General features: G+C 37.3%; 5 protein-coding genes across 8 annotated transcripts; 2 read left to right on the forward strand and 3 right to left on the reverse strand.

Moving 5' to 3' along the window:
- Window positions 1-6,674: 6,674 nt before the first annotated feature.
- Window positions 6,675-12,061, forward strand: LOC121991686 (protein AGENET DOMAIN (AGD)-CONTAINING P1-like). The gene is made up of 3 exons (XM_042545689.1): window positions 6,675-7,230; window positions 7,845-8,261; window positions 11,483-12,061. The coding sequence occupies exons 1-3, from the start codon at window positions 6,787-6,789 to the stop codon at window positions 11,927-11,929; spliced, it is 1,308 nt and encodes a 435-aa protein (XP_042401623.1). The 5' UTR covers window positions 6,675-6,786; the 3' UTR covers window positions 11,930-12,061.
- Window positions 12,062-12,766: 705 nt separating this feature from the next.
- Window positions 12,767-23,740, forward strand: LOC121991688 (protein REDUCED WALL ACETYLATION 2-like). Its single transcript, XM_042545690.1, has 16 exons — window positions 12,767-12,952; window positions 13,477-13,568; window positions 14,825-14,965; window positions 15,065-15,121; window positions 15,196-15,268; window positions 16,107-16,265; window positions 20,899-21,048; window positions 21,147-21,402; window positions 21,485-21,606; window positions 22,245-22,331; window positions 22,420-22,508; window positions 22,599-22,661; window positions 22,750-22,806; window positions 22,928-23,024; window positions 23,119-23,277; window positions 23,382-23,740. Exons 1-16 carry the CDS (start codon window positions 12,920-12,922, stop codon window positions 23,385-23,387), a joined length of 1,641 nt encoding a protein of 546 aa, XP_042401624.1. The 5' UTR covers window positions 12,767-12,919; the 3' UTR covers window positions 23,388-23,740.
- A 512-nt stretch (window positions 23,741-24,252) lies between these two features.
- LOC121991689 (probable glycerol-3-phosphate acyltransferase 3) lies at window positions 24,253-26,997 on the reverse strand. Of its 2 annotated transcripts, none has more exons than XM_042545691.1 (3): window positions 26,643-26,997; window positions 26,171-26,542; window positions 24,253-25,294 (listed from the first exon to the last, which is right to left on the reverse strand). In XM_042545691.1, exons 1-3 carry the CDS (start codon window positions 26,946-26,948, stop codon window positions 24,371-24,373), a joined length of 1,602 nt encoding a protein of 533 aa, XP_042401625.1. In that variant the 5' UTR covers window positions 26,949-26,997; the 3' UTR covers window positions 24,253-24,370. The 2 variants fall into 2 exon arrangements, with proteins under 2 accessions (XP_042401625.1, XP_042401626.1); XM_042545692.1 differs by having other exon boundaries at window positions 26,171-26,546; window positions 26,643-26,781.
- Window positions 26,998-34,283: 7,286 nt separating this feature from the next.
- Window positions 34,284-38,469, reverse strand: LOC121991690. 3 transcript variants are annotated; one of them, XM_042545696.1, is made up of 5 exons: window positions 38,324-38,469; window positions 38,068-38,236; window positions 37,077-37,709; window positions 34,791-34,935; window positions 34,284-34,569 (listed from the first exon to the last, which is right to left on the reverse strand). In XM_042545696.1, exons 3-5 carry the CDS (start codon window positions 37,600-37,602, stop codon window positions 34,545-34,547), a joined length of 696 nt encoding a protein of 231 aa, XP_042401630.1. In that variant the 5' UTR covers window positions 37,603-37,709; window positions 38,068-38,236; window positions 38,324-38,469; the 3' UTR covers window positions 34,284-34,544. The 3 variants fall into 3 exon arrangements, with proteins under 3 accessions (XP_042401630.1, XP_042401629.1, XP_042401631.1); XM_042545695.1 differs by having other exon boundaries at window positions 38,068-38,240; window positions 38,324-38,411; XM_042545697.1 differs by lacking the exon at window positions 38,324-38,469 and adding an exon at window positions 37,780-37,940 and having other exon boundaries at window positions 38,068-38,305.
- A 10,413-nt stretch (window positions 38,470-48,882) lies between these two features.
- On the reverse strand, window positions 48,883-50,058 carry LOC121991691 (transcription factor bHLH147-like). Its single transcript, XM_042545698.1, has 2 exons — window positions 49,944-50,058; window positions 48,883-49,866 (listed from the first exon to the last, which is right to left on the reverse strand). Exon 2 carries the CDS (start codon window positions 49,839-49,841, stop codon window positions 49,236-49,238), a length of 606 nt encoding a protein of 201 aa, XP_042401632.1. The 5' UTR covers window positions 49,842-49,866; window positions 49,944-50,058; the 3' UTR covers window positions 48,883-49,235.
- Window positions 50,059-71,497: the final 21,439 nt, after the last annotated feature.

Here is a 71,497-nt window from a genome sequence, read left to right on the forward strand (position 1 = left end):
ACCATAGGACAATGAATCAAATCAAAGGTACACAGATCAGATAAGGTATCAAAAACCCTATGTCCTGAACATAATATATAACATGATTGTGTCACTACCCCTATAAGCAGATAAGTACTAACATGATGTGCATAACAAATAAACAAACAAACATGTAACAGATCGGGTAGTGATAAACAGAAGCAAATAAGAAACACAATCATTGCTATTTGTTAAAAACATTACTATGCATATCAAATGACATAAAGTCAAAGTACCCTCCTCCAATAGAAAGGATCGTATCTGGTCTAAATCCGACGTCGAGATACTTGTCTCGCGTCAAAGTCCTGTAGTAAATTGTACAATTTTAGCTAAGTTAATTATAAACAAATAGCTAAACAAATTCCTAATCCACCGACCATCTAGGGTTAGCTTTATTAACCCTAATTACACCATTAGATTAATTCTAACTCTAAGTTAACAATTATTGCTAACACAACTAGCAATCATCTACAACGAAGATCAAACCCTAAACCTTACCTCAATTCACAATCCAAGTGACTGCGGGTGAAAGGTTGCTTGCTATTGGAATTTGAACAAGCAACTTCACAACCGTGCTTGTTGATCCACAGCACACAAAAGCCCGTTGTAGTCCTTCCTTCAATTCACAGCCCCCCTGATGATGCTGGAACAAAGTGAGCTGGACCAAGAACACCACAGCAACAATCAAATACCTGATACAACCAATTAGGGCAGCACCCTTACCTCTGTGCTCTGATCCCCAAATCAACGCCGACGATCTAGGGCTGAGTTCCGTCAATGGCGTAGCAGCAACTCCCGAAAAGGAAGAGGCTCGGCAGTAAAGAACTAGGGCACAGAAGTGAGTAGAGGGGAGGCACTCAACACTATGGCTCGCGGCGAGAAGGAAGACTAGGGCACGGTGGTCGGCGTCGGCGCGTTCCTGATCTCAACGGAAGAGACAGGGAAAAAGAAGGGACCTCAGCTGGCGACGGTTGCTCGGTGCTAGGGCAAAAGGGTGTCGTCGCTGTGAAAGGCAGAGGGTGCTAGGGCACCTGGTGCGCCGGCGATGGATCGACGCTGCTCCGTTCGGCCTCAGGTGGTGGCGGCGCCTGGTGCGGCTCGGAAAAGAGGAGAAGGAGAGTTGGCTGCTTGCGGCAGTGAGTGAAGAAGAGAGAACAAGACCCCTTGGCCATAGATTAAATCGCGAGGAAACCGTCGCTTGTGGCGGTTAGGGCAAGCCGTCGAGCGCCGGTTAGGAGGAGGAGACGACGTCGAAGGGTTTTAGGGCACGGGGGGAAAAGGCGGAGAGAAACGGAGGAAAAGAGAAATAAAGAAAAGAAAAACGAAAAAAAATAAATGTTTAAAGAAATTAAACATTTCCTCGTTAAAATGGGGTAGCCTAAACAGGCTTTCCCGACCCCGTTTTTATCCCTGTAAACTCGTCCATACGAGCTCCCAAAAATTCCCGAAAATTTTTCAAAAATTCCGAAAAATTCCCTTATCATTATTCGCCTTTTTTTGGTATTTTACACAAGACTCTCCCTGATACAACTCAATTCTCATGGTGTTCATTCTTGGCCATGAACACGCCTGATTCTGTGAGAAACTCTAAGAATTGTGCCTCCAATTCTCTTTGAAGTGGTTCCACTTCTTTCTCACATAGGTGATCTCTCAAGAGTTGTCATCTACTCTTCCTGATCATTAAAAGCCATCAGTTTACCCTGGTTTAGTCACTGTTTCATTGGGCTATCCCCCACAGTGTATCTAGTCAGTGCAGATTAGTTGTCACTTTAAACCTAGTTCTTGGGATCTTCAGTCAACATAGGTTGGGTGTCCTCTGCACTGATCGCTGACAACAACATCAAGCTCATTCCTCGTGATGAGCTTGCAACTAACTCTCGATTTAACCCTTTGCTTAGCGAATCCACTAGGTTATTCTTTGACTTTACATAGTCAACCGTGATAACTCCCATTGAGAGTAGCTGTCTAATAGTATGATGTCTACAACGTATATGCCTAGACTTACATTTCGACCATTATATAGATGGCTTTGTGCCCGACCAATTGCTGATTGACTATCGTAATACCTTATACCACCATACTTTCTATCTTTATTTCCCCATCATACTTTCTCTATGATGAGAGGAAATAAGGAGAGAGAGAATGAAAAGAGGGAAAGTGTGATGAGAGAAAATAAGGAGAGAGAGTGTGATGAGAGACAATGAAGAAAGGAAAAGTGTGATGAGAGAAAATAAGGAGAGAGAGTGTGATGAGAGAAAATGAAGAGAGATAAAGTGTGATGAGAAAAAAATAAAGAGAGAAAGTTTAGTAGGAGATATTGAGGAGAGAAAATATGATGAGAGATGTTGGTAAAAAAATGAGGAGAGAATGTGTAATGGGAGAGAAACCATAATGAAAGATGTTGGTTGCTACTCGGAAAACCTAGAGGTTCCACTGTACAAAAATTTTGTACAAAGCTCTGAACCTTTTCCTAGCTACCATGTGTTCTTTTAAATTAAATTTTGGATCGCCTGCGGAACTTAACACGTTTGATCCAAAACTTAATCTATTTGTTCTTTTAGGTTTTGAATTGGATCTCCTGCGGAACTTAACACGTTTGATCCAAATCACCTAAGTTATTAATTCCATTAAATATTAATTTCCAAAATTTGTTCCCAGTACTGACGTGGCGAGGCACATGGCCTTCTTGGATATGGGAGCAACCACCACCGACTAGACAAAATCTTTTAAGGAAAGCTAATATTTAATTTCCTAAAATAACTTTAGGTCAACCGAAAAGAACAATCAAATCACAAGGAAAAGAAAAACAAAAGAACACTATATCGAAAACAAATTCGAAACACTAGAATCGTATGCCTCTTGTATTTAGTATTATTTCCAAAAATAACTAGTATGATGCGGAAAGAAAAAATTACTAGTTATACCTTTTAGAAAGACCTCTTGATCTTCTACCGTATTCCTCTTCTAACCTCGGACGTTGTGTGGGCAACGATCTTCCAAGATGAGAACCACCTAGGCACGTTCTTCCTTCTTCCTTCAAGTTTCGGCCAAGTACAAGAACTTCCAAAGGATGAAGAATTTTCCACCAACCAAGCTCCAAGGGATGCATGCTTTCTCTCTTTCTTCTCCTTCCTTGATCCGGCTACATCCTCCAAGCTCCAAGAGATGATAGATTTCGGCCACAACAAGAGGAGAGAAGAGAAAGGGAAGGGCCGACCACCACACCAAGGAAAAGAAGGAGAAAAATAGAATCGAGTCCTTAGCCTTGAAGCCTCCTCTACCCCCTTTTTTATAATCCTTGGTCTTGGCAAATAAGGAAAATTTAATAAAAACTTCCTTAATTCTTTTGCCATTGAAAAAGAAAATTTATTTAATTAAAATAATTTTCTCTTTTCAAATTACAATAGCCGGCCATAACAAATAATATCTCCAATCAAATAAAATTTTAAACACCAATTAAAACTTCCTTATTTGCTTCCGGAAATTTATAAAAATTTCTCCAATAATTTTATCCCTTCATGATTGGTTTATAAAAAGGAAATTTAATAAATTAAAATCTTTCTTTTAAACATGTGGATAAAAAGAAAGTTATCTCTAAAAAATTAAAATCTCTTTTAATCTACAAATAAGGAAAGATATCAAATCTTTTCTTAATCTCTTGTAGAAACTTATAAAAGAGAATATTTAATTTTTAAACTCTCTTTTAATTCATGAACATGGTTAAAAGGAAAGTTTTCTTAAAATTTAAAATCCACCTTTTAATCAACAAATAAGGAAAGATTTCAAATTTTAAACTCTCTTTTAAACATGTAGATGATTTACAAATAAGGAAAGTTTTAACCAAAAATTAAAATCATCCTTTTAATCTACAAATAAGGAAAGAGATTAATCTCTTCTCTTAATCTTTTGTAGAAAGCTATAAAAGGGAATTTTTAATTTTTAAACTCTCTTTTAAAATCATGATATCCACATAAGAAATAATTTTAATAAAAATCCTTTTTAATATTCTAGTGGTCGGCCACCTAAGCTTGGGACCCAACTTGGTTTGGCCGACCCTAACTCGTTCCACTAGCTTGGCCGGCCCTAGCTTGGGTTCCAAGCTAGCTTGGCCGGCCCCATTGGATGGGTAAGAAGGTGGGTATGTGGTGGGTATAAATCTCTATATACAAGAGGCTACGGTAGGGACCGAGAGGAGGAATTGATTTTGGTCTCCCGATAAAATTAAGCATCCCGTGTTCGCCCCGAACACACAACTTAATTTTATCAATAATAATTCATTCCACTAGAGAACTATTATTGAACTACCGCATCAATCCCAAATTACATTTTGGGCTCCTTCTTATTATGAGTGTGTTAGTCTACCTGTGTTTAAGATGTCGAATGTCCACTAATTAAGTGAGTTACTGACAACTCATTTAATTAATATCTTAGTCCAAAAGTAGTACCACTCAACCTTATCGTCATGTCGGACTAAGTCCACCTGCAGGGTTTAACATGACAATCCTTATGAGCTCCTCTTGGGGACATTCTCAACCTAGATTACTAGGACACAGTTTCCTTCTATAATCAACAACACACACTATAAGTGATATCATTTCCTAACTTATCGGGCTTATTGATTTATCGAACTAAATCTCACCCATTGATAAATTAAAGAAATAAATATCAAATATATGTGCTTGTTATTATATTAGGATTAAGAGCACACACTTCCATAATAACTGAGGTCTTTGTTTCTTTATAAAGTCAGTATAAAAGAAACGACCTCTAATGGTCCTACTCAATACACTCTAAGTGTACTAGTGTAATTATATAGTTAAGATAAACTAATACCTAATTACACTACGACCTTCCAATGGTTTGTTCCTTTCCATTTTGGTCGTGAGCTACTGTTTATAATTTATAAGGCACTGATAACATGATCCTCTGTGTGTGACACCACACACCATGTTATCTACAATATAAATTAATTGAACAACTACATTTATCATAAATGTAGACATTTGACCAATGTGATTCTTATTTCTAGATAAATGTTTATACCAAAAGCTAGCCTTTTAGTATACATCCTAACAAAAGAAAAGTACAATGAAAGAGAATGAAGAAAGAGAAAGTGAGGAGAGAGTGTGTGATGAAAGAATATAGGGAGAAAATGATAGAGAATGTGTGGCAAAAGGCGAAATCGTTTGCCCCCAGCGCCCCTGCCACACCTAACCCAAGGCCATCATGAGGGAGATAAATCACGGTAGCCGAGAGGACAAATGGTGGGTGGGGTGAGGTACACAGGGTCCGTAGATTTACGCCCCGACATCCCTGAAGTTCGGCCCCGCGTTCTCAGTAGCAAACGTAACCACCACTTACCATCTCGGATAACCCCGTGGGGTTGAGAGAATGTGACAAGAGAGAATGAGGAGAGAGAAAGTATGATGAGAGAACAAGGAGAGAAAAAATACGATGAGATAATGAGGAGAGAGAAAGTATGATGAAAGAATAAGGAGAGAGAAAGTATGATGAAAGAATGAAGAGAGAAAAAGTATAATGAGAGAGAATAAGGAGAGAGAAGGTAAAATGAAAGAAAATTTGAATAAATATATTAAGGGTATTATCGATACCTAAATTTTTAGTTTTCATTCAAAAATCTTGATTCCATTCTCATTAATAAGATTTGAGAATAAATTCATTCTCTCTTTCATCATATTTTCTCTTTTTTCAATATCTTCTAATTTTCTCTCATCATACTTTCCCTTCGTATTTTCCTATCACACTTTCTCTTTCATCATACTTTTTTTCTCCTCAATGCTATCATGCTCTCTATCCTCATTTTCTCTCACTATCCTTTCTCTCAATTCATTTTTTTCCATCATACTTTCTCTCTCATCATATTTTTCTCTCACATTCAACTTTCTCTTATATATAATTTTTTTTTTCTTATTATCCTTTAAAGGTAAAAAAAGAAATTTAGGTTCATTTAATTGAAAACATTCAATTAACTAAATATTATTTTTAAAAATGATACTAAAATTCATACCATTCTCATTTAATAATACTATAATATTTATTTCCATTTAGGACTAGGAGTGTAAATGATCCAAGCCGCTCATGAGATATTCAAAACTCGATTCGATAAAAGCTCGTTTGAGCTCGTTTAATGAGCTTCGTTAATATAAACAAACCAAGCTCAAACTTCACAATATTCGGCTCGTTAGCTCGTAAACATGTTCGTTAAGCTCATGAATCAACTTTTAAATAAAAAAAAAATAGTTTTGATATTGAATTTATAGATTTTATATTTTACTTATGAAACATACAGACAAATATATTAAATTTCTTAATTATAATAAAATTATAAATTTTAATAAAATAATATTTTTTTTCTAAATATATAATTTAATTTTTAATAAATATTTAAATTTATAATTTATATTTATTATTATTTTTTTAAATTCGATAAAAATTTGAATAAATTTGTGAGTTATAAATATATTTATTAAATAAAACCTAATTTAAATTCGATTATAAATAAATTAAATTTAAATATTTAAAAATTCAACTCGACTCGACTCGATTATATTCCTATCTAGGACTGAATCAAAAGCCACCTCACTATGAAGAACAGGAACGACCTGCCTGCTGTCACATCTGCCTTTCCCCCAGTTCCCGTCGCGAGCATTTATTAATGTCTGACGCGACCCAGATGCATCGGCAGCTCCGGGAGCGGCGCTTGGTTTTCCCGCCCGAAACCCAAACCTAAGAGCTCCGGCGGGAATGGCGCCGCCCGATGGCTTCAGGACCGGCGACGAGGTGGAGGTGAGCTCCGACGAGGATGGCTTCCGCGGCGCCTACTTCGAGGCCCGGGTGGTCCGCTCCATGCCCAAGATCCGCCGCTACACTGTCGACTATGACGCCATTGTCGACGAGTCCGACCGCTCCCGCCGCCTCAGGGAGACCGTCGATGCCCGGCACGTCCGCCCGCGGCCGCCGCGCCACCTCGGCGCCACCACGCTGGGGCTTCTTACCCTCCACCAGCCAGTCGACGCTTTCTACAACGACGCGTGGTGGGTCGGGGTGGTCTCGGTGGCTCCCAAGGGGAGGCAGACGAGGTATCGCGTCTGCTTCCCTGCCAGCCGGGAGGAGATCGAGTTCGGGGCTGATCGACTCAGGGCGCATCTTGAGTGGATCGATGAGCAATGGGTTCTTCCCAACCCGCCGGTGCTTCTTCCCACCCTTTGCCTTTTCTAATTAGTTTGCAGTTAGCTTTTCTCAACCCCATCTTCCGCTGTGGTTATTCTACTTTAGTTGGGATTACTTCTCTTCCTTATGTTTTTGCTTATTTCCGTGATGCCTATGCTTTAAGTTCGACATATTATAGACTTCTTTCGGAAACCTCAAATTGAAAAAGAGAGCAAAAACAACAATGTTGTGCAGTCTAATTTTTATTCAGGTAGATTATATGTTATAGTGCATACCAAGTCATCTGGCTGGATTGGTAACGCGTAAAGAAAATGCTCCTTCTATTCACTTCTTGATGAAAACTTGACTCCTTTGACTAATAAGTATATGACAGAGATGGGAACTCTTGTCACTTCCCAAATTAGTATTCGTTCCAATGTCAAAATTGCATTCACATAGACTTAAGTTAGATCTTTACACCACTGTTCAAGCAGTTTCTTCTTATTATTTTAGTTGTTCATTATTCTATCATAGCAAAGGAAACTAGATATATCTTGTGATATTATAGTAATTATTCTTAATGGACGTTAGCTCTCTAGAATGCCAATTACTTCATTGACTTGAGGAATCTTAACTAGGGGTTTAATTTGCAGGCTCCCCATGAGACACCATACGGTCCTGGAACTCAAGTAGAAGTTGCTCGTCTGAAAGAAAGTTCTCCTGTTGCTTGGTTCTCTGCACTTGTTGTTAAGACAATTTGGAAAAGTTATGTCTTGGTGGAGTACATTAACTTAAAGAATGTGGGTGACAAGAGGTTGCTGAGGGAAATTGTTGATTTGCAGCATATCAGGCCTCGCCCTCTTTGTGTTCCCGTAGTTAAATTTGATCAACATGCCGAGGTTGAGGCATTTTATGGAAATGGGTGGTGGCTAGGGGTGATAACTAAGGTCAATGACAATTCCTGCTATTCAGTGAAATCCATACACTGGGGTAAAGAAAAAGAATTCAATCTTACAAGACTACGCCATCATTATGAGTTAGTTAATGGACAATGGGTTCAGAAACCTCAGGTAGAACTTCTGTCTTAAACAAGCTTGTGTATATTGTATTTAGTATTTATATTTTCAAGATCATCAGTTACAATCGTCTTCCTACTATTTATGGGTTGATTAGCAATCTATGACGTGTTATTTAACTAATCTAGGTTGCACTTATAAAAGTTTAGACACAACTTTTTCCTAGAGCTCTACCAGTATACCATGAGGATGCTGACCTAATATCTAACTGTTAAATGCTAATATATAAACTAATTGGAATTAAAATTAAAACCATATCCGCCATCATTGAATCTATAGTTTGCAACTTAAACATGATTACTCATCCTTTTAGGGTTTCGTTGTAGATGTGGTAATTCTTAACAGACAGACTAATTATAGTTCCAATAATATCCCATAGTTGGCAGTTTTGCAAGTGCAGATGATTGCTCTTTGTTCTTTCATAACCCTACTTGTGGTTTTCTATAACACTATATTATAGAGTAAGGCACATTATCTGAACTAAGAATTGCCTTGTCATTTTAGTTTTACAATTTTGTTAGTATTGACCTTCATGCGAAAGCAGATTACTGTGTGAATACCAATTAGCAAGAGTTGCAAATAGTCATGTTATGCGACCCTTTTGCCTTCTGTTGTTTCTGCATTGAAAATAACTATGACATCAATGTAATTTTAGGTTGAGCAATCTTTGCCCAACACAGGGTGATATGAATCACATTGCGATCAAGCTTTTCTTGTGTTTTAGTTAAGAGTATTTTCATTTTCTTTCCAAAATCTTAGTTAGCATGGACTTCAATAGTAGTATTCACTGCATCATAAATTGAGTTTTGAAGATTGATTATGGATAGCTACTGTGTTTCTGAATCTTGGCTTCTGCTCTTACGAATAGAGAGAGGCTGCTAGAATCTCAATGTAAGTTTAGGTTGAGCAATCTTTGGCCAACACGGTGATATGAATCACATTGAGATAAGTTTCTTGTGTTTTAATTAGAGTCTTTACATTTTCTTTTCTTAATTTTGAGCTAGCACGGACTTCAAATAGTAGTATCCGCTGCATCATAAATTGAGTTTTTAAGATTGATTATCAACAGCTATCCTGGTTTCTGAATCATGGCCTTTACTCGCACAAATAGAGAGAGACTGCTAGAATCTACTAGTTTTCCATAGTATGCTGTGATTGATTACTGGCCAGCATTGGAGGAGGTGATAGCGGTTTACTAGAAATCAAGAGGGTGTTTTATTAGCAGTAATAATAGTGAACTTGATTGGAAATGTGTAGGAGCAGAGCTAGTGTAAAGGGGATGGTGTTGTGAATGAGAAGAGCAAAGGAGAGAGAAGAGAGGAAGCTATTCAAAGAGAGACAACAGGGGAAAATTCGTGGAGTATGGTTTTGTGATTCATCAAATTACTAGAGAATTTTGCATATTGTCTCTTCCCATTTATAAAAGTATGTGCGACCACTGAATAACAAGAGTTAATGATGAGGGCTAGCAATTAAAACTTATTTTATTGATGTGGTACAATTGTTAGCTAGAGAACAAATGTCACACAAAGAAAACTCCCAAACAAAGAAAAGAAAGTGGAAATTATTATTGACTGCAAGAGTATAATACTTTGAACTTCTTTTATAGATCCAACCAAAATTAGGAAATAAATAATTTAAATTAGAAAACCATGCTAGACTATAATTATGAATACAATATTCTCCTTATTAATTATCAAAAGAGAAAAATACCACAATCCTAAATTATTAAACAATTTGACAATTTACCTAACCATATAAATCTTTGGTTAAAATTTAATTGAAGATGTGTCATTCCAATTTCTTTCCTTTTGTTGAATATTTACCAATCTTGAATTATTCTTCAATTTATTTCTTCATTTTTTTTCTTTTTCTGCATTAGTTAGCTGGGAGGAATAAATTGCATAATAATTGGCCATGCTGTTGATGACTTGTTGGACTATAGAAATGGGCAGATTTTCAGTGTCAAAAAGGCCTTCTTGCCAACGTAAAAGCTTACTTTGGACCCTAAGTCAAAACACGGATTGAATTTCCATTTAAGATTTGCACTCTAATTCAAGCTAAAATGACCGTGAGAGGGAAATCTCTGTTCATCTGTATCATTCACCCCCCACTGAGATCAGTCTGTCAACCATATTATTTGAAACGACCATTTGCCCCTTTCAGCTATAACTATTCATGCATAAAAAATGGGCATCAAACTAATTAGGGTGACAAAGAAAAATATGAAGCTGGTATATTGCATTCTTGTGCAAATAACTGATCTGAGAAATAAGGAATTTTCTTTACAATGGGAACATTATGCATTAAAAATCCATTGCTTTTAAAATCATGCATTGGGATGAAAGTGAAACACTTAGGACAATAAAAGAATATTTTGAGTTCATCATTTGGAGCAATGTTCAACATAAAATCATAGGAATGAGAAAAACTTAGTTTTGATGGTAAATTATTGTCTATGATCATGGCTGGTTTGAAATCAGTGGCCAGTTTTATTTCCACGAGAAATTAATCCTTTTTACAATTTGATCAACCATACCTCGGTGAGGTAATTTTCTTGTTTATACCAGTACTACTACCACTACTTTATTATGTTACTTGACAGAATCCTCACAAATTTGGGCTACCCCTGTCTTTTGGTTAGATTTTGTGATCATAACACTTTTCTAAGTTTTCTTGAGCATATGAAAGTCAAATGAAAAAAAGAAAGCATTGCGGGATGGAGGGGATATGTATTCTTCTGAAGATTAATGATGGATCTGAGAAGTTGAAGCATAGCCTGCTTTGCACTACCAATTTGAAAAACATGTGCCTCGTCCCTATTGTTTTGCTCTAATGACCCAATACTGCTGTAACATAGACATGAAATGGAATAGTGCTTACAGTAGGGAGATAGGATTGGTATTCAAGTTCCTCTGATCATTGAAATTGTCAGTGCCATTTTTTTCATAGTTGATGCGAATATTTGGGTAAATGGATTTCAAACTTAACAAATAACTAAACAGCACTTATATTTTTCATGCTCTAATGAAATCATACATTTGTAAATCATGGAACTAGCTATTTCGTTGGTAGCTACAATGCCTATCACTATGTGCAAAATTTACATAATTGAATCATATGGTTTATATATTATTATTTTCTGAACTAGCATGCATGTTTCGCACAATTAAGGCTCATGCCTATTTTCTTGACTTGTTTAACCGAATATACAGACTCTTCCATCAATGGATATTGGAGAAGGAAAAGTGGTTGAAGTTAGCAGCGACGAAGAAGGTTTTTCTGGAGCTTGGTTTGCAGCCACCGTGCTCAAGTTAATCGGGAAGGATAAATTCCTTATCCAGTACCGTAATCTCAAAACAGAGGATGAGACCGAGCTTCTAACTGAAAGTGTAGATCTTCCACATATCAGGCCTACCCCTCCGGAATTTCCGGCAATCGATAGGTTCAGGTTCCTTGAAGAAGTTGATGCATTTTACAATGATGGTTGGTGGGTTGGGGTGATAACCAAGGCTCTTGAGAATGGAAGGTATGTTGTCTACTTCAGGTCTTGGAAGGAAGAGATAGAGTTTGGGCATGATAGCCTAAGGCCTCACCAGGACTGGATCGAAGGAAGATGGGTAAGGTTTTCACAGAAGTTACTAGCATCGGTACGTTGTTGAGTGATTACAGTTAACTGCAAGGATTATATGCTACTTGTTATCCTTAACATGTTCTGAACCATTTAGATGTATATAACTGCAATTCTGCAAATGAAATCATCTGTAATGAATCTAAATTCTGAATTTCGGGTATTCTGATAATCTTGGAGGAATTTGGAAAAGGGAAGTTTGTTGGTATGACTTTTAGTTGTACGCTCCCGTCATCTTCAAATTTTGGGAAGACAGGCATCAGGCATGGTAGCGGGAGCACTACGTGCTCTGTCATTGCCAGTTTTTGCAAGCCGATTACGTCGTCGAAATGGTCGAGCATCTTTAATGTATTCATATGATCGGATGAGGCACTCGAGATGTTTGATAAGATGAAACGTTCAGGTAACAATGAGGATCTTGCACCCGTCACGCTTCTGACGGGGAGGGGATCAATTAAACCTGGCTAATCTGGTCTTTCTCTGAGACACTATTTTTAACCATGGGCTGATTAAACATGGTTAGACAGGGTGAGCCTGTAAAGTCACTCTCGGTGCCTGATTCACTATTTTCACACAATCAGATTTGGGTCAGGTTGTGCAATGTCTGTATCGTATTTTTGGGACCCATCGTCGGCTCGTTCACCGACGCTGATACCTTATAGTCGTCACTCGTGTGACTCTCGTCAATGACACCCAGCGGCCGCGCGGTAATTATCGCCTCAGTCTACCCTGGTCGCCACCATCCAATCAGCTTCCAGGATCTTTTGGGTCCACCAGGAGTAAATCGGGGGCCTTGATTCGCGGATGGGTTTTCTGGTAGTGCTTCGCTCACCCACCGCCGTGTTTTTAAACCCGGATGGCCGCTCGCGCTCCATTATAGTCCCATTTCCCTCAAATTAACCACTGTTTTCTGCTATGATTGCTGCGAGATAAGCTTCGGGGATCAGATCTGGTGCGCCACCGACTGCTCCTCTGCGGGATCTCTTCTTTGCGTTAATTGATCTACTCTGTGCGATCGTCCATGGCGATCTCGAGCCCCGTAACTCCGGGGCAGGTAAGGGACCTGAATAAGATCTGATGGTTTGTTCACTTCCTATTTGATGTCTCACTAGTGATGCTTCTTTCCTTTCATTTTTTGGGGTTTCGTAGCGATTTTAGATTCGGTTTTGTTTCCGATCTACAATCTTTTGCATCTACTGGAGGTGTGATATGTGCGTGCGGTTATCTTTGTTTATCTTTTGCGACATTGCTGAATCGGTGGGCTCTCAATAGTTGTAGTGAGTTCCCTAGTTGTATCCGCGGAGCAAACAAAGTTCACCTGATGAAGGGATTTGTTGTTTTGTCTAGGAAAGATAGTAAGGCTAATTCTCTTTCTTGTGGTTTAGGCTTAAAACATTAGAAATTGGTTGGTTCAGAAAACTTTTCGTTCTTGTGGTGTAGAAATGATCTGTTACTGAAAGGTTCTTTGGGTTTGGTTTGGGGGAAAACCAATTATCTCACTATTCTCAGTTTTACTTTTGAATGCAACTAAGTATCTGTTATACAAGTTTAACTGATGTATTTTATGTAACATGGTAGGTTTCCTGTTTGCTTGGATTTATCCCACTTTTTTTAGCTTGGATGTATTCAGAATGGCTGGAGTACAGAAAGAGTTCAGCATCTCCTAAACTGTCAGTTTTCTTTTTCTCTTACCGTGTGGCCTTTTATCTAGTTTTACTTACTGTTATTCTCATTCAATATAGTATAAAATTTAGCTCATCCTATCTTGAAATAGTGGAGTTAATTATGCAATTCACAACTTTAGTGAAGTTTTATCAAAACTGGCCTGCAATAAAAGGAGGTACACGGCTAAGTCGTGCTATAAGAGCAACCCTTTAACTTTAGGAGAAATTGCCACAAAAACTCATCCCTTGTCATTGAAATGGTTTTGTTTGTTTAATAATAACTTATTTATCCTTTTTTTTTTTTTGCATAAAATCTATGAAATTGGGCAAAAAATTCTTGTTTGAGAAAAATAGAACATTGCAGCCAATTGAAGCAGAGGTACATGGCTAAGGCCACTCTATATGAGCAACTCTTTAAATTTAGATGAAATTGCCACAAAAACACATCCCTTGTCATTGAAGTGACTTTTATTTGTTTAATGATAACTTATTTGTCTTTTTGCATAAAACAAAAAAATTATTGTTTGAGAAAATAGCACGTTGCAACCAATTGAAGTATATTGACAAATTTGTGCCTCTGCTAATTGATTAGGCCTTAGCTGATTCATCATGTCATTGATCAAACTCAACTAAAATTTGACTTGATAACCAATATTCATCAAACCTTAAGCTAATAGGAAAGGGGCCATTCTATACATGTTTTCATTATAACTTATATTATAGTGTCAGAGAAGCTATTCTAGTGATGATTTACAAAATCTTACAATTATATGTCATAATAATGTAACCAGAAAAAACAGAAGCCAACTTCCTAATCCTTATTGAAAGTTAGTTAATAGTTTATATGGAATTTTAACTGTTATTGCACTTACCTGTATTGTTTTTTCCCATTAAAAAGATTTCATAGTAATTTTCCAACTTATATCCATGAAAATATACGGAGATAAGGCATGCAGACTGAAACTTATGCACACAAACTAGGTGACTACTTTTTGAAAGAACTTTTGGTTTGATAATGAAATATATCAATATTTGAGACAACTCTGTGTGCTTGATTTTATTTATGCTTATATCCTTCTTCTTTTATTATTTTTCACCCCAACTAGTTCTTTCCATGATAACCAAAAATCACCAGCATGGACTATGACCATGATAAGTAGTCCTTGTTTTTACCTAGACTAGATTGTGGCATTTGTTTCTTGTAAGCTATCTTCTCTTAAGTTTGACCTTAATAGCAAAGAGTTATTATGGTTTATCTTTAGTGGAAGAAGCTCAGACGTCAATTTGGATGTAATGGACAAAGAACAAAACAAAGAAGATGATCGAGCTGTCTTATTAGAGGGTGGCCTTCAATTAGCATCCCCCAAAGTATCCCATGTTTCTGCTACATCACATCTCTTAAGGTAGATCATTTGCCTTCTTGACAAATTCTCCTAGGAAAGTTCTGTTGCTTCATTCCTCATCCATGGTGAATTTTTATTGCAAATCTTGGGCTTGCTTAGGTTCTTTTTGATGGACGAAGCATTCTTACTAGAGAATCGGTTGACGTTGAGGGCCATGTAAGTGATTTCTGTGGTTAACTAATAAACATTTGTGGCTTACATGATTGTAACTTCTATCTAATGACTTTCAGATCTGAATTTGGTGCTTATTTGATCTACTTTTATATATGTGATCGTACAGATCTATTTGGCGAATCAAAGAAGGTAGATTCCTCTTTCATGTTTGATATCGTACTTGTAATGGAGTTCACTATGATTCCCACAAACTAGTGGCTGCAACATTACACTTTTCAGTTTTCACTAGGTATATCAGAAAAAGTTATTTGGCTACTGAATCTTTCAAAGTAATGGACATCTTAGGATATGGTCTGGACTCCAACATATTGAAGCTACTGATGTCTTATTAGTGGCTAGTTTACCAGTTTATGAGCTTCAAAGAAATATGCACCACTCATATATGTTACCTTATCTAGCAATTAAACTCATTTCTTAGATGTAATATTTAAGTCTAACAAAATATCCATGCACCTCGTTCATATGAGGCTTTGGTCAGTTTTTAAAGTCTTCTTGTCTGATCCCAGATCAGTTGAGTTGGTTTGGGACTCCGGTCAGGTAAACAGGACATAAGTGAAATAACATATGACATCGTTGCCACATAGTCACATAGATTAGTTTAAATTTAATTTGATTACATCAGCTAAATCCTGAATCAGAGTGCAGAGAAAAAAAATGCAAGGTACATAAACTACTAATAAATTGAACTACTAGGGTTGCATGTATAATTTACCCAAAGTTTAGACGGTATAAAATATAAACTCCAAACTCAGTTATATAACTAAGTGCATGAAATATTAGGAATTATCCTCTTTATTGCATTTAGTCCAGCGCTTTGTGACTTCTATTCCTCCAACCAATGTTTTAAGATAACACAGTAATTCATTTTAGATTATGATGGACAAGGTTTTGCTTCTAGAGTTTGGATAGTATTAGTAATGTCTACTTTATTACAGGAATCTGAATTCTATATTTTGTCTATTTGCAGAGTTACAGCCGCGATCTCTTTCTTTTTCTCTACTTTCTTCTTATTCTTGTGGCAGCGATGACTTCATTTAAAGTTCACCAAGACAAGTCAACATTCTCAGGAAAATCCATATTGTATTTGAATAGGCATCAGACTGAGGAATGGAAAGGATGGATGCAGGTTGGTTATTCATTTGGTTTCATGTTTGATCATCTGAGAATTATGTTTTTTCTAGGACTCTCTGTATTGGCTTCCAACAAAAAATAGATTATTCTAGTTTAAAGCTTTATGTTCTAAGAGATTACCAAACTGAGCTGTTTGGCATTGTGCCACTCGATTTGTTTATGTAACACATGAGAGGAACATGTTTGGGGAGTGTACATGTAGTTGGTTCTTGTTGTTGGTTGCTACTCGGAAAACCTAGAGGTTCCACTGTACAAAAATTTTGTACAAAGGTCTGAACCTTTTCCTAGCTACCACGTGTTCTTTTGAATTAAATTTTGGATCGCCTGCGGAACTTAACACGTTTGATCCAAAACTTAATCTATTTGTTCTTTTAGGTTTTGACTTGGATTTCCTGCGGAACTTAACACGTTCGACCCAAATCGCCTTAAGTTATTAATTCCATTAAATATTAATTTCCATAATTGGTTCCCAGTACTGACGTGGCGAGGCACATGGCCTTCTTGGATATGGGAGCAACCACCACCGACTAGACAAACCTTTTATAGAAATCTAATATTTAATTTCCTAAAATAACTTTAGGTTAACCGAAAAGAACAATCAAATCACAAGGAAAAAAAAATAAAACAAAAGAACACAACTTCGAAAAACATATTCGAAATACTAGAATCGTAAGCCTCTTGTATTTGGTATTATTTCCATAAATAACTAGCATGATGCGGAAAGAAAAATTACTAGTTATACCTTCTAGAAAGACCTCTTGATCTTCTATCGTATTCCTCTTCTAACCTCGGACGTTGTGTGGGCAACGATCTTCCGAGATGAGAAACCACCAAGCACCTTCTTCTCCTCCTAGCTAGGTTCGGCCAACACAAAGAAGCTTCACCAAGGACGAAGAACAAAACACCAACTAAGTTCCAAGGGATACAAGCTTTCTCTCCTTCTTCTTCTTCTTCTCCAAGTAGTATCCGGCCACCACAAGAGCTCCAAGCCAATAGAGAAGGTTCGGCCACCACCAAGAGGAAGAGAGGAAGAGAGGTTGGCCGGCCACAACACCAAGGAAAAGAGAAAGAAAAATAGAATAGAGTCGTTAGCCTTGAAGCCTCCTCTACCCCCTCTTTTATAATCCTTGGTCTTGGCAAATAAGGAAAATTTAATAAAAACTTCCTTAATTCTTTTGCCATTGAAAAGGAAAATTTATTTAATTAAAACAATTTTCTCTTTTCAAATTTTAATGGTCGGCCACAACAAATAAATTCTCCAAGCAAATAAAATTTTAAACACCAATTAAAACTTCCTTATTTGCTTCCGGAAATTTATAAAAATTTCTCCAACAATTATATCCCTTCATGATTGGTTTATAAAAAGGAAATTTAATAAATTAAAATCTTTCTTTTAAACATGTGGATAAAAAGAAAGTTATCTCTAAAAATTAAAATCTCTTTTAATCTACAAATAAGGAAAGATATCAAATCTTTTCTTAATCTTTTGTAGAAACTTATAAAAGAGAATATTTAATTTTAAACTCTCTTTTAAATCATGAACATGGTTAAAAAGGAAAGTTTTCTTAAAATTTAAAATCCTCCTTTAATCAACAAATAAGGAAAGATTTCAAATTTTAAACTCTCCTTTAAACATGTAGATGATTTACAAATAAGGAAAGTTTTTACCAAAAAATTAAAATCATCCTTTTAAACTACAAATAAGGAAAGAGTTTAAATCTTTTCTTAATCTTTTGTAGAAAGCTATAAAAAGGAAGATTTTAATTTTTAACTCTCTTTAAAATCCATGATATCCACATAAGAAATAATTTTAATAAAAAATCCTTTTTAATATTCTAGTGACCGACCACCTAAGCTTGGGACCCAAGCTTTGGCCGGCCACCAACTAGGCTCATCCACTTGGACTTGGCCGACCCTAGCTTGGGTTCCAAGCTAGCTTGGCCGGCCTCATTAGGATGGGTAAGAAGGTGGGTATATGGTGGGTATAAATCTCTATATACAAAAGGCTACGATAGGGACCGAGAGGAGGAATTGGTTTTGGTCTCCCGATGAAATTAGGCATCTCGTGTTCGCCCCGAACATATAACTTAATTTCATCAATAATAATTCATTCCACTAAAGAACTATTATTGAACTACCGCACCAATCCCAAATTACATTTTGGGCTCCTTCTTATTATGAGTGTGTTAGTCTCCCTGTGTTTAAGATAACAAATGTCCACTAATTAAGTAAGTTACTGACAACTCACTTAATTAATATCTAGCTCCAAGAGTAGTACCACTCAACTTCATCGTCATGTCGGACTAAGTCCACCTGCAGGATTTAACATGACAATCCTTATGAGCTCCTCTTGGGGACATTCTCAACCTAGATCACTAGGACACAGTTTCCTTTTATAATCAACAACACACACTATAAGTGATATCATTTCTCAACTTCTCGGGCTTATTGATTCATCGAACTAAATCTCACCTATTGATAAATTAAAGAAATAAATATCAAATATATGTGCTTGTTATTATATTATGATTAAGAGCACACACTTCCATAATAACTGAGGTCTTTGTTTCTTTATAAAGTCAGTATAAAAGAAATGACCTCTAATGGTTCTACTCAATACACTCTAAGTGTACTAGTGTAATTATATAATTAAGATAAACTAATACCTAATTACACTACGACCTTCCAATGGTTTGTTCCTTTCCATTATGGTCGTGAGCTACTGTTTATAATTTATAAGGTACTGATAACATGATCCTCTGTGTGTGACACCACACACCATGTTATCTACAATATAAATTAATTGAACAACTACATTTATCATAAATGTAGACATTTGACCAATGTGATTTTTGTTTATACCAAAAGCTAGGCTTTTAGTATACACTCTAACACTTGTAAACAAGGCTGAAAACTTCACAGTGGACTAAAATTGAAGGAGAGTTGGTTGCATTTCTCTCTCTTTTTTTTGTTTAATATATCTGATAATTCAGGGGTTTTTTTCTTATATTTCTCATTCCAACTCTTCTATTTCTTCTGTCAGTTTCATTTTAGGCTATCATTGTAGAACTTCTTTGTTGGGAGTTTTTCTCTCTCGAAGCATTACTTTGGACAGAGCATTAGTTACGTCTAAATCAAAGGCATTCATGTGAATTGATAGTTTGATTTTTCTGTTTGATCGTCTGAACATAACTTGCATTGGTATTGGAAGACTCTATTGCATTGATATTTTGATATCTCAAAATAAATTTAGGTCTTTTGTGCCAAAGTAGAAACATATAATCAGTTGAAACCAAAACCAAGGCAAAAATTGATCACTTGGTCACCCAAAATTATCCTTGCATTCACCTTCGAACTGATATATACTTAGGCTGTGTATACTGATTGGAAGGGAAGGGAAGGGAAGGTGCTCACTTTGCTATCCTTTCAGCCATTTACTACACACCAAAAGCTATAGAGGGAGTGCCTTTCTGTGGAAAGATTTTGCTCCATTTTGGTGTCTGTCCAAAATTGGTTGGGCACATGCAGGAGGGAACTGAAGGTCGAGAAGACAAGCATAACCCTGCTTTTTGGTTAATATTACACCCTTTACCTTGATTTTTTCATTTCTCATCTCGGTCTCCTGGGATTCATGTTGCATACAGCTAGCTCACAAGCTCGCTTGAAGGTGGTAGCAGCTCATCAAAACAGATCTTGGCTCACTGAAGGAGGTTTCAGGAGCTTCTCCCTCACTTGAAGAATTTGTGGGAAATCATGGCTAACCATTTAGAAGTTTGTGTCTCACTGAAGGTGAGATTGTGAAAACAAGGATAATTAGGTCCTTTTTTCATCATCCAAGCTCCTTTCCCTCTTCTTCTTTCCATTTCCAAAGTAAATAACTTCTTTTCCCTCTCTTCTACCTCCACTTCCTAAACTTCCCTTCTATCCTTTCCCTCCTCCTTTCTGTTTCATTGCTTGAAATACACTTATCCTAAAATGGTAATCTTGTGAAGGAACATGATTAGATACAAGACATTTGATTCCTGAAAAGGGAATGCCAGTTTAGAGTATCTTCCTGTTGTCCTCTATTTCCAAAGTTAGAAAAACCTGTAGGGATTTGATAGTGCACCTAGATATTTTAAGGTCTTGTATTAGAAATTGATATAAATTTTTAAAATGCAGTTAGGATCATTTCAAACAATTTAAACCACAAACAAAATGTTTCTCATCTGGTTTTTTAAGTAAATATCATCTTTTTTCTTACAAATTTTCTTTGAAATGAAAGGAAATGCTGATAAGCTAAGAAATAAGATCTATCTAGAAGTAGGAAACCTAAAAAGTACTATTTGCAGAATTATTATGTACATCCTGAATGCTCAATCAAATAACCCATTATATTGGACAGCTTTTCAGAGCAATGACAGATGATGCAAATGAATGATAGAAGCATAGGAAAAACACTGAAGTTGTTCTCATTCTTCTGAAATTTTATTGTGTTTTGGATGTGATAATATTTGACAGGTTTTACCCAATCCTGTGCAAACCCATTGTTCAGAGTCATCCTTAAAGATTGAAACTATATCAGTTTAATATTCAGATAAATATGAGACCCTAATTCTATGTAATTACCATTCTTCTTTTCTGTACAGGTTTTGTTCTTAATGTATCATTACTTCAATGCGAAGGAAATTTACAATGCAATTCGAATTTTCATTGCTGCATATGTATGGATGACTGGGTTTGGAAATTTCTCTTACTATTATGTACGAAAGGATTTTAGCCTTGCTCGATTTGCTCAGGTGACTTTGTTATTTCTTTTGCATTTTCTTTGACACACCCTCTGGTTTCTTTCCTATGTTTAACTAAATATTGCTAACATTTTGGCTTTGTCTAACAGATGATGTGGCGCCTTAATTTTTTTGTGGCATTTTGTTGCATTGTCCTCAACAATGACTATACGTTGTACTATATCTGCCCCATGCACACATTGTTCACCCTTATGGTCTATGGTGCACTTGGAATTCTAAACAAATACAATGAGATTGGTGCCGTGATTGCAATAAAGTTTGCCACTTGCTTTTCTGTTGTTATCTTGGTCTGGGAGATCCCTGGGGTTTTTGATATTGTTTGGAGTCCGTTTACATTTCTCCTTGGTGGGTACACTTTAAAGTTTGACCAGGAGGACCTTTATCTTTAATTTTATCTCAATTAACTTGTTTCACCCATAATATCCAGGTTACAGTGATCCAGATCCTTCGAAGCCCAAATTTCCTCGTTTGCATGAATGGCATTTCCGGTCCGGACTTGATCGATATATATGGATTATTGGAATGATATATGCTTACTATCATCCAACTGTATGTATCAAATGTGCTTCTACTCTGATTAAATTAAATTTCCTAGTTATAAAATCTATTGATCATTTTTGAAGATGCCCAGATCATAGATAATTTTCTGTTAAAACTTCAATTAGGTACTTCTGAATAAGTGTTAATGTTTATATTTCTAACAATCCCACAGATTCATCTTAATGTTCTCATATCTACTGCATTAGGGGTTTTGTATGTGCTATTTCCTAACTTTCTAATATTATCATCCAACTCCTGTATTATTTCTTTATAATCTAGCTGGCTTTTCAGCTGATTTGAATGATTTTTATTAGTTCCTCTGCCCAAACTAACTGGACTTCAGTCAATCCCATCCAACTGTGGATTTGCATTGAAATTGATCTATTTGGAAATCCATGATCTATAGATCCTTGATAGATAACTCCCACCTTGTGCAACCATGTCTATCACCTGTCCATCTCTTCTTTTGTAGCGGAAGTTGACGATTCACAAATATGATACATGAAATAAGTTGTTAATATTAAAATGACTTCTATGCTGTCACAAGTGGTCCTACAACTAGTACCACCTCTTTGCTTTGAATGCTGATATCTTTTTGAAATATATATATTGTGGTCTTTGTCAAATGTATTTTATTTGTCTTACAGGTAGAGAAGTGGATGGAAAAGCTTGAAGAGGCTGAAACAAGGAAAAGAGTATCAATCAAGGCATTTATTGTGACAGTTACATTAATGGTAGATTTTATTGGATTAACATTTTTCATACTACTTTCATAATTATTCCAGCATTTTGTTTCTCAGATGGTTTCTTATTCTATGTCAGATTGGATACTTATGGTATAATTACATCTACAAGCTCGACAAGATTACCTACAATAAGTATCATCCATATACTTCTTGGATACCAATAACGTATGGATATCTTTTGAATATATCATGCATTTTGGGACAATCTTGATTCGTGTTAGCTTCTAATATTTCATTTTCCTATTGTGAATTTAGTGTTTATATCACCTTGAGGAACTTCACCCAACCATTTCGTAGCTATTCTTTGACCCTTTTTGCGTAAGTAACAGTCTGTTTTCCTATTATATTTTGTTGTTTTTCACCATCATACTGCATGAAATTTTAAACCTATCTGTGATTATGTCAGGTGGCTCGGAAAGATTACATTGGAGACCTACATATCACAAATTCATATCTGGCTCAGGTCTGCCACATATATCCTTAGATATACCTGGGATTTCCTCAGTTCATAGTGGACACTACATAATACATTTTTTTCAATTGCACTTGGATTAAAAGCTTAATTGAGTTCTATGTTCTTTCAGATCAGGAGTTCCTAATGGACAACCACGATGGTTGCTGTCATTTATTCCTAACTATCCATTACTAAACTTCATGCTCATCACTGCATTATATGTTGCAGTGCGTGGCTGACCTCCTTGCCCAATAACATACTTTAGCAACTGAATGAATGCTTGCACGTAGAAGTTGACCATTACTTGGTTCCTTTGTGCAGGTTTCACATAGGCTTTTCGAGTTGACAAACACACTGAAGGTGGCATTTCTGCCTAGCAGAGACAACAAGCGCCTCAGTTATAATGTCATAACTGCTGTAGTGGTCTCAGTCATCCTGTACACAATGTCGTTAGTGCTTGTCAACGTTCCAAAAATGCTGGTATGCATTTCCTCTCAACTCTATAAATAAATTTGGAAAATGGATTTCTACTCATGCCCAATTTTGATGTGATGTTCCTTGTCACATTTCATGTGCATGTTTAGGTCTGAGGCGCCAAAGTGTATAAAATTAGGAGCTTACGGAAACAGAGCAGTTACTGCAGTTGCAAGTTTGCAAAAGCGTGAAGGTTTTCGCAAATATTAACGGCGGAGAAGATGAAACAGACGTACTATTAGCGTCTGCGTGGAGTACCAGAGGACAGGAAACAACATATTGCATACGAATGGAAGTGTATCTCCACCTGGCATGACATTACAACCTAAATAATTATCATACGTATATTCAATTTTTTACTCGTTTCAGCTATCTTTACCACGTGCGTTATGCTGTGCATCTATTGATACAATGTTTTACAAACCATACATGATTGACCAGTTCAACTTAACCTAGGAATTGCAGCGAATCTAACCAGATCTTGATTGAATCAAATTTTGAATTAGTTCAACAAGAAAAGGTGCCATGTGAATGACTTAAACCGGTCGAAGGGCTTTCAACCTGGTGTGGTTTTTAAAACAATACAGTTGGAACCAGCACTGCAGCAGCTCTTTCCCCAAACCTTTTTATGGTATTCACGTTTTCCCTGTTTTGTAGACTGTAGTTCGATTTTTTTTTTCCGTATCTTTTGTTTTATACGTGAGTGCAATCATACCAGCACACTAGATTCCATCTTAACTCTGGACAAAAATAGATGACCCTTGGGAATCCTTGTGTTACACCTAATTTTTTTTATTCTTTTCCATGACTCCGTATAATAAGAGTATCGTGCACCGGACTATTTTTTTTATCTATTTTTTTAATGTATAAATTAGATACATCTTAGATTGCAGTTCAAAGTAAAACTCCCAAGTTACAGAATATCTACATTATTCTCTTAAGTATAGAAGGAAATCAATCAAAATGCAAGAGCCCGAATCGAGGGTAAAGATACTCAACTAAATCAATTAAAATAACCATAAAAAAAACAAGCAGATTATGATAAAGTCGATCGACCACATGCATATGTATATTTTAGAAATAAATTTATTATCTAAAATCATTTCATCAGGCAGGAAGTCCAGGATCGCTGCAGATTCTTCTTCTTCTTCTGCTCCACCACCCCTTCGTTCCCTGCAAGCATCAAATACTTGTCCTTCCTGGTGAGCGCGGTGCACTGGAATCCCAGCGCTGCCCCGATCTGGCCCTGCACGAGGTTGGCCACCTCGCAGCTGCTCCGCCCCTCTCTCACCATCGTCCCCGTCGCCACCGCCGGCAGGAACTCCACCTCGTACCGCGGCCACGGGTTGGCGAGGAAGTAGAAAGGGTCGAAGCACTTGAAGCCGCTGGCGGTGGTGCCGTAGAACATGGTGACTCCGGCGGAGAGCGCGACGGGAACCACCTCCTCTGCCAGCTCCGCGAACAGGGGGCTGAAGCGCAGCAGGTAGGGCTCGCGGCAGGTGGTCCCCTCGGGGCACACCACCAGGTCGTCGCCCCGCCCCAGTAGCTGCTCCATCCGCCGCCGATCCTCCTCCTTGTCCCTAGCCAGCCGCGCCGTGCGGATCGGAGACAGCGCTTCGGACACCGGACTCACACTGTAGGTGACAGCGACGACGGGGCGGTTGAGCGCGCCGGAGACGTAGATGGGATCGAGGAGAGTGCGGTGGTTGCAGACGTACAGGCGGCCTCCGAAGCCGTCCTGGCGGGGCGAGGGAGTAGCACGGAGGAGGCGGTTGGTCACGCCGGTGACGGCGCCGAGGGGGACGGAGATGGAGTACGGGAGGCAGAGGAAGAGGAGGCAGCGGAGGAGGAGGAGGGCGAGGGCGAAGGGAAGCCATAGGAACATGGCGAGAGTGGCGGCGGGCGTGGGGAGGAAAGCCATGCGTCCGTCGTGGAAGACGAGCGGGTTGTGGAAGGCGGCGCCGTTTGGCCGCAGCACGCCGTGCCATTTTCTCTTCTCTGCTTCGCTCACCAACTGTACTTCCTGCAATAATATATACGAATCCACATTGACTTCTCCAAAGTCAACATAAGCAAAGGTCTTAATTAGTCCATGTTAGCTGAACTAACAAATGTTCCTTTCTTCTTGTAATCAATTGCAAGCTTCACTTCGCTTTAGATTCATTGTTGTTCACGCAAGCTTTGTTTTGGGGTTGCTGAAAAGCCCCACCAAACTAAGCACCATTTTTCAATTGATAGTCTCAAATTGGCCACCAAGCTTCACAATTTCTTCCTCCATATTAGTTTATTTTAGTTTAGTTTCCATATGGATAGTTAACAAATATACCATTTAGGCCAAACAATATCTAGGTAGTTCCTTTATTGATCAACTACTCATTCGCATGGGCATGTAGTACATGCAATTTCTTATAGTCTGAGATAAAATCTAATTGACAAAAATAAAAAGGCATTTTTTATTATCATTTTTATTGAAAAAATACATTAAAATATCATCTCTTATAATATATTTTTCATTCTGAAAATGTTCTTTTTCTATGATCAGTTGTAGATAACTACTCCAATGTTATGATCATAAATATTGTAACCTATTAAATTAAATTGATTCAATTTAATCAAAATTACTCTATATATATATATATATAGTCAAAACCCCTTTAAAACTGTTGTTGCAGTAGCCATGACATTTTGTTACAATAATTTTAATCAAGTTGAAGCGATTTTAATCAAGTTTAAATATTTTTTTAAATATTGTCATAAAATAATACTCAATGTGTAGCAATTTTACTTTGAAAAAAAATGTATTTTCAAGTGTTATTCTGATATTTTTTTTCTTCTATTTTTATTTTTGCCTATCAATTTTGCATTGAATTTATATAAATAAAATTGATCAATTAAATACCTTGCATTGAGAAAGAAGGGGGTGGGGAGAAGACTTGCTTCCAAACCCTAAAATGCTTCCATGCAAGGATGCCATATTCTCCATGAGCACCACTCCATCCCTATATTGATCAGCTTCCTCCTCCATGAGGCCAGTATAGTATCCTGCAAACACCTTGAGCTCCCTCGCCACCACTATCTCCACCTCCAAATACTCCTTGAGGAAGCCTTCCACCATCACCGTCGGCATTCGACTAATGCACATCTTGATGTTTGCCTCACTAAGCACCTCTAGTACTACTCCAGCGGCTTCGAGGAAAAATTTAGGCAAGACTGCCCGCCCTGCCCTAAATTTCTCCTCTTTGATCCCCGCAAAAGTAACTAGTGCCATGATCTACCTAAGGGAGAGATAAAAGTTTATAATTCATCGCCAAACGAAAACTATATATATTACATTGACATATATATATATATAGATCAAACTTAGTCTTAACCTTAATGGCGAACTCTTGTGTGAGGCAGCAAAGGAGAGGATAGAGAAGCAAGAGGAGGAGGCCTCTAAGGATTGATCCAGCCTCGAGGGCGACAAGCATGAAGTAAGGAAAGGTAGAGGAGGACCTAAGGAGGCCTCCCTCAACATCTACCACCAAGGCCTTGCCACTCAAATTGGAGAGGTGAGTCTTGAGGTGGTGGTGATGGTGGTCTTTACTCGATCGGTGAAGCGATAGTAGCGGCCAGTTGGATCGGAGAGAGCGGTAAGCGGAGAGGAAAGACTTGGAAAAAAAGGTTTTGGAAGCCATATATTACCTATAATTCTAATGAACTCGCTTCTCTATCACCTCTTTTTCATACTTGGAAGAAGGTGGTGGATCTCCTTATGTAGACAAGTGTTGCATGAGGTCAAAGTGAATGCAAATTCAAGCTGAAGCAGATGATTTAGTCAAAGTTGTTGAAGTATAGGAACCATAAAAAAAAGGGAAGAAAGATGAAACAGGTGAGACTGATAGCTTGCCTTAAGCTAATGGAATTGGGAATTGGGAATTGGGAATGGGATGGGGGAGATGCAACGGTTCTAGCAATCAATAAGCTTTCTTACCTATTTCAATAAATCTTAGTTTCTTTTTTTTTTTGGTAATTCAAATATTTAACTTTTCGAACTGACTAATTCTGAAAATGACTGGTCCAACCCAATAAAAATTTCCTACCAATTATTAGGATAAATCAGGAAGTGCTCGCAGAGGCTCATCCAAATGGCTAGAGTTCTTAGAGTTGTCATCCCATGGAAAGAAAATTCATGTAGTGATGCCTAGTTAACCACTTGAAAGGCTAACCACTACACTATTACCCTGGGGCAAAAGATCTTAATTAATTATATATAAGATGGATAAAAACTTCAAACTAGATCTCGAGTCATCAATTCATCTGTAAAAACAATTTAATTTGGTAGACTAGATTAGAGATACGAGGAGATGACATTCTTGTTATTGTTACTATTCGATCCATTTAATTGGTAGAGCATATAAATGAACATAATGTTCGTGAATAAATTTGGTGTTTCATTTGATAAAAATTTGTTTATGTTCGTCTAATATATACAAGGTCAATTAAATGAACAAGCTTGATCAATTAGTTAAACTAAATGAACAAGTTTGAATATATATGTGTTTAATTTGTTAATATTTGTGAACAATGTTCGAGAACAATATCCATGAATAATTTTTAAAAATAATGTTGTGAATTATGTTCATCAATAATTTTTTATTAACATGCTAAATAAACAAAAAAAATTTCAAATTGAATGAATAAGTTTGTATTATCTAGCTCAATAACCAATCAAATAAGGTTAAAATGTAAAAGTTTCAAATAATCATACAAAATTGAATTGAGAGCTCGATAACATCTAAACGAATCAAGCTCAATTCAAATTTAAACTAAGTTTAAACTCATAAAAAAGAAACTAAACCAAACTTAAATAAGCATTTCAATAGCTTGGTTCATTTTAAACTTGGCTCGACTTAGTTACCTTATCAAACACTATAACACTTAGCTCGTTTACAACCCTATTAATTTGGTGCAAATACCTTTTGAGTGATTTTAGTTTGAGTAAACTAGTAGATATGTATTTGTGTTTGGTACCAATTGGATTTGTTTGACATTTTGCTATTAATAAATGTTAGAGGTATTTTAAAAATCTAATAAATATTAATATTCACTAAGCCTCATTTATTGTTAAATAAAAGTATTACGAGTTAGAGTTGCCCCTAAGTTGAGTAGATTTAGTAAATTTTCATTACTAAGAAATTATTTTTCTTTCTAATTATGATTGAAACAAACAAATAAATTAAGAATACTTATCTAGTTTAAGTGATTGTGGCAAACAAATAAGCCATCAATTTTATGAAAATATTGTACCATATATTCTAATCTACCTTAGAAAAATTCCCTTGCATTGGTCTTTTATTTGGTAGAAGATAAATAATCTTACAAGCAACAACAATAAAAACAATTTTATTTTTGTTTCTCAACTAACACTCTTTGGTTTCTTAACAGGAGAGACTTGTACACCTCAATTTAAAAAACTCAAAGTCATAGTGAAACAATTCTTTATATGAATAAACTCTATTTTTGAAATTAAATAAAATTGAACAAAGAAAAATTAAATTAAATTAATTAACAAAATATCCTCTCTCTCTCTCATTTTTTTTTTTTTACCTTAATGGACCAAGTTTGACTTCTCACAATTTATGTGGCACTCCCAAGTTTCACGAAATTAGGTTTATCCAGTTATAATGCCATATTTGATTTGTTAGGTCAAAGTCATAAGTTGATAGTGGAATAGCTATATATATAAAACTCAAAACTTATAAAAATAGGTTAATATAATAAATTATTTAAAAGCTATTTATAGTTTATTGAATACTAGTGGCAAATGTTTTAATCATTTAGAAAATATAATAAATTTAATTTCTCAATGTCTTCTTGAAATTTATTGATTTCATAAATAATATCAAAATATATATTTATATTTGTAAAAAAATATATTTTTCATTAAAAATTTTATATTTACATTTAGAGGTGGAAGTTCAAAAAAAAAAAAAAAAAAAAAAATTGGAACCGCCACATCAACGACCCCCTAGAGCCGGTCCTACAGATATGGAAGAAGATATATAAATACAAGTACACTGCTGAAAGCGTATAGCCGGGACGCTAACCCCCGATAATGACATCCCGATGATCGAACCCTGGACCTCTCGATCACGAAACCATGCGCCCCAGCTATGCTACGCCCTGAGGACTAGAGGTGGAAGCTCAAGCTCACATTAGTGGGAGAGATATGCTTTTATTAACGTTGAATGGAACCGCTCTTATTTTTTTAAATAAAATTATTTATAATTTGATAGTGTTTTTTTAAATATAATCATATTCTCACATTGAAAATATATTAAAAAACATAAATTTAAAAGATAAAAATATCTCTATGAGACTTTTTGAGTAGAGCATAAAAACAAATCAATATAGGCTTGGTTCAAAATAAATAACATTATATCATCGTGAAGATATGTGAATTCTTTTTATCCTTTATCAATTATTATTTATAAAATATTATATATAAATCTAAATAATAATATATTAAATACATATTCTATATAAAATATAAATAATATATAAAATACATTATCCATATATAATGTAAAATATAAATAAAAATGAGACTCATAAAGAGGTTATTTTTGTTGGTACCCCAAGGTTATTTTGATGTGATCAAACAAGTTAGGTTATGTCCTATTATGTTTAACCTTCTGTCTAAGTGTATAGGAACTTAGGAGCATAGGGCGTCGAGTAAAAGACGCAGCTAGCGAGAAGGATGACACGGGAGAGAGCCGACGGGCTCGGTGCGTCCGAGGGACCAAGAGCTGCGAAAGAGTATGCGAGCGGACGAGAAGGAGACACGCAACGTTTCCGAAGGACGAGAAGCTAGAAGCGAAAGCTTGCTCGAGAAGACCGGAAGTTGGGTTCGGGTGAGCCTTATTCCGGATGGTCGAGATCACCCAAGCAAGAGGAATTAGAGCGGAAGACTTGGACCGAGGCGAGCGAAACCGGAGCAGAAGGCCGGGACTGAAAAAGTCAATGTGGTTGACTTTCTAGGTTCGAGGGCCCGGAACCCTTTCAGGCACTCGAACAGAAGTTTATCCGGATCGCGTTTGACTGCGATCCATTGCGAAGGGGATACAATTTTATCCCTCTCCAGGCGCCCTGAGCAAGGCTATATAAGCAGTCTTGCTCCCAAAGCTTTACAACAACAAGAAAGATTAATACAATACTTGTACGCATTTCATTTTCTATTTAGCTTTCTGTTTTTGAGTGTTCACTGCTGTAAAGAGGCTTCTCCGCCTGAAGGAAAGTTGTTAGTGCGCTTTTCGTCTTGGATTAACAATCTCTCCGGTTGTAATCAAGTAAATCGGCTGAGTCTCTATCTTTTAGTTTCTTAATTATTTTTATATGTAAGTGTTCTTTTAATCAAGTTATTTGTCCGAGAAAAATTGTTTTGTTTGATTTGTACAGGGGTTATTGATCCTCATGTAGTTGACTGCCAAGAAACCCAATAATTTAGAGATTTTTTAATAGTGGAGAGATGAGTATAAATAAAAAATGGGACTCATACAGAGGTTATTAGGAGATTTGTTAATAGTCGAGAGAGATGAGTAAGATTTTATATTTGGATATGCCATTGATGTGAGATTGTAGCGGCTAAAAAAAATCCTACAATAATTCCAGCCACTAAAGATGCTTTAAGTGCCTTTGTTTTTTTTTCCACATGTGCATTTTAATTTTGATGTTTAATGAGTTCTCTAACCTTTAATGATCTCAATTGTTCATTTACTTGCAATAAAAATAAAATCAAGTGTTTGTTTTTCTTCAATGTGCATTTTAACTTGATGATTAATTGTTAGGACATGTAAAGAGTTAGAGGAGATGAATAGTTTTAATAGCTTCTTTGAACTTGATTGGAAGTAAAAAATTTGAAGTGGAAAATTTGAAGCAATATTAATACCTTCATTTTACTTAGTCTCCACCTCTTTAAGATGATTAATCCAAGAGTCCAACTCTCATGATCTCATTCACTATAAAATTCCTCCTTTTGGAAATTTTCTAGAGGAAGAGAAGTCTCATATACAAGCTCTTTTCATAAGAACAAAATACAAGCAATACCAAAAACGAATGGAAAATAAAAGCACAACACTTTACAATGACTTCTTTGCTTTAAATGCTTGTTTGTGGTTTTGGATTACCTCTTGATGGTTAGAAATACAACAACACTTCTCTTACAAACCCTCAAGAATTGACATGTGAAAATCTTCATGAACACCGCTTTATATGACTGATGTTCGAAGTGATTTCCGCCTAGTAATATATTAGCCTTACTTATCAATCAATTGTCATGTCACAATTCAACTGTTCAAACTTACAGAACGACTTTTTTTGAATGCCTAATCGATTGGAGAGTCGTACCAATCGATTAGCTAGCCTCTAATGGACGCCCTAATTGTTTCTACAACATTTTGTGCTCTCATGAAAAAGGCTATAATCGATTACCTCAATTAATTTACCTTAGGGTAATCGATTTACCAATCGATTCCAAACCCTATTGTTCTTCGTGAAAAATAACTCCCAAACAATTAAGCAATTAGCCTAATCTATTTGAGCAGGTCTTAATTGATTAGCCTAATTGATTCACATTGCCTTAATCGATTGAGCTAATCGATTATGCAGCTTTCTATGTTATCACGAAAACATAGACAATCAATTAGTGAAAGCTTGAATCAATTCCCCGATCCATTATCCTAATCGATTGCCTTGGGTTAATAGATTGATTACCTAACCCTAACTCCTTTAATCTGAGTTTATTTTTCCTTTGCCCAACCCTCTAGTCATCTATGACTCATTGGAACTTCCCATTGCCTAACATCCAGTCAACCTTGACTTGTCAGAGCTTTTGCACTAAGTGTTTGGTTAACCTTTGACCTACTTGGACTTTTCATCTCGTACCAACTCCCATTGGACTTCCAATCATCAAGTGTCTAGTCAACCTTTGAGTCACTTAGACTTTTTCCTTGCCTAGCCCAGTTAGAACTTCCATTGCCTAGTTCCCAACCAGATATTCACTGTCTAGCTTTGCTAGGACTTCCATTTCCTAGTTCCAATTAGATCTTCACTGTCTAGCCTAGTTAGTACTTCAATTGCTTAGTTCTCAACTAGATCTTTACTGCATAGTCCCGTTAGAACTTCCATTGCCTAGTTCCCAACTAGGTCTTCATTGTCTAACCTCGCTAGGACTTCAATTATCTCGTTCCCATTTATGTTTTCATTTCTTAACTCGGTTAGAACTTCTACTCTCTAACTTTACTTACTAGGATTTTTCTATTACCTAACCTCAGTTAGAACTTTCCGTTATCTAATCTCTAGTTAGGACTTTTTGAGACAAGTATCTGATCTTCTGCTGATTTACTTAACTTTTCTCTCATATATTATCAAATATCAAAATTCAAACTCAAGCCAACTTAAATTTAATCAAATTGATCAATCTTAACACGAGGACAACTACATTAACATTAATGAGTTCACTAACAAATGGTTTCAATGATCTAAATTTTTCAGTTACCGCAGTTGGAGAGTGACTTAAGCAACCAGAGGAGCTTTGTCGATAACTTCGCTGCCCTCTTATATCTGTTATTTCGTACAAAATCATTTTCATCTTTGACCAAAATGTCTGCTTTCAACATTTAGCATGGCGTAGATTTTCATACATCAATAATGAGTTTTTTTAAATATACATAGAGGATTACAATTAGATGTCAACAACACAACCATAAATTATAATTATGGATTTTGATATTGTACAAGAGTCCTCTTTCATCCCCCCACATTTGCTCATAATTATCATTTTTTTCACATAAAAAATATTTCTGAAATATCTTAATAAATCTCACTTTTTTTTTAGAATATTCTCTTCCTTACTCTATTGGATCAAGTATTCATCTTCAATTTGATAAGGTCATTGACTCATGGATAAGGTCAGCCTACAACTACAAGTGTTCTCAAACCCATCCAAGATCATTAATTATAATCAAATGGTAAAGAAGATGATTTATTCATCTCAGTATCTTTATCAATCCGTCCCTAAATTAATAAGGAGATAAATTACGGATGACTACTAGTCATTAGTACAGATGAACAAGACATAAAAAAAGATATGCTTAAATGCGTCGAATTTTAACCCTAAGACCTTATGTAACAACACCCATGTCTTACCATCGCACCACTTTGAGGGGTCTTATAAATTATAATCAAGAACGTGGTGCTAGTGGTAGTGGTGGTGTGCATGTTTTTTAAACATAGATCATGTAGATTTTTATATAATTTTATATAAAAAAATTGAGTACAAATCCTTTTGTTTGAATAAAATCTTAATTCAATGGAGTGAAGAAACACCATCCAATGGTCTCACAAATTACCAAATGGTTGTTATGATCTAGAAGTATAATTATAAAAACAAAGTAGTATAATAATTCACTATAAAATATTTTAAAAAATATCTAAATGATAATCCACTTATTTTTACACCATAAAATATGTAAATTAAACTTGACTTCAGTTTAAATTAACTTAAATTGATCCAATGTGTTTATAATAACTAGATTATTATAAGTTTAGTTGTTTTTATCTTCTAGAAGTAATGTTGATAAAATATATAGGTTCATGACTTCTACTTCCAATTGTTTCTTTCCTCTTTCCTTCATAGTCCAAGCTTCCTACTTCCTCCTCTCCCACAAGACCAATGGCACCACCTCTCCCTTGTTTAGTTGCGAGCGCCACCTTAGTTCCTTCTTTCGCCACCCTCCCCTTTCATTGCCATCTCCTCTCCTCTCGAGTCAATGGCTTTAGTTCCTTCTTTTGCCATCCTTTCCTTTCGCGCCTTCTCCTCTCTTCTCAAACTAATGGCCTAAGTTCCTTCTTTAGCCACCAACTCTTCTCAAACTGCACAAAAAATAGAGCAACTGTTCCAAGATTTTATGGATATTCATCAAAACTAAGGAACCTTTCAAACAGATGCACAAACACAACGACATCAAGAGTTTAAACAAGAAGTTCAAGGCCCAAAGAAAGAATTTCCAACTCCACATCCTTGAGTTATCAATTCCTATATACAAAGAACGCGGCTATGAGTACATAAGACGATATGTGCCGTTCTTTAGTCTCTGCCCAAAAAGGATAAAATGACAAAGAGCGAAGTGATGTACAAAACTATTTCTTACAGGAACCGCAAATGATTATACTGCCATTGCTGGAAGGAATTGGATTGAGGTCTCCATTCTTCTTTCCATCTAATGCTCAACTTAGTTAGTTATAGGTCCTACATTACTGCAATGACAGAATGAGGATTAGAGAGTAGTAATACACAGATAAACAAACCGATGTAATTTCTTTATCTAATGTTCGGTAGGAAGATATTGTCACCATTAATAGTTTTTATGATCAGAGAGTTCAAGACATTCTCTAAGAAACATTTCAATGGCATTGAGCATTAAGTGGAATTCTTCTTGTATAATATAACAACTTCACAATATTAGAAAACTGCGTACGTTGGAGATGCTGAGTGGGGCATATCGAGGCCGTTTACTGAGGCATCCTTGTCGAATTGAAGAGAAATGAATCCACCATCTACTCTTATGGAAGATTGGGGAGAACCATGATGGTTGGTGTTAGAATTACCCCACGATAAAGCTCCTGCAATAACCATGAAAGTTGCACAATGAAGAGTGTTGCCAACTCTGACTACATGATTGGATAATCAGATGTTGGCAAACCAACTGGAGGAATAAGTCCATAGCTAATGGGAATTTCGATCAGTCATTAACATCGCATACGGGTATAGTGTCTCAAATCATGCAGGCTTTGATGCTTAAATTTAGAAACAAGGAGATCAATTGTTACGATTTCATCACATCCAACAGAACGCAAACAAAAAATTGTTTCATGATCTACGTAAAGTTATGCGCGAAAGTTTTTCTGCAACTAAGGAGCTCAATGCTTGAAAATCAAACAAGTCCACATACGCCAGAGTATGCAAAAAAGAATCTCTGCTAAATAAGACCAATTAAAGATTAGTAGCCATGCCAAAAACTGAATTCAACTCCATGAATAAAAACTGAGCTTAGAAGTGGTATGTTGGTATTGAATTTAATTGCCATGAATATGAGCTATATATGTTAACCAGCACATCACAGTTTGCAAAAGAAAAGGCATTAAAGGTGTGATAAATTTTTGAGTTAATCAAATTATAAGATGGCTAAAGCTAAATGCACAGATGACAAAGACTAAGTAGCACAAGCAATAAATAATTTGTCAGCCTCAATTTGAAACTAGATAAAAAAAAATGACAGCCCGATGCACGAAGTTCCCTGCAGTGCGGGTTCCAAGAAAGGAACTACTGTACGCAGTCTTACCCTGCATTGCGAAATAGAGCTACCTAAAAGCATCAACATCACAAGTGTAGTATGAACATTTGAGAAATGTTAAACATGCTCGTTGAAGATAGACAGTATTCATTTGATTGGGATTGTTATAATATTATCAAAATAATAATACAACCAGCTAAAACACTAGCAGCACCTAGCTTTTACAAATACTAGAAGTATGGTCACCCAGAGTTATCTAACTCTCTGGGATTATTTAGGGAGAGAAAATAGAAATTGAAAAAAAATAGAAGTTTAGTTATGCAAAAAAATGCAACACTGATAAAGCAATGTTAGGCTCATTTAGCTTCACTTTTGGATTCAAGGTATATGCAATCTTCATATGATGAAAAGAGTTTTAGATTACATAAAAACCTAATCTATATGACAATTGGTTAGAGGAACTAATTTAAAGTTAACAAAACCATCTAATGACATAATAAAAAAACAAAAATATTAGGTCGGTTAAATAGTAATTAAGTGGTAGAAACATGAATACAGTTCCACCATCTCTCCAGGAAATGGCCTTTTTTGAACAGGCATTAAGGGGTCATCCTACAAAGGTAGCCAATAGATCAACATTGAGGTGATGACTTAAAGTCCATGATCCATAAAAAATCTGATAAGGACTGACATGTGCAGAAGCCTGAAAACAAGGAGGGGTTCTCAACTAATGAACTTTCAAAAATGAGTGGTTAACCTTATCAGAAGGCATATCCCTTTATTTCATAGATTAGCGGTTGATAAATAATTAATATCACAATGTTAATTTGTTACCATACTACTTTTATGCAATCAAAGTCAAAATTACATTTTTTTGCAGTATCAATAGTGTTCTAGATGAGATATCAGATCAAATGTATCATCACGATGCAACTTGTCACTTTCTGTCAGATTGTTGAAGAAAACAATCAGTAATATGATCAAAATAAATCAAGAGGATCAACTATGCTTTCTTTTCCTGCTGTTATACAAGGCATATTTTTTTTGCAGCAATTTCTGAAAGGATTTATGATTAATATGTAGCAGCAGTAGTAAATAGACAGGGATGGCAAGGAATTCATGTGACCAAGTATTAGATGTACTAGCAATGCTACCATGCAACTAAATTGAGTAAAAAGCAAATGAAGAAAATATCATCATGCTTACTAGGGTACTAGAAATGTAGTTACTTCCAGCATTGTTATCACGGCAGACTAAAAAAGTAAGACAATTGGCCAGTTGCAGTAAATAGATCTTCAGTAAATGACATTAACTATGTAAAAGATTGTATAGTCCATATCAGTGAAAGGTAGCGTGCCTTAGAGATAAGTAAGGGTTCAATTTGCCGGCTAGTAATTTGTCAACCATTTAACCCCTATCAAGAACTTGTGATATAATTCAAAGGCAACGAAAATCAACGATGAAGTATACCTTGCCAGATTAGAAGAAGGCAAAAAATAATGGTAACAACCATGGCACACAGGTTGCCATTAGAAGATGATGATTTGGCATTTTTCTTCTTATTTTTCATCCTCTCAATCCTTGCCCGCTTCATCATGGCAAGCTCAGATATCTCTCTAATCATCTTCAGATCAGTAGCATCCAAGGGCGTAGATGTGGGAGGACGGGGAGGTTTTGGAGGCTTTTTACATCGCGTCTTTTTTATCTTCTCAGCTCCCAATTTAAACAAACTCTGCTTTTCTTCTCCTTCCCTCCTGTTCAAGGAAGCCCCGGAATTTGAATGGGCATGTGTGACAGGAAGCTCAGTTATGTTTGGAACTTGTTCACCATACAACTCATTAATGCCCACAAATCCACCCGATTCCCTATTCAATGCATTCTTTTCCTGCCCTGAGCTAGAGCCCATTTCGTTTGCTCCTTCCTGTGGTTGCATCAGTGAACTCATGCCACACTCCAAGTCTACAACATCCCCATCTATTGTTCTTTGCCTATCCATGATAACGAACAGCAAACCGATGTAAGCAAAAACAGAACCTTCCTCTCCTTTTGATGGTCAAAACACAGTGCAACTCCGCATTCTGATCAGGACCCACGGAGAACCGCCTACAACAATATCAAACATTTCAGATCACTTTCTACCTGCCAGAAGCTATGGTGAAACTCAGAATCATACCAAAAATCGACAAGCATCAGAATTCCCAAATCCAGGAACCCCCATCCGGATAGAAAAGACTTCAAATTTTCAAAATGCAGCAAATACCTTTACAGAAGAAAACCCCTAATGTTCTTTCCCAAACCAAAGATCGGATTCTTTTACCAAAACCAAAAGGATTTCTGTAGAGGGGGGAAAATGAACCTCGCAAGATCAAAACAAACACAATACACAAAATCGGACAAGAGATTCGTGCAAAAAAGACATCTTTCAAGAGAAGAAAAGAAGATCAACAGCTCATGTACATACCATTTTATCACAAGGAAACGCAGGATGGAAAGAATGCAATGGCATGGGCGGCGCAACCACCATTCTCCAAAACTGAACCAAATTGTCTCTCAAATCAAACAAGCAAAGAGATGGACGAGGATTGATCCTATTACGATTTAGGATTTGCCAACGGCGAGTCTTCCGCGATCTGTCTGTCGGTGAGGCTCAAACGAAAAGAAAAGGGGACGAAAACGATGGAAGGAAAAAAAAAAACCGTAGAAATCGAGATGAATACCGGGAGGCGAGGAAGTGCACACGATTCGCGAATCCACCATGAGCTAATCCTATTCCAGCGGTAAGCACCTATAAATTACAATCTAATTCCCATAAATAAATCCAATTGATAAAACCAACTAAAATTGCCGATTCAATTTCCTTCCGCACCGTTACAAACCATTAAATCTTATAGAATTCAATAAAATCTAATCCCCGGACGTAATTCAATAAACAGTGGGCGTATGAGATCGAAACTTATACACTTAATATCTATATACTTATATTTAGCTGACACTATGGACAGGATTTATGGTTAAAAAACCGTTAAGGATAGTTCTAGATTTGGGCCAAGAAGAACTATCATTGGAAATTTACTGAAACTACTGAATTTGGAATATGATAAAATAGCTCCGGGCTGAGAGACTACAGCACTAACGGGGATCGCTGTGACCCTATTTACGATATTTCTATATATTATTTTAAAAATTTATAATTCTTTCATTTTACTGGATGGAATTGTAATGAGTTAATGGATTGTCAACAAAATACAAAATATATATATATATATATATATATATATATGAAAAAGTTAAAAAATTTTAAGTTTGGATTCTAGCGGATAAGCTGATTGAAATTTCTATTTAAGTTTTAAATTTTAGAAGAATTTTTTTTCTCAACTCGGTGGCCAATCCACGTGAGTCACGGGTTCAAGTGAGTCGATCCATCTAGACCCCCTTAAATTGGATTAATAAAATTTCAATTCAATTTGCTTAAATTATTTAGTGATGAAAGTCAATCCAACGAGCCTAAAATAAATTGACTGACTCTGGTATTGCATTTCAGACATCAATATTACTAGTGGTGCTGATTTTAGGATTCATGCAATACCAAAGTCATATTGATATTTGAAATGCAACAACACATATATAGGTATTGTTCTTTAAAATTTAACATCATAATAATGTTGTTTTTTTTTAATGCAACACTATAGTGCTTAGGGGAGAAAAAAAAAAGAGAAATAAATACATTCTTTGAGAAATTTAAAAGTTAGATGTATTTTTTTTTTAAAGAATCTCTTACCTTTAAGTGTTTCTATCAATTACCAATAATTATTTGGTGCTTATTTTTCATCCACAATTAAATTAAGCCAAACCATCTCATGAAACTCCCAACACATGGAATCTATACCTTTGTGATCAAATTTTTAGCCAATTCAATGGAAACATATCGCAATGAACTCTCCTTTTGGACCAAGTGCTTGGCACCACAAGGTTCAAAGAGACAATGAGTGACCTTTAGACAAAGTTTAGTGATCAAGATAGGAGGTGTCCTATGTTTAGATATGTAAATTGGGTGGTGGTGATGGTGGGATTCCCATTCATGTATGCTTCCCATTTTGGGTTATAAATCAGTGTCCTATGTTTCATAGGACATGTAGTCGCCTTACACCATGCATACCTAATTTATCACTTCCAAAATGAGGTCATCTTATGTATAGCTGTTGATGGATTATATAAATTTGATTCCTTCATTGAGCTTAGCATAATATTGCAAAGTGAGATAATTCTTTTAATGAATGGTTGACCTAAGAACGTTGGACTGATGAATCATCTACAATTTCATTTGGTATGCCATAGAACAAAAGTTCAACAAGAAAAAGATGTTGAGGGATCTCAAAGTAGACATATAGACATCTTGATGTTATAGTTCAATTGTGTGAGATAGTGCTCCTCTATCTTCATTCAACTTGGGAACTAAATGTGGCACGGTCGATCATATAAGTTGGCATTCTCACAATTAATACACTACGTGTGAGTCAAGCTCTAGATCGTCATCGGCGTGGTTGGATGATGTTATATGCATCTTGTTAGTCGACGGATGGTAGTCAAGGGATACTCTAGTTTTGCTTGAGAATGTGCCTTATCGGCTCGAGTCCTTATGACCTAGAAGTGCAAGCTCTAGTTGGCTTGGGCCAATTAGGCTAGCTAGCGAACAACAACCTTTTCTTTGACACCATGAAGGTTTGCAATGGAACATATCATCATAATGATTCTTAATGCTTGCAACTTATCCATTGAATCACTTCATCTTTGAACTTGACTTGATGTATAAAAACTAAATTCAAACGAATCAGGTTTGCTGATAATAAAGGAGTTCTTGGTAGTGAGACATGTCAAGGAAGCACTAGACTCCACTAGAACTACAAATGATGCTCCTAATAAATAAGGCCAACACATATCTCAGATATAGTAAGCAATGCACTCAATTAATTGTTAGTAGGGCACTCTTCATTCATCCAATAACCCCCTTGATTGGGGGTTGTTCTATGTCAAAACTGCTCGTTAACTGATCTAATCTCCGGTTCTCGATTTAACCAGTTAAATTGTCTATCAATAATTTCCTCTACGTCAAAAACCTAGCTAAAATGAATATTTTGATTTAGCTAGGTACTTGACGTAGCGGAATTCAATTGAATTCTTTGATTCAAATATAAATTATCGGAAATAATCTTTTAAAACCTGTTAATTCAGTAGAATATTAGGGCATCCAAAACACTCAGCTTTGGGGATAAGGAACAATAGAAAAATATTATTGATGATTAAAAAAATTATCCTAAAATCAACTAAATAAATGATTTAAATAGTCTATGTCCTTGGTGATATGATGTTGAGGAGAGCTTTTGAAATACGTATAGTACTCAGCAAGAGGTTAGAATGAGCGCTGAGGTTGGATTCAGCATGACCACTTCGACATTCAAGTTAGCACAGAGGCTAGTGAAAGAGCAAGCAATGGAGAAGAAGGGTTTCGAGTGTGTTGTTGTGCCTGCCCGCTGAAGCGAGCTTCCTTTTATATCTCCTCCCACGTTCGAGTTGTGGGATGCCACGCAAGCCTCCACTTCATTATCAAAAAGCTCAAGGATAGACACATAAAGTCATGGTCCACCATTTCACTTTTTGTGGGCCCATCCCTTATGTGTCTATTTTTGAATTTTTCCTTGAATTTTTTTTCTTGGACATATCATTTTTCTATCCTGACCCCCACTTCCTTCTCTTGCCTCTAGAGATGTTTGGATTTAGGCTAGGCTAGGGGAGTCAGGAGCGGCTGAGCGGACAAAGTTAGGCGCGACATAACTGGGGAGATCCAGAAAGACCAAGTGAGGGAGGACGGAGATATCGAGAGGGGAAGGTCAAAGAGATCGAGTTGTAGTGGTATGGAGAGGTCAAATGAGACCGAGCTAGAGTGGTCTGGAGAGTCCGAGTTGGAGTGTGTTGGAAAAACGTGAATGGAAATATGACGTGTGGGTTTCAGTCCCACAAAGAAAGTGACACCTTCCGGCTGATTCGGAACAAAGGGGATGAAAATCCAGGACCCGGATGACATCAACCCAAGGGGTATTTTTGTGAACCCTATTAATTGTTACATCAGTCAGACAACTTGTTGGTCAACATATAAGATAAGGAAGGTCGCCAGCTTACTTACACGCCACGTGACACGCTTGCTTGTACCACATGGCACGCAAGGCCACATGGCAAGCAAGCTTGCAAGCCACACGTGGCTTGCTGGCAAAGTGGCAGCCACCAGCAAGCCACGTTGTGGCTTGCTGTGCTTGCAAGTCTTGCAAGCCTTGCATAGGCAAGGTCTATAAAGAGACCTTAAGTGGAATGAAGAGAGCAGAGCACAAGTGAAGAGAGTAGAGCAGCTTAAATAGCTCAGTGAGCTTTGTGAGAGAAGTTCAAATGCATTTTGTGTGCTCTTTCATTCCTTCTGAAATCCCCATGTTTCTTTCTCTTCTGTTGTGCACTTCTTTTGCTCAACAGAAATAGTGATAGTTTTCGGATCTAGTTCAGATCGTCACGACAACCAGTGCTCGGTTGTGCTCGTGATCCTGCCGTTTTATCCTGGGAAACAGACGCCCACTTAATCCTCTAAGCACCGCGGAGGGGCCGAATCTGTTTTAAGGAGACAGCGCTCTGCTGGACTCGGCATCCACTCTGAGTTCGTGTTGCAGCTCTCGACATCCTGTCAGCAATTCTCAACAGCAACGTGGCGCCGCTCGACAACTAACGGTGTCCGCGACTCATCTACTCGGTGCGTGGTTCGGCTCGCTAGAGTCGACAGTTTGAGATTATCTGCTCAAACCTACTTGATTGTAAGTTCTTGTGACTCTGGTACGCACTCAGAATTGTAACGGGTTTACACCCAACAAAACTTAAAACAGATTCGTTCTGTTACCATGGCGGCAGAAAATGTTGAGATGCAACAGGCTCAACATGTGCCGACCTCCTCCGCCCCGATTGGGAATGTGCCAATCAATCACGGGGAAAAGCCAGAAAAATTCACAGGAGTGAATTTCAAGCGGTGGCAGCAGAAGATGTTCTTCTACTTAACCACGCTAGGTCTGGCACGTATCTTGACCGAAGAAATTCCCAAGGTTGTTAAGGGTGTAGATGAGGTGAACACCCTCCTTCTGCTTGACAAATGGAACGAATCTGAGTTCCTCTGTCGAAATTACATCCTTAACAATCTTGCCGACTCACTCTATCTTGTGTATTGTGAGATAAAAACGGCAAAAGAACTGTGGGAATCTCTGGACAAGAAATATAAATCGGAGGATGCTGGGGCCAAAAAGTTTATTGTCGGTCGTTTCCTGGACTATAAGATGAGTGACTCGAAGTTTGTAATCAGTCAAGTCCAGGAGCTTCAAGTACTCTTACAAGAAATTCACTCAGAAGGTATGACTCTGAGCGAAACCTTCCAAGTGACAGCTATCATTGAAAAGCTACCAACTGGCTGGAAGGACTTTAAGAATTATCTGAAGCACAAGCGGAAGGAAATGAACCTGGAGGAACTTGTTGTTCGCCTTCGTATAGAAGAAGACAACAAGAATTCGGAGAGAAAACTGTTCTCTCAGGCTACTGTAAAAGCCAATGTTGTTGAGCACGGACAAAGCTCAAAACGGAAGCATCCAAAATCTTCCACGACACAACCCAAAGGACAAAACATGAAAAAGAAGTTCTTAGGGAAATGCTACAATTGTGATCGTATGGGTCACAAGGCTTCAGATTGTAAAAGGCCAAAGAAGAAAAAACCTGAGGCCAACCTGGCGGGAGAACAGGATATGGATCTCTGCGCCGTAATTTCTGAAGTGACCTAATAGGTTCCAATCCTCGGCAATGGTGGATTGATACTGGAGCCACCAGACATGTGTGCTGCAACAAAGAGCTGCTCCACAACTTCGAAGAAGTTACTGGAGATAAACTGTTCATGGGGAACTCAGCAACCTCGGACGTCATAGGCCAAGGAAAGGTGGTGCTGAAGATGACCTCGGGCAAGGACCTCACTCTGAACAATGTGCTGTACGTTCCGGAGATTCGGAAGAATCTAGTGTCCGGATCACTTCTGAGCAAGCATGACTTTCGCATTGTTTTTGAGTCGGACAGAGTTGTATTGTCCAAAAATGGAGTGTTTATAGGAAGAGGCTATGTATCTGATCGGCTGTTTAAGCTCAATGTAATGGCCATTAGGCCCAAGATAAATAAAAATGAAAGCTCTTCCACTTATATGCTTGAGTCTTCGTGTTTGTGGCATGGTAGACTAGGACATGTTAACTACGATGTGTTGCGTAGATTAATAAACATGCAAAGCATACCTACATTCCACCTTGACCCAAAACACAAGTATGAGATTTGTGTTGAAGCAAAAATGACAAGGTCATCCTTTCAACATATTGAAAGAAGTAATGAACCACTTGACCTAATCCACACTGATGTGTGCGACCTAAAAGGTACGCCAACACGTGGTGGTAATAAATATTTCATCACTTTTATAGATGATAACACAAAATACTGTTATGTGTATCTTCTCAAAAGTAAGGATGAAGCTATAGAGAAATTTGCTCTCTATAAGAATGAGGTTGAAAACCAGCTTAATAGGAAGATTAAGGTGGTTCGAAGTGACCGAGGCGGTGAATATGTGTCACCGTTCGCTGAGTTGTGTGCTGAACATGGGATCAGACACGAAACAACAGCTCATTATACTCCTCAGCAAAATGGAGTTGCTGAGCGAAAGAACCGAACTCTTAAGGAGATGATGAATGCTCTTCTCTTAAGCTCTGGATTGCCAGAGTCCATGTGGGGGGAAGCTGTGTTAACAGCTAATTACCTTTTAAATAAGGTACCCCGGAAGAAAATAGATAAGAGCCCTTATGAGTTGTGGAATGGAAGACAACCGTCCTACAAATATTTACGAATGTGGGGGTGTCTTGCCAAAGTGTTGGTGCCTGATCTGAAAAGGATTAAGATAGGACCAAAGACTATTGATTGCATATTTATTGGATATGCACAAAACAGCTCTGCATATAGATTTTGTGTGTTTGAGTCACACATACTGGAGATACACAAGAGCTCAATAATCGAATCAAGAAATGCCTCATTCTTTGAGCATGTATTTCCTTTTAAGACCCGAAAGGATGCTAGCTCCTCAAAACGGGCATATGAAACACAAGACAAAGAAAAAGATGCTGAACCAGTGGAGGTTGAGCTTAGACGGAGTAAACGAGCTCGAGTAGAAAAATCCTATGGATCGGATTTTATCACTTTCATGCTGGAAAGTGAGCCCCGGAGTTACTCAGAAGCAGTAAGCTCGTCTGATGGACCTCACTGGAGAGAGGCAATTGCATCTGAGATAGAATCTATCTTGCAAAATCACACTTGGGAACTCGTGGAGCTTCCTCCGGGAAGTAAACCATTAGGTTGCAAGTGGATCTTCAAGAAGAAAATGAAATCAGATGGCACAATCGATAAATACAAGGCCAGATTAGTAATCAAAGGATACCGACAACAAGAAGGCCTTGATTACTTCGATACATACTCTCCGGTATCGAGAATTACTTCCATTAGAGTATTGTTGGCTATTGCTACTCTATGGAATCTCGAAATACATCAAATGGATGTCAAGACAGCCTTTCTAAACGGGAATTTAGAAGAGGAAATTTACATGGACCAACCTGAGAGGTTTTCTGTGCTAGGACAGAAAAACAAAGTCTGTAGATTGGTGAAGTCATTATATGGTTTGAAACAAGCACCAAAGCAGTGGCATGAGAAATTCGATAATGTCATGAAGGAATGTGGATTCAAGATCAATGAATGTGATAAATGTGTCTACATGAGAGCCACAGAGAGTGACTATGTCATCTTGTGTCTCTATGTAGATGACATACTTATCATTGGAAGTAATGATAAGATAATCAAATCCACTAAAGATATGTTGAACTCAAGATTTGACATGAAAGACATGGGCCTAGCTGATGTGATTCTAGGAATCAAAATTCTTAGAACGACAGAAGGACTTGTTCTTAATCAGTCTCATTACGTGGACAAGATTCTTGAGAAATTCACCAAGGGTGATACTGCGTTGGCACGAACGCCGATAGATACGAGTCAACATCTATCGAAAAATCGAGGTGAAAGTATCTCGCAGATAGAGTACTCTCGAGTTATTAGAAGTTTGATGTACTTGATGAGTTGTACTCGACCAGACTTGGCCTACGCAGTAAGCAAACTGAGTAGATACACGAGTAATCCCGGTGTTGAGCACTGGAAAGGGATAACAAGAGTACTGAGGTACTTAAGGTATACTCGTGAATATGGACTGCACTATTCGAGATATCCCGCTGTGATCGAAGGATACAGTGATGCAAGTTGGATATTTGATATAAAAGACTCTAAGTCTACTAGTGGATATGTATTCACTCTAGCTGGTGCAGCCATTTCCTGGAAATCTTCTAAGCAAACTGTAATAACCAGATCCACGATGGAATCTGAGTTTGTAGCTTTTGACAAATGTGGTGAAGAGGCTGAATGACTACGACAATTCTTAGAAGATATTCCATGATGGCCAAAACCTGTGCCGGCAATTTGCATACATTGCGATAGTCAATCAACAATTGGTCGGGCCCAGAGCCATCTGTATAATGGTAAGTCTAGACATATACGTCGTAGACATAATACCATTAGACAACTACTCTCAACTGGAGTTATCAATGTTGACTATGTGAAGTCAAAAGATAACCTAGCGGATCCGCTAACCAAAGGGTTAAATCGAGAGTTAGTTGCAAGCTCATCACAAGGAATGAGCTTGATGTCGTTATCAGCGATCAGTACAGAGGGCACCCAACCTATGCTGACTGGAGATCCCAAGAACTAGGTTCAAAGGGACAACTAATCTGCACTGACTAGACACACTGTAGGGAAGCCCCATGAAACAGTGACGAGACCAGGATAAGCCGATGGGCTTTTAATGATAAAAAAAGAGTAGATGGTAACTCTTGAGGGATCACCTATGTGAGAAAGAAGTGGGGCCGCTTCGAAGAAAATTGGAGGCACAATTCTGAGAGCTTCTCACAGAACCAGGCGTGTTCATGGCCAAGAACGAACACACTCATGAGACCTGAGCTATATCAGGGAGAGTCTTGGGTAAGATCTGTCCATGCTTACACCACCGGCCGAACAGTTCAAAGACATCGTGTCTACTAATCAGCCAGTGAGTAAACAGAGTTTACAAGGGAAGGTTCAAAGGGTAACACCTACCTATCCTATACTCGACTCAACTGTCGGAGACTATCACACATCCTTGTTTCCATTCATGTGGGGGATTGTTGGAAAAACGTGAATGGAAATATGACGTGTGGGTTTCAGTCCCACAAAGAAAGTGACACCTTCCGGCTGATTCGGAACAAAGGGGATGAAAATCCAGGGCCCGGATGACATCAACCCAAGGGGTATTTTTGTGAACCCTATTAATTGTTACATCAGTCAGACAACTTGTTGGCCAACATATAAGATAAGGAAGGTCGCCAGCTTACTTACACGCCACGTGACACGCTTGCTTGTACCACATGGCACGCAAGGCCACATGGCAAGCAAGCTTGCAAGCCAAGTGGCTTGCATGCAAGCCACACGTGGCTTGCTGGCAAAGTGGCAGCCACCAGCAAGCCACGTTGTGGCTTGCTGTGCTTGCAAGTCTTGCAAGCCTTGCACAGGCAAGGTCTATAAAGAGACCTTAAGTGGAATGAAGAGAGCAGAGCACAAGTGAAGAGAGTAGAGCAGCTTAAATAGCTCAGTGAGCTTTGTGAGAGAAGTTCAAATGCATTTTGTGTGCTCTTTCATTCCTTCTGAAATCCCCATGTTTCTTTCTTTTCTGTTGTGCACTTCTTTTGCTCAACAGAAATAGTGATAGTTTTCGGATCTAGTTCAGATCGTCACGACAACCAGTGCTCGGTTGTGCTCGTGATCCTGCTGTTTTATCCTGGGAAACAGACGCCCACTTAATCCTCTAAGCACCGCGGAGGGGCCGAATCTGTTTTAAGGAGACAGCGCTCTGCTGGACTCGGCATCCACTCTGAGTTCGTGTTGCAGCTCTCGACATCCTGTCAGCAACTCTCAACAGCAACGTGGCGCCGCTCGACAACTAACGGTGTCCGCGACTCATCTACTCTGTGCGTGGTTCGGCTCGCTAGAGTCGACAGTTTGAGATTATCTGCTCAAACCTACTTGATTGTAAGTTCTTGTGACTTTGGTACGCACTCAGAATTGTAACGAGTTTACACCCAACAGAGTGGTCTTTTACCTGAGCTTGACCCCTTTGACCTACACCTCACCTTGGCCTTTGACCTACACCTCAGTTTGACCCTTGACCGAGTGACTTGCCTTCGCTGCTCCATGTGGAGTCTCTGCTATCCGTCATATTAGTCTCAAAACTCTAACTCTACAAAAGACATTAAAAAAATCTTTGTTATAAATCCTAAAAGATAATAAAAAGGACCAAAATTAGTCCAAGTGTTTGAAAAAATTTTAAATGGTATTTTTTATCCTAAGATTGGATCGTTACAAATAAACTCATGATTAATATGGATATCGGAATGAGATTCGACTTAATATATTATAATCTCGTAATTCAATCCGAGTTAAAAATTATGACTTTTCAAAATTTATGGATGTCAAGATCGCCGATAAAAACTGTCTCAAAATTTTAGACTCTGTTGTTCCACATCCCTACTACAACTAATACTGCAATAAAGAAGGCTCCATGTGAAAGCATTGCCAAGTTAATTTCCTCTCGTGACACGAGCAATATAATGCTCCAAAAATGGACCATCCTCGCACTGAGCTGCACAAGAGTCCACAGTGATGCCCAGTGCAAAGGCAACAGGCCAAGCCACCCCCACTTATCCACATGCTGCTGGTCTTGTTGGCCATTAGAGAACAAAGAGGCTCCCAGTGGGCAGCACGAGGGTCCCTCCCTCCACTCCCTGTCCCATCTTCCATTGGCTGCATTCACTCACACATGGCTCATGTCACGCACAACGACACGGCTCAGACGACCCACCTGGGAATCACTACAATGATGTTGCGTCACATCGACACTCTCACAGGGTGGCATTGCGTTGCAGTGCAGAGGTGCGTGAAGAGGTTCTTTCTTCTGCATAGAGACTGACTCCTTGCTGACAGACACAGCCACAATGCCATGCATGAGCCATGCATCTGAAGATGAAGGTGAAGATTGAGCTCGATGGCATTCACATGGCTTTAATTATGCTGATCTTGAACTTTTATTTCTGCTTCTTGTTTTACTGCCACATGCAACTTTTTTTTTTTTCTTCTGCTTTGCTTCTGTCTCTCTCTCTATCTTTGCTGTAAAGCTAGCTAGATTCACGTGGATCCATCTGCTAGATGCTCGTGTTGCTAGCTGCTGATCTTTCTTGTTCGTGGTGTGATGGTGTGATGTGATGAGGCTCAGGAAACAAATCATTATGCAATCTAAGAACAAGACAATGAGATTGGTAGAGGGTGTGAGCTGAGATTGGGGGTTGGAGGGGAGGACATGGGTTACAAATAGAAGAAAGCGGGTGATCATTAAAATGTACAAATAAATTACATGGGCGGAGGCGGAGGAGGAGGAGGTGGCGATGGAGTGCCGGCAGTATCGGAGGTGGCGGAGAGGATTTGGGCGAAGGCGCTCATGGCGCGGACTTGCATCTGCAGCGCCGCGATGTAGTCGGAGACCTCCTCGAGGAGCGACGGGAGGGGGAGTTTTCGGCAGCCGGGGACTAGCCGGCCGAGGACTCTTGTTTTCTTCTCCAGGGCCGGCGGCCTGCTGCTCCGCCCAGCGGCGGCGAAGGGCTTGGGTCTGAAGGTGGCGCGCCGCCGCAGCAGCAATCTGCTGCGCTTGAGAGAAGGGATCTTGCTGGAAAGGAGGATAGCGCGGCTCCACCGCGTGCGACCGCGGGCGGCGACGGCGAGCGCCCGGTCGGCCGCCTCCCGGACGGCTCGGCTCCCTGCCGGAGAAGGAGTGGCTGAGCGAACGCGGCGGAGGGCCGCGATGAGCTTGGAGGAGTAGTTCCTCTGCTCCCCCTCTGTTCTCCACTTGGCCACCGCCGACGATGACGAAGAAGAAGAAGATGAAGATGAAGCCTCTACCCCGCGTTTCCGCTTCCTCTCTCCTCCGCTCTCCATCTCCGCCGGCTTCCCGTCTGCCATGCCGACCCTCCAAGGAATCAATAATCTACACACAAAGCCATCCATTTCTTCATCACAAACTGTCAAATTCATCAAAAAAAATATCTTCTTTTTCTTGCTTACCGAGAAATTCCGTAGAAGAAAAGGAACGAAAATTCACGTGATGGATCGCGGCGGCGCGGATTGGTGAGTAGAGTAGAATAGGGAGGCAGAAGAACAAGGGAGAGGAGAAGGAAAGGAGGCCAAGGGGTTGTTTTATAGAAAAGTAAAATAAATATTAAATTAGGTAACATGGAGACAATTGATGACCTGGCTCTAAATAATTTTTTTTCCCTCGGGTTATAATACTATGATAGAATATTTAAATTATCATCAAAATATTCATAATTTTAATCTTAGATAAAATATATTTATAAAAAAAAATTTTCAAATGGGGTATGTAATCAAAGGATGTTGAGTTTTTGGGTTGATGGTCATGCGTAGTTCTTTATTTATCTTGATGATCGATAGAAAATTTTTATAGAACCGGACCGATTATTCGATAGACAATGAAATTAATTGAAATTATCATTTTTTGTCTATAAAATTTTTCTATTAGTTATTAGGAAGGAGCCATGACAAATTGTTAAAAACCTCCGTATCTTTTATTTCCACGTCTCATTTAAATTTTTTTTTTCATAAATTCATTATAGCAAAAACTTAGGTGATCTGAATATCTTACAATTATACTATAATCTCAAAGAAAAAATTGACCAAAAAATAAAATATCCATGATTATATATTTCATTTAAATGAAAAAAAATCTCTATAATATCCAACCCAACTGCTCTATGAATTTAAGATACATTTATCAAATTCAATTTATAAATTTAAAATATTAATTTATATATATTTATATATTATATTCATATATAACCCTTGTGTTATACTCCTATAGGGGCTAACAGACCTCATCAAGTCTAATTTATGGTGCGCACATGTCACACGATTAATATCCTTGTCGTTGGCCTGTGTTTACATTCATATCAAATCAAATCAAATCATAATAAATATCCAGCTCAGTTTTCAACCGATAAAAATTAAATGGATGCTTCAAATTTTATATAATGGTAAAATTATATTACGTCCCACTTTTCGAAAATATTTTTATTTTTAATAATATTACAACTAGATATAACAATAAGATATAACTGCTAAATAATATTAATTCTTATTTTTAATATTATTGTAATAATGACATCTAATTATTGTGAAGCTGCGACGTATAATAATTAATATAATGTTATTACGGTAGTCACCATTATTTTAAAGTAATTAAGATGAAATTTAAATAATTTTATGTTAGGTGATCCGAATGACCCAGGGAGGATTTAGAAGGACTTACCTCCAAAGAAGTTCAGGGCTTCAATAGACGTCAAGGTTAGGGGGTCAACTAATTGACCAGCCGACCGAAAAGCTCTCCATAGATTGACCAGCCAACCGGAAAGCTCTCCATAGCCGATCGACCGATAGAGTTCGATGAGAGACGACCGAGCTTGCAGCGCACAAAAGTAAATGATACTCTAGTTGATCAGTCGCGACACACCGACCGAGCCAATAGAGGAGAGCCCGGTCAGACTAGTAGCTGACAAACAGAAACAGTAGGGGCACGTGCCTACATCCTTTTGGGAGTCAGTGCCGCCGACGATCGGCGCGGATGGACAGAAAATCGAACGGCAAGACAGAGAATCGTACGAGAGAACCTTCCGCCGCCTCTACAGAGATATGCTCGCCCCGTTAAAGCCGTACCTGAGATTTTGATGGCCTGAGTCAAACTTCAATAAAATGGGCCTCTTACACCATTTTATTACTATATTAACTTAAAAAATCATCTACACTTCAAAATATAATGAAAATATAGCAAACAACTCTAGTTGCACTCATAACTAGTCATGAAAATTTTATGCTGCTACAATTCAAGTGTAGCACAAGGGATCCTGTTCATTGCTTGTTTTTTGCTAGGGAGGTTAATTCAATTAGGTCATCCTTTACAATGACAAATGAGCATAAAATGACAGATTGGAGTCAAAGAGCTAAGCTCAAACAGATGAACATAAAGAAAACAACTACTTACATCTAAAAAAGTATCTTAGCATATCTCTTGCTTCAGTAATTCACAATCAAATTTTATGAGTCAACATTCTTGTACTTGGGGCCAAACCAATCTAAAGGAATTGTTTTGGGCACAAACAATTGACCAATTGTTGCTGGAAAATTTATCAATTTGTCTTTATTTTTGGTATATTTAGTATTTAATGCAATGAGCATTAGTGATCAATCATGCAAAACTCAATTAAATTGTTAGATGTGGATTTACTTGTTAGATCTCTCATGCTTTTCCTACGAAGGAGGTACAGAATCCTTTTTTTCTAGCTCACTTCTAGATGCAAAAAGCTAACTAATTTAATGATACAAACTAATTGAATCAAATTGGATGGAATTAATAGGAATTAAGGAGTAGGAGCAAAGCGGCAGAAGAGAACAAGAAAAATCAGCTTTGCTTTTGTCTCCCTATCACCTTTTTCCTTGCTTTTGTAACAACACAAAACACAACAATTCAAAAGCAAGAGAACTAATGTCGTAAGCAAGAAGTCAGAAACAATGAAGTTGATCAGAAATAAAAACTACACATATCAAACAGAAACTTACCAAAATAGAAGATTAATTGAAGAGGTTGACAGGTTGGTATCGTCGGCCGTGTAGAAAACTAGAAATGACCACCCTTGAAGAGGAGAGTTCACGGTGAAATTAGGGCAAGGATTGACACTTCGCGACGGCGAAATTAGGAGAGGATCGGCACATCAGCACTTCATGACGGCGAAATTAGGGTGAGGATCGGGCGATCAGCATAGCGGCACTTCGCGATGGCGAATTTAGGACGAGGATCAGGCGATCGACAGAGTAGCACTTCTCAAGTCGCGATGGCGAAAAATTAGGGAGAGGAATCGATGATGCAAGTTTTATTAAAATTAAAATATACATATTAAATTACATGACATACTAATAATATTTGAGCCCCTCTTGGAATTGGGCCTGAGGCAAGTGCCTCCTAGGCCTCACCTCAAGTCCGGGCCTACCCGTTATGGTAAGGTGTCATGGACATCTTCTCGATGCTAGCTTTTAGGGAAAGCTTGGGAAGCGTGTCCACTCGGGAGGCGTGCAATCTACCCATCGAGGCTCTATATAAGAAGGGAGATCATCCTCCGCGGAGGTACGCAGGAGATATCTCTTGTAGCTACTATTCATCATTTTCTTTTTGCTCCTATCTTTACTTGTCGATGTGTGACTTGGGCGTCGGAGGGTCATCGCCGGGAATCCCCTCCCGGCTTGATACTAATGACTTGTGATTGCAAGAGCGTAGAATCATCAGCGAAGATGAAGAGCCACCTCAGCATTACTTCCCGGCGGTCATCTCCTCAATTTTGGGATAGGATCATTAGGATTTAAAGTTTTAGAATTTTATTTAGAGTTTAGGATTTATTTATAACTATGTAGCAATAATTTAATAACTTCTATCACTATTTTAAAGTAATTTTAATCATTTTAAAATAATTTTAATAAAATTTAAATAATTTTAACTAAATTAATAAAAAATATTTTAATATAATAATATTCAAAATTTATAATTTAAATTTGAAAGTTTTAGAATTTAGAGTATATAATCATTTTAAAGATTTTCATTGACATTTTGATAAAATTTAAATGATTTTGACAAAATTTATAAAAAGTAAAAAAACTATAAGTGCAGCCGGGTGCTTAGACCATAATGGTCAACTGTGGCGTAGCGGGGGTGCGGCCGCATCCCGACATTAAAAAGAATATATTAAGAAGTCCTCCCAGTCAATTTGATCAGTAGATTGTTTGTCATCATAAAATTTAAATTGATGATATATTTAAAAAATTTACGATTCTATTAGTATTATCTTTACAAGAAAATATTATGACTTAGAAGGTTAAATATTAAATTTTAAAAATAAAATATATAATAATAAATAGATAAATTAAATCGTAGAACATGAAGTAAGGTTACTAAATTAAAATTACATTAGGTTTGAATACATCTAATGGGTAGACATGAAGATAAAGATTACATTGGTTCAAATCGGGATTGATTTGAAGTTGATTTGATTAAATTATGATTAAACTAAGTTTAAAATTTAAACAGATTTGATCAATTTAAAATAAATTAGAATATTTTTGAGAAAATTTTCTTTTTTATTTTTCTTTCTCCCTTTTCTCCCTATGCACAACCTCGTCATGCTCTATGACACCGTCATATCTTCACTCATCCCTCTATTTTATTTTTCTATTCCTCCTCTTCTCCATAGTTAAAATGATTATTTAGATTGGAACGAAAATCTCATATATAGACATGTTAGATATTTTGATTTTGAATCATAGATAAATTTTAGAGATCGAGGGATCATTATTTAACTAAGACTAATGGTTAAACTCGAAAATTTCTAACTTTAATTTAATTTTTAGCTTTTTTTAATTTGAAATTTAGATTTTTGCATTATAAAATCAATCTACATTAATGTTTGAAATTTTTTAAAATTGCTTCTCTTATCGAAAATCACCCCTCTTGATGGATAATATAATCTTAGCTATGTCACTGAATAATCAATTACATAATCTTATCTTTTATTTATAAAGGACTATTTTCATAATTAGAACATGTGAACTTAAAATTAATGAAGAGTATTTTGATATATTTAATTTTAATTAAAATAAAATAATTTAATTTTTATATTATAACAGTTATCCAATAGTTGCTACCCACAACAACGCTGAAATAAAAAGATATTTTAAGTATAAAATATCATTTTTTCACAATTTACATAATTTAGAATGTCCTTTTAAATTTTGTTCATTTTCAACTTAACAGATTTTTCAACCACTTATATTATCACTTCAATTTTATTTGTCTCGCATGATTTAACTTTTAAACCGTTGGATTGGAAGGTTATAAAAATAATCTCATATTAAAAATATATAAAAAAATATCTCCATTGATATGAGATCTTTTAGATAGAGTCTAAGAAAAAATCATGAGAACTTAGGATCAAAGTGAACAATATCATACTACGCTATATAACAAATTTTTCTTTATAAAAATTTAATTTTTTATACTAGATATTAAACTGATAAAAACATATACTACATTTGATCTTAATCAAAAAATCGAGAAAGATATACTTTCTAATGTCGCCGACTCAAAATATTTATAAAATTTCACTACTCATAATGTTGTCAATCCTAAGATGCAAGACTAAAAAAAATTATGATAATATATATTTTTTATATAAGAATAATAAGAAAAAAAATTACTAATAGATTTAAAATTATTTTTAATGTGAAAAGAAAAAAAATATATAAATGTAATTTTATTTTGAATTTTATCAAAATTAGTTAGTAAAAGGTTAGTATGATTACCTAAGTTAATAACCAAATAAATAATAAACTAATATAGTTTTGACAATTAGGTTATTCTCTAATGCTGCATAGAACAGACATGAGGAAAGCTGAAAGTTTGAAAATAAGAACATTTGTTTCTTTTATATTCCTGCTCTAAATTTTGATGCCATCATGTGGCCATTTATAAATATTGCTTAGTCATTATAATTTTCTTTTATTTTCAAAATTATACCTGCAAAAGCCTTTTAGTTTTTTAACAGATCAACTTAAGAATCCATGTCATTAGGTGCTCAAAGGATTGATTAAGTCAACATAAGCCCAAAACTTTAATACTCTGTTTTGAGGCTGCCTCAAACCACTTACATAGTGTTCTTCATTTGCTATGTAAGATTTGTTGAATACAATTTTGTAAATCAAAATTTTGGTGTCATCGATCGTTGAAAGTCAAGTTTGACTTCAAAATCGAAATCTACGTTTCAAGTAGATAAATCTGGACTATTAATTTGCTCAAAACCGATTACGGATGAATGAGAAATTAATTGTTCAAAGATGTGCTCAAATTAACATTAAGGAAAAAAGATGGAGTTTTAGTCCCACATCGTTAACCGGCGAGAGCCAACGTTTCTTTATATGTGTTGCTATGTTAATGTTGTTAATACAAAAGCACAGGTGATCTCTACCCTTGGGTGACGTGGCATGTCGGGTGATGAGACAGTGTCTATGTGGCACGTGACTATGTAGAGAGCAATGATTGGATTGGGTGAACAGATGGTGACCGTCTGATCAAAGATGAGGATAGATCGCAAGTAGATGCGATCTGGAGCGTCGGATTCTAATCTGGCGTTGAAGAGGAATGCTTGATCTGAAGCTTCGGATTAAATGTTGTAATCTGACGGCTGAGATCATGTTAGAATAGTTATATCTCTTCAGATCGATGGTTGAGATTAAAAATCATTTGAAGAGTTATATCTATTAAGATCTGATGGCTGAGATCAAAGGACCTTTAAAGGGTTATACCCTTTCAAAATGAATGATCCAGATCAGTCCAAACCAAGGGTTACTTATGTTGGATCGTGATCGTTCGTTAGGGGGGGAGGGTGAATATCGATTTAAAATTTCGTCGAGTAAACACAGTGGAAAAGTAAAAACAATGCTAACAAAGTCAATTTACTTGGTTCGGAGCTTTTAACGACAAAAATACCGACAATAAACGATAAGAAGAAAAAGAACAAAACTTTGTCGGATGACTTTCGCAACGTCGTAGGAGAGCAGGTTTTCAGTTGTTGTTCTGACTCCAGCCTTGACCCTCCTTATATAGGAGGTTCGGATCGCCCGCAATCCTTCAGGGCGCCCTGAAGTGACGTAACCGAGCCAACCAGTGAACTCCACGTGGCACAGCGACGTTGGGGATAAAACTTCGCCTTCGGGCGCCCGGGTACCTCTCGGGTTCCCGGACCTTGATTTCCAGCAGCTTCCTTCCTGCAAGAAAACATTAGTCCGAGACACTTATATCTCCTGCAAAATAGATTATTAGCACAGTTATAATAAACAGAAATATAATTAATTAGATTTCATCTCTCCGAGACCGGAATCTAGTCAAGATCTCGACTTAGAGTTCCGAAATGGTTCTAAGTCGGATCGGTGCCTAAGTTCCCTTCCCGGGAACGCGTCCTCACAGTCACTCCCCTCCAGTGACTTACCTTTACTTACCTGTCAGATGTCAGGTCAGTCCTTTGACCCGTCTGGACTTCGTGCCAACTATCCGGTCAGCTCGTCGACCTAGCTGGACTTCGTGCCAAACGTCTGGTCAACCTGTCGACCCATTTGGACTTCGTGTCAGCTATCCAATCGGCCCGTCGACATAGCTGGGCTTCGTGCCAGATATCAGGTCAGCCCGTCGACCTGTCTGGACTTCTCCTGGACACTCGGTCAGAGTGTTAGATCGACAACAAAACTAACTTAACTTATTTTGTCATTCATCAAAACCTGAGTTAGATCGTTAGTGCTAACCACACCAACAATCTCCCCCTTTTTGATGGAATGATAACTTGGTTAAGTTAGTGTAAAATGCAAGTAAAACAAGCATTAACAGATTTTTAAGTTAGTTTTTATTTTCAATATTTTCAATTTGTTTTAGCTAACTTAACCACCTAACCCTCCCCCTTTGGCATTCATCAAACAGAAACATTGATCAAATAATTATAAATACAAAAACATTCAAAAAGAATGCAAACACAAATCAGATTGATTCAGGGGAGTTAAATAATTAGAAATTTTGCTTTAAAAAATATCTCTTATCCTTTTCAAAATAGCTAAGGTATAAGAAAGATAACTTGGAAAGAGTAATTTTTAATAACTTTTCAAAATGGCTAAGTTTTGAAAAATGACTAAGTTAGAAAGATAACTAATTTAGTATCATATCTTGTAGATTAATTTTTGAAAGATAAGTTTAAGAAGAATTCAAGATTCCAAACATAAGTTTATATGTTCCAAAATTTTCAAAATGGACTTGAACTTGAAACATTTTGCAAACATAAATTCTATAAAAAAATTTTTATAAAAGCAAAATTTTCAAAAGCCAGGTAAAATTCAATGTTTAAAACATAATTCTTCAAAGTTAAGTTTGTGAAATCTTGTTTGCAAAACTGAGTTTTTATTTTCTTAAATTAGTATTCAACATTAAGTTTGAATAATTATAATTTCAAAAATATTTTTAAATAAAAATTATGAAAGTAATTATTGCTCCCCCTGAACCTGACATTATTAAATCTGTCTAACCGGTTAGCTACTTACTGATTATTCAGAGGATAACAACTTTCACTTGGTTAGTCAAGTTAAGTCTAAGCATAAGTTAGTGTTTGACTATACTGATTGACTTAATTTGATTAAAATCTATTTGGTATTTAACGCCCAAACTTATATTGATGCACTGACATAAGCATCTTAAGTCCAGGCACTCTACCTATGCATCTCACCCCTTTCTATGTTTGGCAATCACAAACAAGGGAATCTTAGGATGTTGGTGAGATGCTCAGATACTAGCCCTAGGGGAACATGATTTCTAAGGATTTATTCAGTCTAAGGCTAAAACCTTTTTAAAATTCTAAAAATAGGAAATTTTGAAAACATTAAAGTATTTTACCTTAGAATTTGAAAATACCTATTTTTAAAAACAATTTTAAAATTCCAAATCTATTAGGTACATCCCTAATTTTCTACGTAGATTGCTAAATTCACTTTCAGGGAGAGGTTTAGTAAATATGTCAACTAAATTAGACTTTGACTCAATGTACTTGAGTTCAATGTCTCCTTTAGTGACATGATCTCTGATAAAGTGATGTCTAATTTCAATGTGTTTGGTTCTGGAATGATGCACTGGATTTTTTGTTAAATTAATTGAACTAATATTGTCAATTAACACTTTTACATTTGTAAGGTTTAAGTTAAAATCTTTTAAAGTGTGCATCATCCATAATAATTGTGCAACACATTCTCCTATGGCTATATATTCTGACTCAGTTGTAGATAGCGCAACACAGTATTGCTTTCTACCAAACCAGCTAACAAGTGATGTACCTAGAAGTTGACAACCACCACTTGTACTTTTGCGGTCTAATTTGCACCCAGCATAATCTGAGTCAGAATACCCTATTAATTCAAAATTATTAGTTCTAGGATACCAAATACCTACATTTGTTGTTCATTTAAGGTATCTAAAGATTCTTTTAACCTGAGTTAAATGTGATTCCTTAGTGCAGGTTTGGTATCTAGCACACATACTAAATGCAAATAAAATATCGGGTCGATTTGCAGTTAAGTACAATAAGCTACCTATGACACTCCTATAATATTTTAAGTCAACCGATTTTCCATTTGGGTCATTATCTAGAATTGTGTTCATGACCATAGGCATTTTTATTTCTTTAGTATTTTCCATTCCGAATTTTTTAAGTAATTCTTTAGTGTATTTTTGTTGATAAATATAGTTTCCTTCATTTGTTTGTTTGATTTATAATCCTAAAAAATAAGTTAGTTTTCCTACCAAACTCATTTCAAATTCTTGTTCCATTAGACTTGTGAATTCATCTAAAAATTCTGAATTTGTTGACCCAAAGATGATATCATCTACATAGATTTGGGCTATGAAAATATCCTTTTGTATTTACTTAACGAATAGGGTTGGGTCAATTTAACCTTGGTTGAACCCTTTAGAAATTAGGTAAGAAGTTAGTCTTTCATACCATGCCCTAGGGGCTTGCTTAAGTCCATATAACGCCTTCTTTAATTTAACGACATAATCAGGGTGTTCTAGATTTTCAAACTCAGGTGGTTGTCCTACATAGACTTCTTCTTTTATTAGTCCATTTAGGAAGGTTGACTTAACGTCCATTTGGTACAGTTTAAACCCTTTGTGGGTTGCATAACTAAGTAACATTCTAATGGACTCTAGTTTAGCCACTGGGGCATAAGTTTCATCATAGTCAAGTCCCTCTACTTGACTGAACCCTTTAACAACTAATCTAGCTTTATTTCTTGTGATTTCCCCAGTTTCACTTAATTTATTTCTAAATACCCATTTTGTTTCTATTATCTTTTTATTCTTGGGTGGTGGCACTAAATCCCAAACTTCATTTCTTTCAAATTGAGCTAATTCTTCTTGCATAGCAATTGTTGGTTGCTACTCGGAAAACCTAATGGTTCCATTGTACAAAAATTTTGTACAAAGGTCTGAACATTTCCTAGCTACCATGTTGTTCCTGTCTGGAAGCTGAGAAGACGAACCTGCCGGTATGACGTGTCTGGAGGGTTGACCGCATCCTCTTGACTCGGTGATGATCTGTCCGCTGCGTTGACCAGATCGTCAGAAGTCCTCCTCCGGTCAACTGTACCTGTATCCAGCGACCGGGTTTCCCCGGTCTTTGGTACCTCGGTGCTCGAGGCGAATCCCACAGACGTATAAGTAACTGCATAATAGTATAGCAATAAAATGAACAGATACCGAGTACGAGAACTTACCCTGGCCCAGGGGGGCGCCCTCGGATGGATGGATGAACTGGTTGAGCTACTGATCAAGTCGTCGCAGCCTAGGCGGTATGTAAGTCAGAATATATCCTCGGCTCATAGGCCGGGCTACGGCACACACTAACGGCTCCTAGGCCGGCTGGTAAAATGCCTCACCATCATAGCAATAATACAAAGAGCAGAACATCACGGATCGATGGCCGGAAAACACAATGGATGTCTGGAAACACCGCGGAGGACTGGATCTACGCCAAAAGCAGTGGAGACAACAAATGTACAGCCGTCGATGCTGACTGTCAGGACGTCGGAGCTAGCTGTGGGGCCGTCGGAAGGGGCAGTGGCGGCTAACGGCGGCGGTGGCTACCGGTGGTAACACCTGCGGGAGGTGGCAGCGATCCTCCTCAACAGCATCAGCACCGACGAGCAGCGAGAGGGGCCGGCGGTGGAGGCGGCGCCAGTAGCGCCCTCTACTGGACGTGCTCGGGGGCGGAGAGCACCATGAGGGGAGAAGATAGCGTCGAGGAGAAATGAAGAAGGGGAACGACCATCGACGTCGGTGAGGAGCGATGTAAGAAGGAGCTTCCTTCGTCGAATCTTCTGGCTGTGGACCAAGACCATCGAAGCCCTCTTTCCGGTGGCCACGCTGAGGAGAAGAGGAAAGGAGGTGTAAGAGAGGAGGAGGAAAGGAGTGGCCAGCGCCGCCCCTGGCGTTGGCCGGCAGCGTGAGAGGAAGAGATCCTCCTCCTGGCGGCGAGCTCGAGCACGAAGCCACTCAAAAAAGGACCCCCCCCTTCGGCTGTGAGCAGTGCTCCCTAAAAACACTCAAACCCTCAAGCTCTCCAATGACTCAATTGCCCTCCCACATCTCCTTATTTCCCCTCCTGTCCTCAATTACATCCGGATCACATGTGTTCTTTTAAATTAAACTTGGATCGCCTACAGAACTTAACACGTTTAATCCAAAGTTTAATTTACTTGTTCTTTTAGGTTTAGACTTGGATCTCCTGCGGAACTTAACACGTTCGATCCAAATCACCTAGGTTATTAATTCCATTAAATATTAATTTTCAGAATTGGCTTCCAGGACTGCATGGTGAGGCACATGACCTTCTTGGATATGGGAACAACCACCACCGCCTAGGCAAAGCCTTTTAAGGAAAGTTAATATTTAATTTCCTTAAATAACTTTAGGTCAACCAAAAAGAACAATCAAATCACAAGGAAAAGAAAAATAAAAGAACACAACATCGAAAACAAATTCGAAACACTAGAATCGCATGCCTCTTGTATTTGATATTTTTACATGAAGATAAAACTAGTATGATGCGGAAATTAAATATTAGTATACCTTTTCTTTTGCAAGTAAAAACCTCTAGGTCTTCTACCGTATTCCTCTTCTAACCTCGGACGTTGTGTGGGCAACGATCTTCCGAGATGAGAAACCACCAAAGCACCTTCTTCTCCTCCTTGCAAGTTTCGGCTACAACAAGAGCACCTCCAAGGATGAAGAGATTCAACCAACCAAGCTCCAAGGGATGAAAGCTTTCTCTCCTTCTTCTCCAAGCTAGAAACCGGCCACCACTTGATCTCCAAGAGCAAAGGAAGTTTCGGCCACAAGGATGGAGAGAAGAGAAAGGATGAGTCTGGCCACACCAAGGAAGAAAAGAGGGAGAAAATAATAGAGGTTGTTCACCTTGAAGGCTCCCAAAACCCCCCTCTTTTATAATCCTTAGCTTTGGCAAATAAGGAAATTTAATTACAATAAAATTTCCTTAACTTTCCTTGACATGAATTAATTAAGAAAAATTAAATAAAATTTCCTAATTGATCATATCATGGTCAACCACCTCATGGAGAGCAAACAAGGTAATTTTCAATCAACAATTAAAATTCCTTATTTGTCTTCGGAAATTTAAAAAAAAAAATTTCCAATTAAAATCCCTTCATGGTTGATAAAAAGAAATTTCTATAATTTTAATTTTTCAACATGTGAATAATTTATAAAGAAGAAAAATAAAATATCCTTCCAATCTACAAATAAGGAAAGAGATCTAATCTCTTTCTTTAATCTTTGGTAGAAACTTATAAAAGAGATATTTTAATTTTTAATCTCTCCAATGAATTATATCTTCCACATAAGAAAAATTAAAAATTAAAATTCTTTTCTAATTTAATAGGGTCGGCCACCTAAGCTTGGGTTCAAGCTAGGGCCGGCCACCCATGGACCAAGGCTTGGCCGGCCCTAGCTTGATCCTCAAGCTAGCTTGGCCGGCCCCTACAATATGGGTATGAAGGTGGGTATAGTACTTTATAAATAAGAGACTACTATAGGGACCGAGAGGAGGAATTGGTTTTGGTCTCCCGATAAAATTAAGCATCCCGTGTTCGCCCTGAACACACAACTTAATTTTATCAATAATAATTCATTCCACTAGAGAACTATTATTAAACTACCGCACCAATCCCAAATTATATTTTTGGGCTCCTTCTTATTATGAGTGTGTTAGTCTCCCTGTGTTTAAGATGTCGAATGTCTACTAATTAAGTGAGTTACTGACAACTCATTTAATTAATATCTTAGTCCAAGAATAGTACCACTCAACCTTATCGTCATGTCGGACTAAGTCCACCTGCAAGGTTTAACATGACAATCCTTATGAGCTCTTCTTGGGGACATTATCAACCTAGATCACTGGGACACAGTTTCCTTCTATAATCAACAACACACACTATAAGTGATATCATTTCCCAACTTATCGGGTTTATTGATTTATCAAACTAAATCTCACCCATTGATAAATTAAAGAAATAAATATCAAATATATGTGTTTGCTATTATATTAGGATTAAGAGCACACACTTCCATAATAACTGAGGTCTTTGTTCCTTTATAAAGTCAGTATAAAAGAATCGACCTCTAATGGTCCTACTCAATACACTCTAAGTGTACTAGTGTAATTATATAGTTAAGATAAATTAATTCCTAATTACACTACGACCTTCCAATGATTTGTTCCTTTCCATTTTGGTTGTGAGCTACTATTTATAATTTATAAGGTACTGATAACATCATCTTCTGTATGTGACACCACATACTATGCTATCTATAATATAAATTAATTGAACAACTACAAACAAATGTAGATAATTTGACCAAATGTGATTCTTTATTCAAAATAAATGTTTACAAAAGCTTAGACTTTTAGTATACACTCTAACAGCAATTACCCAGTCTAGGTCAAGTAACGATTCAGCCACTATTTTAGGTTCAATTTTTGAAATTAATGAAATTTGACTTAGGTTTCTAAAGGATGATATAGTCTGAACCCTTAGGTCTGGATCACCAATTATTTGACTAGTTGGATGATTTGGGTTGACTCTAATAGTTCTAGGAGGTTGACTCTCTTGAGGTTCTTCTTCCTCTTAGTGATTTAGAAATTGATTAGTTCCTTCAGAATTAGTATTTTCTTGAACACATTCAATTGGTTGAAGTTAGGTTTGTTCTTGGTTTTGTTGGATTCTTCAAATTTTACAATTGTAGTTTCTTTAATTCTTAATGTAACCTTATTATAAACTCTGTAACCTCTACTATTTAGGAAGTATCCTACAAAAATTTCATTCTTTACTTTAGATGTGAATTTTCCTAAGTGTTCTCTTGTATTTAAAATGAAGGCTGGACACCCAAATACTTTAAAGTATTTTATATTGGGTTGTTTATTATAATAGAGTTTAAAACAGGTTTTATTATGTGTTTTATTTAATGTTGTCCTATTTTGCACATAGCAGGCTGTACTCACAGCTTCTGCCCAGAAATATTTGGGAAGATTGTATTCATTTAACATAGTTTTATAGGCTTCAAGTAATGTTCTATTTTTTCTTTCTACAACCCCATTTTGTTGAGGAGTTTTAGGACACGAGAATTCATGATGATAGCCATTTTCGAGACAAAATTTATTAAAGTTATGATTTTTAAATTCTCCCCCATTGTCACTTCTAATTCTTTTGATTTTAAGGTCTTTTTCATTTTCAACTTGTTTACAAAAGTTTGTAAATATTTCAAAAGTTTCATCTTTATTTTTTTAAGAATTTGACCCAAGTGAACTTAGAATAGTCATCTATTATTACTAGACAATATAGACTTCCATTTATTGATTTGACTTCATGGGAGTCAAATTGATCTAGGTGTAGAAGTTCTAATATTGAGTTGGTTTGTGATTGATTAGTTGGTTTATGAGTAGATTTTGTTTGTTTACCTTGTTGACAAGCATTACATATAGTTGAGTCTAAGTTAGGTAATTTTGGTAGTCCTCTAAGTAATCCATTTAGTTTGCTTATATTTCTGAAATTTGTGTGTAACATTCTTCTATGCCATAACCAAGTTTCTTCTTTTTGTATTAAGTAACACTTAATCGAAGAAGTGGTTAAGTTGATTGCATAAATGTTGTCTTTCCTGAACCCTTTTAGACTTATTGTGGGGTTTTCTAGGTGCTTGATTGTACATTCTGAGGATAAAAACCTAACCTTATATCCAGTGTCACACAATTGACTTATGCTAAGCAGATTATACTTAAAACTTTCCACCAGTAGTATATTTGTAATGATAAAGTCAATTTTTAGCTCAATATTACCTATACCAATTACCTTGAGTTTGTCATTGTTTCCAAAGGCAACTGTTCTTAAACTTTTGTAAGTAAGCTGGGTGAACATGGTGTGATCTCCAGTTATATGTTTGGAGCAACCACTGTCTAAAATCCACCTGGTTTCCTATAATAGGTAGGAATTAAAGTTAGTCTAATTTTATTCTTTTAAGATCATTTTCAAGGTTGGTCATTTTATGTAAGAATTTAAGTTAATTTTCAAGCAAGTAGAGTTTAAGTTTAATAAATTTTTAAGCTAAAAAATTAAGTTTAATTTTTAAATAAGTTTTTAAAAAATTAAGTTTAATTTTAAAATAAATTTTTAAGATTTAAAAAATTAAGTTTAATTTTAAAATAAATTTTTAAGATTTTAAAAAATTAAGTTTAATTTTAAAATGAATTTTTAAGTTAAAAAAAATTAAGTTAAAATAAAATTTTAAGTTTAAAACATTAAGTTTAATTTTAAAATAAGTTTTAATTTTAATTTAATTTAATATTTTAATTTAATTTAATATTTTAATTTAATTTAATTTTAATTTAAAATTTTAATTGAGTCCTTAGTCATCTTACCCGATCTACGTTTTCAATCAGGGAATCCTATTATTTTGTGAGATGAATTAGGTTTAATTTTAGAGTTTGGTTTAACTTTGTGTTAGATTCAGGTTTAGCTTTGGGTTCAACAAATAGGAATTCTCTGGATAAACTTTTGGGTCATGGTAAGTCACTTGGACATCATTAGAGTAATCATGCCTTCGACGTTTTCCAAATAGTCCTATCCACTGGACTTAGTACAAAACCTTGGTCTAACTGGTTAGGATCCATAAAGGGTAGCTTCGGTTAGTTCCACTTAGCCAAATGCACCAGGTTGAAGTCATATCTTCCTAGACATGCATAGACTAAGCTTCCCTGACGTACTATCATCCAAAACTTCACCAGTACCATAGTTCAAGTTAAACTTGAACTCCTTTCTAATTAGTCCTAAGTACCCTGGCGGGTAGATTAGTTTGGGTTACCCTTCCGGATAGGTTAGTTTTAGAGGTGCCAGCTATTCTGGAACCTCTCCCAGGATTATTGACCTTTATCTTTGATTTTTATTTCTTGGTTTATGTCTATTTCTTTTATAGTTATATTTAACTTCATGATATTCTAAATTTTGAAGGGTTTTAAAATATTTAGTTTTTGAATTTGTTGATTTAGATTTGTATTTAGATTTTTGATTTGAATTATCTGATTTTATATAGTATATTTTTCTTTAGGTATGTAGTATTGGTTAAGTCCTACTTGCGTGGTTAAGTACGCTTTCGAAACCCAAGCTTTACTTGTTGGTTTATATTGGGTTATTAATGATTTAAATATTTTATTTGAATTTGACTTATAGCCAAGTCCAGTTTTATTGTAAATTACTTTTTGGTTATTTAAAATTAAATCTAAATTTTTAGATCTTGTTGTAAATTTTTCTAATATTTCTTTTAATTTATTAATTTCTATTTTTTGTGATAAATTCTCCTCCTCAAGTGTTAGATCTTGAGTTGGATTATGTTTTGTAATTTGTTCCTTGAGGTTTTGGTTTTCCTCAAGGAGTAATTTGTTTTCATTTTCTGATTTAACTAATTTACTATTTAAACAATAAATAATTTTAAAACACTTTCTATTTAAATTTAGGTATACCTCTTCAGGACCTTCGGAAACGAGTATGGACTCGTGGCTCGATTCGGGTTCGAACCCGTCTTCCGATTCATCCTCCGACTCTGCTTCGGGGGCTATTAGCGCGAGGTAACTCTGGTTCTTTTGATCTTCGTCCTCCGATTCTTCCGAAGATGAGTCGTCCCACGTTGCTTTGATGGCCTTCTTTTTGGTTGGCTTCGTTTTGTCGTTCTTCAATCTTGGACACTCGTTCTTGTAGTGCCCCTTCTTGTTGCATCCGAAGCACGTCACGTTCCTCGGTTCGGTTGGAGAATTGATCTTTTGTAGATCCTTCTTGCTGAAGCTCTTCTTTTTCCTAGTGAACATTTTCCTTACCAGGTTCACCAGGTGCTCTTCGTCTTCAGAATCCTGGCCAGAATCTTCTTCAGGTTCAGGCTTGTTCTTCTTTTCTTTGGAGGAACCTGCAAGCAAAGCAATACCTTTCTCGGCCCTGGCGTTAGTTTGCTTGTGTAATTCTAATTCGCAAAACAGTTCATCTAATTTTAATTTCGATAAATTTTTAGAAATTTTGTAGGCATCCACGATAGATGACCACAAAGAGTTACGCGGAAAAGCGTTTAACGCGTACCTTACTAGATCTCTGTTTTCCATCTGGTGGCCTATCGTGTGGAGCCCATTGAGGATGTCCTTGATCCTCGCGTGAAGCTGACTCGCCGTTTCTCTTTCCTGCATTTTTATATTAAAATTTTTATTTAATAGCAAATCTCGTTTCGTTACCTTAGCGTCGTTGGTTCCTTCGTGTAGCTCAATCAACTTGTCCCAAAGTTCTTTCGCGTTCTGGTGCGGTCCTACCCAGTTCAGCTCTTCCCTGGTCAGTCCCCATTGTAGCATGTTGATTGCCTTGTTCTCCGTCGATGCTTTCTTATTTATGTCCGAAGTCCACTGTTCCGGATCAAGTAGATTTCTGGAATTGTCAACTAGTACTCTGTAGGCTTTTGTGACGCTGAGCCATTGGTCAAAGTCCGTCTTCAAGTAGACTTCCATCCTTTTCTTCCAGTACGGAAAATCGTCCCCGTTGAATAGGGGAGGATGTACGGTGCTGAAGCCTTCAATCTGAGACATTTTAATCTACACACAATCAAACAAATAGACAAGAGAGGTCCCAAGACTTGGTCTTGGATTAGCAGTGCGGTAGAAAATAATATATAAAAAAATTTGAATTGGTGTTGCACCAATTCAGATAAAATGCAACAAAAAAAATCCCAAAAAGGTAATAATACCAGTTTGGAATAATGCGAAAAATTGAAAACCGACAAGGAAAGAATAAAAAAAATAGCTTCACCCCCTGTCTGATTGGTGGTTGCACCAAATCAGAGCGGTACATGCTCTGATACCACTTGTTGGATCGTGATCGTTCGATAGAGGGGGGGAGGTGAATATCGATTTAAAATTTCGTCGAGTAAACACAACGAAAAAGTAAAAATAATGCTAACAAAGTCAATTTACTTGGTTCAGAGCCTTTAACGACTCCTACTCCAATGTCTGCACGCAATGGTGCTTTCGATGGGCAATCCACTAGCAATTCGAATATTGATTACAAAAATTAAATACAGAAATGCTAGAAAGAAAATACCGACAATAAACGATAAGAAGAAAAAGAACAAAGCTTTGTCGGATGGCTTTCGCAACGTCGTAGGAGCGCAGGAGAGTAGGTTTTCAGTTGTTGTTCTGACTCCAGCCTTGACCCTCCTTATATAGGAGGTTCGGGGCTCCCGCAGCCCTTCGGGGCATCCTGAAGTGACGTAGCCGAGCCAACTAGTAAACTCCACGTGGCACAGTGACGTTGGGGATAAAATTTAGCCTCCGGGGCCCAGGTACCTCCCGGGCGCCCGGACCTTGATTTCCAGCAGCTTCCTTCCTGCAAGAAAACTTTAGTCCGAGGCACTTATATATCCTGCAAAATAGATTATTAGCACAGTTATAATAAACAGAAATAGTATTAATTAGATTCCGTCTCTCTGAGACCGGAATCTAGTTAAGATCTCGACTTAAAGTTCCGAAATGGTTCTAAGTCGGATCGGCGCCTAAGTTCCCTTCCCGAGAACGCGTCCTCACAGTCACTTCCCTCCAGTGACTTACCTTTACTTACCTTCCAGACGTCAGGTCAGTCCTTCGACCCGTCTGGACTTCGTGCTAGCTATCCGGTCAGCCTGTCGACCTAGCTGGACATTGTGCCAAACGTCCGGTCAGCCCGTCGACCCGTTTGGACTTCGTGCCAACTATCCGGTCGGCCCGTCGACCTAGCCGGGCTTCGTGCCAGACATCAAGTCAGCCCATCGACCTGTCTGGACTTCTCCTGTACACTCGGTCAGAGTGTTAGATCAACAACAAAACTAACTTAACCTATTTTGTCATTCATCAAAACCTGGGTTAGACCGTTAGTGCTAACCGTACCAACAACTTACCTCTTCACCCAATATAAATAGATCTCTCTCCTTCTTGGAAATCATTCATTCGAAAAGCATTTGAATTCAACCATTCGTCTATCTCTTGCATAAGAAGATTCCAAAAAGCCTACGAGAAGATTCGTCGGTCTCGAAATTTGAAGTGCTACTATTTCGAGACGTCGTCGTTGTATCTTGGGAACGAATTGCTGCTATCCGTGAGCACCGTAGCGGAGCAATATCATTTTACGGAGATAGTGTCGAACACTACCCTCGACAACAACTCAGTTTACTTTCTCCCAGCAGCAATCTCTCGGAAGTCCTGACAGTCGACTAAAATCGACTATGTCAAATACCGAGGAGTAAATCAAGAGGTTTGAGGACCTCACAATCGTAAAACGATATCGACAAATTGATTTGGCCAGGATCAACGACGTACCAACCGCCATCCCTCACGCTGAGAAGCCGGAGAAATTCAACGGAGCTGACTTCAAAAGATGGCAGCAGAAGATGTTGTTTTACTTAACCACGCTGAATCTTGTTCGGTTTCTGCATGAAGACCCGCCAGCCGCTACGGAAGATAATTCTGGTAGTAAGGCTACTCGCGATGTGTGGTTACATTATGACTTCCTGTGCCACAATTACATTCTTAATGCGCTGGATAATGCACTATATAACGTATATTGCATGATAGAGACGACCAAATCTCTGTGGGAATCGCTAGAGAAGAAATACAAAACTGAAAACGCCGGACTGAAGAAATTCATCGTGGGCCGATTTTTAGATTTTAAAATGGTGGATTCCAAAAGCGTCATGTGTTAAGTCTAAGACATGCAACTGATAATGCATGATCTGGACGCCGAAGGAATGTCGTTGAACGAGTCATTCAAGGTTGATGCGGTAATCGAGAAACTTCCTCTGTCATGGAAGGATTTCAAAAATTACCTAAAACATAAGCAAAAGGAGATGGGACTTGAAGACCTTATCCTGCGGTTGCGGATAGAAGAGGATAATCCAAAATTATCCGACTCTAGAGGAACGAAGCGGACAGTCGACAAGATGTCCAACCTGACGGAACCAAAAGCCAAGAAGCTGAAACAACTAAAATAGAAGGCTCAAGGCAAGAAGTTCAAGGGCACGTGCTACAACTGTGGAAAGTTAGGACACATGTCCAAGTACTGCACACACCCGAAGAAGACAACCAAGAGTCAGAAGAATGTTGCGAACCAAGTCGCAACTTCTGTCAACATAGATCTCAGCACCATGGATCTCACTGCAGTCGTGTTTGAAGCCAATATGGTGGACAACCCGAAGCAGTGGTGGATCGATACTAGACCAACCCGCCACGTCTATTCTGACAAGGCGATGTTCTCCAAGTACACCCCAATAAGTGGAAGAAAGCTCTATATGGGCAATTCCATGACATCCCCGATTGTTGGACTCGGAAAAGTAGTTCTAAAAATGACGTCTGGGAAGGAGCTAACTCTCATTGATGTGCTCCATGTTCCCGACATCAGGAAGAACTTAGTTTCTGGATCATCACTTGTTAAAGCCGAATTCAAACTAGTGTTCCAGTCCAATAACTTTGTACTTACAAAGAACGGTGTCTTCGTAGGAAAGGGGTATTTGGAACAAAATTTGTTCAAGATGGTTGTAATGACTGTACACCGTGATTTTGATGGTAATAAAATAAAAGCTTCCAGCTATGTTATTGAGTGTTTTAATTCATAGCATGATTGGCTTGGGCATGCGAATAATAATACTCTAAAACGTTTCGTCAAACTAAATTTATTACCAAACATCGATGTTGATGAAACACACAAATGTGAAGTGCGCGTGGAAGCGAAAATGACGAGACTACCTTTTCATTCAGTGGAAAGGTCGACGACTCCTCTAGAATTAGTACATAGTGATCTATGTGACTTAAAATTGTGCAAACTAGAGGAGGTAAAAAAGTACTTCATTACTTTTATCGATGACTGTACGAGGTTCTGTTATGTATTTCTTTTAAAAAGTAAAGATGAAGCCCTAGAAGCTTTCAGAACCTATAAAATGAAAGTTGAGAATCAACTTGATAAACGAATTAAAATAATTCATAGCAATAGAGGTGGAGAATATGGTGCACCGTTTGATGAATTTTGTTCATAATATGGAATTATCCATCAGACAACAACGCCTTACTCACCTCAATTGAATGGTGTTGCCAAACGTAAAAAAAGGCCACTAAAGGAGATGATAAATGCTTTGTTGATAAATTCAGGCTTACCCTAGAACTTGTGGGGGGAAGCCATTTTATCAACAAACCACATTCTCAACACAATTCCTCACAAGAAAAATGATAAAATACCATATGAACTATGGCAAGGCCGTGAGCCATCGTACAAATACTTGAAAGTGTGGGGGGGGGGGGGGGGCTTAGCAAAGGTCTAAGTACCTAAGCCAAAGCAAGTTAAGATCGAACCTAAAACATTCG

This window comes from Zingiber officinale, chromosome 6B (genome assembly GCF_018446385.1).
Source record: "Zingiber officinale cultivar Zhangliang chromosome 6B, Zo_v1.1, whole genome shotgun sequence".
Taxonomy (NCBI): domain Eukaryota; kingdom Viridiplantae; phylum Streptophyta; class Magnoliopsida; order Zingiberales; family Zingiberaceae; genus Zingiber; species Zingiber officinale.

Excerpts from the sequence above, each read along its gene's own strand:
- LOC121991686 (XM_042545689.1), top strand. The coding sequence starts at position 6,787 with ATGGCGCCGCCCGATGGCTTCAGGACCGGCGACGAGGTGGAGGTGAGC. Across the intron at positions 7,231-7,844 it reads GGGTTCTTCCCAACCCGCCG|GCTCCCCATGAGACACCATA; the intron begins GTGCTTCTTCCC and ends TTTAATTTGCAG. Across the intron at positions 8,262-11,482 it reads AATGGGTTCAGAAACCTCAG|ACTCTTCCATCAATGGATAT; the intron begins GTAGAACTTCTG and ends CCGAATATACAG.
- LOC121991690 (XM_042545696.1), bottom strand. The coding sequence starts at position 37,602 with ATGGATAGGCAAAGAACAATAGATGGGGATGTTGTAGACTTGGAGTGT. Across the intron at positions 34,936-37,076 it reads CCTTCTTCTAATCTGGCAAG|GAGCTTTATCGTGGGGTAAT; the intron begins GTATACTTCATC and ends TGGTTATTGCAG. Across the intron at positions 34,570-34,790 it reads CCCCACTCAGCATCTCCAAC|TAATGTAGGACCTATAACTA; the intron begins GTACGCAGTTTT and ends CTGTCATTGCAG.
- LOC121991691 (XM_042545698.1), bottom strand. The coding sequence starts at position 49,841 with ATGGCAGACGGGAAGCCGGCGGAGATGGAGAGCGGAGGAGAGAGGAAG.
- LOC121991689 (XM_042545691.1), bottom strand. The coding sequence starts at position 26,948 with ATGGCTTCCAAAACCTTTTTTTCCAAGTCTTTCCTCTCCGCTTACCGC. Across the intron at positions 26,543-26,642 it reads CACAAGAGTTCGCCATTAAG|ATCATGGCACTAGTTACTTT; the intron begins GTTAAGACTAAG and ends TCCCTTAGGTAG. Across the intron at positions 25,295-26,170 it reads CCCTTCTTTCTCAATGCAAG|GAAGTACAGTTGGTGAGCGA; the intron begins GTATTTAATTGA and ends ATATTATTGCAG.
- LOC121991688 (XM_042545690.1), top strand. The coding sequence starts at position 12,920 with ATGGCGATCTCGAGCCCCGTAACTCCGGGGCAG. Across the intron at positions 15,122-15,195 it reads CGGTTGACGTTGAGGGCCAT|ATCTGAATTTGGTGCTTATT; the intron begins GTAAGTGATTTC and ends AATGACTTTCAG. Across the intron at positions 22,509-22,598 it reads ACTTCTTGGATACCAATAAC|TGTTTATATCACCTTGAGGA; the intron begins GTATGGATATCT and ends TTGTGAATTTAG.